At 42.7% G+C, this 72089-nt stretch overlaps 4 protein-coding genes across 4 annotated transcripts; all 4 read left to right on the top strand.

Moving 5' to 3' along the window:
• Positions 1 to 10102: 10102 nt before the first annotated feature.
• Positions 10103 to 11129, top strand: LOC143958106 (olfactory receptor 1M1-like). The gene has a single exon (XM_077467558.1). It carries the CDS (start codon positions 10124 to 10126, stop codon positions 11039 to 11041), a length of 918 nt encoding a protein of 305 aa, XP_077323684.1. The 5' UTR covers positions 10103 to 10123; the 3' UTR covers positions 11042 to 11129.
• Positions 11130 to 19698: 8569 nt separating this feature from the next.
• LOC143958039 (olfactory receptor 1M1-like) lies at positions 19699 to 20791 on the top strand. Its single transcript, XM_077467484.1, has one exon. The coding sequence runs from the start codon at positions 19725 to 19727 to the stop codon at positions 20640 to 20642; it is 918 nt and encodes a 305-aa protein (XP_077323610.1). The 5' UTR covers positions 19699 to 19724; the 3' UTR covers positions 20643 to 20791.
• Positions 20792 to 36104: 15313 nt separating this feature from the next.
• LOC143958038 (olfactory receptor 1M1-like) lies at positions 36105 to 38669 on the top strand. The gene has a single exon (XM_077467483.1). The coding sequence runs from the start codon at positions 36273 to 36275 to the stop codon at positions 37188 to 37190; it is 918 nt and encodes a 305-aa protein (XP_077323609.1). The 5' UTR covers positions 36105 to 36272; the 3' UTR covers positions 37191 to 38669.
• Positions 38670 to 54469: 15800 nt separating this feature from the next.
• LOC143958105 (olfactory receptor 1M1-like) lies at positions 54470 to 56459 on the top strand. The gene has a single exon (XM_077467557.1). It carries the CDS (start codon positions 54745 to 54747, stop codon positions 55660 to 55662), a length of 918 nt encoding a protein of 305 aa, XP_077323683.1. The 5' UTR covers positions 54470 to 54744; the 3' UTR covers positions 55663 to 56459.
• The last annotated feature ends 15630 nt before the right edge of the window (positions 56460 to 72089 follow it).

Here is a 72089-nt window from a genome sequence, read left to right as displayed (position 1 = left end):
AGTGGGCCGGTCTGGATGAAGTCCAGGGCCAAATTTCTGTCCCAGTCCAGCCCTGCAGTGCACTATAATATGCTTTCTATATTTGAAAGAAAGTATATTATAAGTGTATTACTAGGGATGCACCGAATGGGTTTTTTGGTGCAGAAACCGATACCGAAAATGAAAATGAAAAATACACTAGGCCGAAAACCGAAACCGATACCGAAACAGCACCGAAACCGAAAATGGCTTTTTTTATATATTAAAAAAAAAAATTATATAAAATTGCCTTATAGTATTATTCATTATAGTATTCATATTCAACTGAATCATTAATTTTATGAATAAAAGAATAGTCCAGTAATTGAAAATAACAGTACTTTAATAAAGCAACCCAAATAAATTGGACAGTGGACACAGAAGATAAAATCATAAAATCAAATAAAATACAAAATTAAATGATAAATTACTACCGCATATCCTGCAGTGTAGACTGCAGTCAGTGCATATTGAACCATAACAACAAAATAAATAAAAAAAATGAAATAAAATAATATAAAAATAAAATGACTAATGCCGCGTACACACGAGCGGACTTTTCAACATCCAAAGTCCGAAGGACTGAGTCCGTCAGACTATCCGATCGTGTGTGGGCTGCAACGGACTTTTGATTCACCAAAGTCTGACGGACTTTAGAATATGGAACATGCTTCAAATTTTCCCGAAGGAACTCCGCCGGACCCGGTCCCCTTCGAAAACTCCGCTCGTGTGTATGCTACTCCGACGGACTAAAACCGACGCTAGGGCAGCTATTGGCTACTGGCTATGAACTTCCTTATTCTAGTCGGGTCGTACGTCATCACGTTCGAATCCGTCGGAGTTTAGTGTGATTGTGTGTGGCCAAGTCCGTTCAGCCGAAAAGTCTGTCAGAACTCCGTCGGAATTCCAGCAGAACTCCGACGGAACTCCTTTGGAAGTCTGTCGGACTTAAGTCCTCTCGTGTGTACGGGGCATTAGACTAAGTCTAAGAAGACTTAATGTCTTAGACTTAGACTTTATAAATTTTCAACTTAAACCAGAAGAACTAGTAGTAATTCAGTTATCTCTCCCTAAGGTGTCAGCGGCTGCATGTGCGATAAAAGTGTATGTATGTAGCTGCGGGTTACATACATAGTCATACAGTAGACCACACTGTTTTCCGGCCCCCGGGTATGAGCAGAGACATCCTGGAACACAGTCTACAGTCTGGTCTACAGCAGCGGTGCTCGGGCAATCACAGCAAGCAATGTAGACTAGTCTGTTTCTGGAAGTCTCTGCCCATATCTGGAACACCGTGTGGTATAGTGTATAGTACTGGAATATGTAGACCGCCGCAGATACAGGACATACAGTTTTGCACATGCAGCAGGCTGAAAGCTTAGGGAGAGAGAGACATAGTTTGGCCCAACAGCAACAAACTATGTATGATGTGTGTGTACAGTACTAAAACTGGAGATCTTTTAAATTGAAGAAGTGCAAAAAACTGTAAAACTACTACAATGAACAAACAACTAATGGCAGTATGGCACAACTGGACAACTGGAACATACTGGTAGTCAGTCATACTATGTTGTATGTTCCAATTGTCCAATAGCACAGTCCAATGCCAATTCATTTACTATGTTCAACAACATGGTAAAGGAATTGGTCTATGCTACGGATTTATAAATCTATTTCAGTATAAGTGGCAGATTTCGCTTTAACCACTTCCCGACCAGCGCACGACGATGTACGTCGACAGAATGGTACGGGCAGGCATATTGGCGTACAGGTACGTCCAATATTCGATGCCGCCCTGCCATCGGGAGCGCGCCGCCGGCGGCGCGCTCCCGCGCTGGTCGGGACCCCCGTGAGTCCGGTCGCGGGACCCACGGACTCGATCGCCGCGGGCATCCCCGCGATCGTCTCACGGAGCGGTCGAATGGAGGAAATGCTGTGTAAACAACATTTTTCCATTCTGCCTAGCAACTAGTGACGCTGATCTCTGCTCCATGTGATTGGAGCAGAGATCAGTGTACACTAAATGAAAGCCCAACCCCCCCACAGTTAGTAACACACCCCTAGGAACACTTAACCCCTACACTGCCACCCACTGGTTAACCCTTTCACTGCCAGTGTCATTTACACAGGAATCACTGCATTTATATAGCAGTGATTACTGTATAAATGACAATGGTCCCAAAAATGTGTCAAAAATGTCCGATGGGTCCCCCACAATGTCGCAGTCACAATAAAAATCGCAGATCGCCGCCATTACTAGTAAAAAAAAAATTATAAAAAATTATTAATGAAAATGCTATAAAACTATCCCTATTTTGTAAACGCTATAACTTTTGCGCAAACCAATCAATAATCGCTTATTTCGATTTTTTTTACCAAAAATATGTAGAAGAATACGTATCGGCCTAAACTGAGGGAAAAAAATGTTTTTGCGCTCTATTTTTGTTTATAGCGCAAAAAATAAAAACCGCAGGGGTGATCAAATACCACCAAAAGAAAGCTCTATTTGTGGGAAAAAAAGGACGTCAATTTTGTTTGGGAGCCACGTCGCACGACCGCGCAATTGTCAGTTAAAGCGACGCAGTGCCGAATCGCAAAAAGTGGTCTGGTCTTTGACCAGCAAATTGGTCCGGTCTGAAAGTGGTTAAGAACAAAAGTTGCTCCGCTTTCTCGTCAAGAATATGAGATGCTAGACTGAATAGTCTCTCACTCTCTGTACTGGTGCTTGGGGCAGATAAATATCTGCGTGCAATCTGTGCAAGCAAAGGAAAATTTTGTTTATTGATGCGCCAGTACACAAGGGGATTGCCACTTCTGGCGATAGGCTGTTCAGCTAAATAAATGTTCAGCTGTTGGGTAGCTGCACTTGTTGTTGCACTGCTATGGACCGGGGTGCATTCATGTAAAATTTCTTCAAACATATCAGATATGGAGGGAGCGTGTTCCTCTTCACTTGTATGCAACCGCTTCTTCTCACTTTCCTCTGTGCTACACCTCAAAACTCCTTTACCGGATGCTTCCACCACCTCCATTTGTGCCTGTATCATTTCCCGTGCACGCTGCTTTTTCTCAACATTAAAATAATGCTCTTTAAATCAAGGATCTAGAACTGTTGCAATGCAGTACAGAGGGTTGGACTCTGTGTCTTGAAACCAGTTGGTAACGGCCTCCAGAAGAGTGGTTTTAGCCGTTTTTACGCCATGGTCTGTTTCTATCTCTTTTCCTAGCAGACGCTTCAGTGCGGAAATCAAGGGAATAACTTCAGAAATGGAAGCATTAGTTGAGCTTATTTCTTTTGTTAACTGTTCAAATGGAGATAGAGGAGACAAACTATTTTCAACTAACATCCACTGATGTGCACTCAGTGTTGCCGGCAGCTCGTAATCTGCAATGTATGCAGCTAAAACACGCTTTTGTTCAAAAAGACTTTGCAGCATATAGTAGGTGCTGTTCCAACGAGTGGCTACATCTTGCTGCAGTCGTTTCGGTGGCATTCCAAACTGTATCTGCAAAGCTTGTAATCTGCAATAAGCAAGCGGAGAATGCTTAAAGTGACCCACAATTTTTCTTCCTTTTGATACAATATCAGATATGGTGCGCTGACTCAGCAATCCTTCATTCACAGCCAATTGCAGCGTGTGTGCCATACACGATATGCTTTTAAGTTCACTGTCCTCCATTGCCTTTGCCATGTTCCGCACATTATCTCGTACAATCAAATACACTTTAGACTTCTCAATGTGCCAAGTGTCAAGCATGGATTTTAAAGTGTCAGCTATTGCTGCTGCAGTATGTGATCCAACAAACTCACGTGCGTTAAGTAGGATGTTTTGCAATTGAAATTTGTCATCTATCCACTGCGCTGTCAGGCTAAGCATGCTCGTTGGACTGACGTCTGAACTCCAAATGTCGGTAGTAAAACTGATTGCTATGATGTCGGTAGTCACGAGCTCTTGAACGTGTTTTCTAACACTGCAAAACAATTCAGGTAGACAGGTATCTGCAAAGTAGCGTCTGCTTGGTAGTGAGTAACGCGGCTCAATATGTTGCATGAGCCTATGGAATCCAATGTCCTCCACAACAGAGAATGGCTGGTCGTCTAATGCAATAAATTCCATAATTTTATCTGTTATGGCACGAGCTTTGGGACTGTCACTTGCAAATTTTTTAACCTTTTCAAAGACCGTGGCCACAGATGGTGTTGAGCCTGAGTCACTTTTTGGAAGTGGCACTGTTTTCTTGTAATCTGAATGCTGAACTGGATGTCGTGTTTTCAGGTGGTGTATCAAACCTGTTGTTGAAAAATGCCTTGGCACTGTACCCCCTCTTGAAATTTCTGCTGAGCAAAGACTACAGATTGCAAATTTGGGGTCTTTATCAGAAACTTTAAAATATTTCCACACTGCAGACATGGTCCACCTTTGCTGGTAGCGCAGAATAATAGCATAGAATGATCTATAGTGGGAGTGAAATCTGAGGGGGAAAATAAAAAAAAGGACGAAATTAATTTTAAAGCTAAACCCCAGGAGGCAGCTTTAAAAAATAACAAACTATCACTTTTTTTTTAAAACGCTGCAGCTCTTGCCATGCAAGGTAGTTAATAATATGTCTGCACTGCAGTACATCTCCTGACTTGTACCAAAAAGATAATATAATTGCACTGATTAAATTTCATTGCAAATGGAATGGATTGCTTGCATGCAAATTGCAATTGCATGCTATATGTAATTTTTTTTGCTCTATTCTGCAGTATAATATACTATAACTTGCTTTCATGTGCTTGTTGTTGTACAATAAAATATATAATATATATATATAGTTGTTAAATATAATATATTATATTGCGTACTGTCATGTTTTAAAAAATCATGTGCTTGCTGTCATGTCAGTGTGCTATACTATACCAAAATGACAAATTCAATGACAACAAGGGCATACATTTTATAGTATACTAGACTAGTACTACAGAATAAATAGCATGCCATTCCATTTCAAATCAGTTTTATATAACATTTTTTTTTTTTGCTACGTCACGATGTACTGTAAGGCCGCGTACACAAGGGCGGACTGTCTGGCCAACTAAGTCCGTCAGACAATCCGACAGACAGTCCGCTGAAAGCTTGCGCGATGACGTGTACAGCACGTATGACGGGACTAGAAATACGACGTCCAATACACAGCAATGCAACCTTCGGCCGTGTAAATCCTTTCTGAGTATGCGCCATACTTAGTCCGTCCAACTTGCCTACACACGAGCAGACTGTCCGCTGAAACCAAAGTTGGACGGACAATATTACGGAAATTCCGAAAGACTTAGTCCGCCAGACTGTCCGCTGAAAAAGTCAGCTGAAGCCCACACACGAGCGGACTGTCCGCTGAAACACGTTTCAGCGGACCAAGTCCGTCAGACAGTCCGCCCGTGTGTACGCGGCCTTAGGCCGCGTACACACGGGCGGATTGTCTGCCCAACTAAGTTCGTCAGACAATCCGACAGACAGTCCGTTCAAAATTTGAATGAACGGACTTGACCACACACGATGAGCAGACAGTCCACTGAAAGCGTGCGTGATGACGTGTACAGCACGTACGACGGGACTAGAAAAACTACGTCCTATACACTGCAATGCAACCTTCGGCCGTGTAAATCCTTTCTGAGCATGCGCCATACTTAGTCCGTCCAACTTGCCTACACACGAGCGGACTGTCCGCTGAAACCAAGTTTGGACGGACAAAACCAAGTTTGAACGGACAAAATTACGGAAATTCCGTAAGACTTTGTTCATCAGACAGTCCGCTGAAAAAGTCCGCTGAAGCCCACACATGAGCGGACTGTCTGCTGAAACACGTTTCAGCGGACCAAGTCCGTCAGACAGTCCGCCCGTGTGTACGCGGCCTTAGACATATTTAATTAATACCATACTGCATGGCACAAAAGGCACAAAGGCATAAGTAATACATGTTGTTTGACTGCTATGACAGTTTCAGTAGTATAGTAAAATAAATTAGTTGGATTGTTTGGCAGTTTAAGGCAAAAAGGCAATGCATTGCTCACCGGCGAATAGTAGTAATGGTAGCCATCCAGGAGGGACAGTGCCCACTGTTGTACTTCAGTATGTGCAGCCCTCTATGAAGTCGTCTCGGGTCCCAGCAGCGTCTCTCGGATCCCAGCAGCGTCTCTCGGATCCCAGCAGCGTCTCTCGGATCCCAGCAGCGTCTCTCGGGTCCCAGCAGCGTCTCTCGGGTCCCAGCAGTGTCTCTCGGATCCCAGCAGCGTCTCTCGGATCCCAGCAGCGTCTCTCGGATCCCAGCAGTGTCTCTCGGATCCCAGCAGCGTCTCTCGGGTCCCAGCAGCGTCTCTCGGGTCCCAGCAGCATCTCTCGGATTCCAGCAGCGTCTCTCGGATCCCAGCAGCGTCTCTCGGGTCCCAGCAGCGTCTCTCGGGTCCCAGCAGCGTCTCACAAGCACGAGGAGCGTCCGCTGGGAAGGTGCCAGCGTCTCAGCAGGGAACGTGCTTACGAGTGCGGCGTCTTATCCGCGAGGAACGTGCAAGCCGCCCACAGAACGAGTGATGTCATCCGAAGTTTCTCCCACCGCTACTGCGCATGCGCGACTTTCGGCGCCATTACCGGCAAGAATTCTCTTTCGGCAAAATGCCGAAAAGGCCATTTTCGGACGATATGTTTCGGCGGCCGAAATTTCGGTGCATCCCTAATTAAAACCCTATATACTGTACATCTTTTCTCAGAGAAAAGTGTGGTATTGATTATTTATGTGTAAAGTCTTTGGAAGTGTAACAAGAAAAAGTCTTTTGTAATGTTTCTTTTTTTTGTAAAATTTGTAATAAAATTGTAAATTGTAATTTATGGTGAATATTTTGTCATGAATGTGCTAAACACACAATAAAACACCTAAAAAGTCCTGAGGTCCAGTGACCTCTAAGTTCCCTCTCGGTTTCAATTGTTTAATTTGGGATGTGTTTTTTTTTTTTTTTTGGCTTTCCCTCTTTTTTTCTCTTTTTGTATAGACTTAACTTCACAGTTCACACAAATACGTTTTAAATTCAAACTGAAGCACTGACGTAAGTCATTTTTGTCCCCACAGTAGCATGACAATCCCTCTACCTGCAAGCGGTTTTGAAAAGGGTTAACACGGACCATAAACTTCTCTCACGTCTCCTTAGATCTCAGCAAGGACGTCAGGTCATGGGTAGAAAGAAAAGATCAAAGTGCCCACCGCTTAAGTATAAGCCCCTGTACACACGGTCGGAGATTCCGACGGAATGTGTCCGATCGGACCGATTTGTCGGATATTCCGACTGTGTGTGGTCTACATCAGACTGTTTCCGTCGGAGTATCCGACCGACCAAGTTTTCCAACTTGTTGGTAAAATTTTCCGATAAAATGCTCGGATAGGACATACTCCGATCATGTGTGGAGAATTCCGATTGAACAAAGTGCCACGCATGCTCAGATCAAATTCCTACACCAAAGCTATTGACTACAAGCCTGAACGTAGTCCCGTCGTAACAAAATAACGTCATGTTGGATTTTCCGACAACTTTGTCCGACCGTGTGTATGCAACAGTTTCGGACAAAATCCGACGGATTTGGTTGTCGGAATCTCCGACTGTGTGCACAAGGGCTAAGATCTCAACAAGGACCCCGGGTCATGGGTAGAAAGAAAAGATCCAAGTGCTCACCGCTTAAGTATAAGATTTTATTTTTGTGTTCAAATACAAACTACTCACATAAAGATGATAAAAACACAGCATGTACCATCACCTGACCCCACAGGAACTCATTTTGAGTCAGTATTTTCTGGCCAATCTAGAGAAAGGGGCATCATTTCTGCCATTCATAGATACCTGATTGAATTACAGCAGCTGGAGAAATCTGCAGCGATGTGTCGCTGGGAGTCTGATCTAGACACAGAGTTCTCCGCCGGGGAAAGGCAAGACATGCTTTTAAACATGCATAAATGTTCCCGCTCAGTGTCTATCAAAGAAACGATTGTGAAATTACACACACGTTGGTACCTCACACCCGATAGGGTTCACAAATTCTACCCGATGGTTTCTGATAAATGTTTCAGGGGCTGCCCCAACATCAGGCACCTTTTGGAGCTGCCCACATCTCCAACACATTTGGGATCAGGCCTCATCCATGGTAGCCCTAATCACAGGCTCTAGCATCGATTTAACAGCTTCAAGGTGCCTGTTGTTTTCTCCGATCCCAGAGATCCCCTCTTCCTCTCAAAAATGGAACAACACTCTGTTTTGCGCTATTCAATGGGCTATAGCCCTAAATTGGCGCTCAGTCAGTCCTCTGGCCCCAGATTCTTCAGAGGATGGATACCATTTGTCTCATGGAACGCATCCACCATACGATCATGCATACGATGCAGGTATACACCAGCAAATGGGCCAATTGGCCTCCCAACCTGAGGCCCCATGGTCTAGAACCACCCCCTCCCCCCTTGATAGGGGAACAGTTGATAGCCTACCCAGGTGAAAGGATGAGCTAGGTGGGGGACCCTATGGTAACCAAAGCAGCTATATCATTGATTTATATTACACCCCCTTCCAGCTTTTTCTTTTATTCTCAATTGAACAACTTAACAATGTGGGTTTTTGCCACCGTAAGCACAAAACTAAGACATTATACTTCTCAGTGTTATAAGTTTGGGTTTTACAGTTTATATTATACAATCTGTTTGGATGCTCTGAATACTGTGGTAGTACAATTTGGTGGTCTGTAATACAGCTGCCCTTTGTGCTTCATCTATTGTACGCTGATTTTTGTATTTTATGAGATGATGTCAATTGATACATGACCTATGTTTCTCTATGGGTTGCATCCTAACAAAATTCTGTAACGGTTTATTGATCCTTTGTTCTATCCAATAAAAACATTTGTATTTACAAAAAAAACCACAGCATGTAAAGCCGACAATCGTGTTAGTTCCGTAGGGCAGCAGCGGGTGACGTCATGCGTAGCTCCTCCCCCGTAGTGTTGCGTTCAATCAGAATTTCAATATCACCGGACTCCTCTCCCCTTCCCTTCGTTAGCAGACAGAGGCACTTGGGGAAGGAGGGAGGAGGATTTCCTGCTTGTGTGATTGGCTCACTGATTTTCCCAGAAGTCTGCACTAAGATACAAGTCAGATTTTTGGCATCCCCTGCAATAAAAATTTAATTTTTGTAGGGCTGTGGAAATGAAAGATTAACTCCTTGATTAATCGTACATTTTTTGATTGATCAAAATTAATTTGATCGGTACTCACCCTCTCCACTGGCTTCCGGGTCTTCCGGGAGTTCCGTCGGCGATCCGGTGACATCACGGACATCAACATCACCGGATCTCCGACGGAACTCCCTGAAGACCCGGAAGCCGACGGAGGAGTACCGATCAAATGAATTTTGATCGATCAAAAAATTAACGATTAATCAAGGAATTAATCTTTCATTTCCACAGCCCTACAAAAAATAAATTTTTATTGTAGGGGATGCCAAAAATCTGACTTATATCTTAGTGCAGACTTCTGGGAAAATCAGTGAGCCAATCACACAAGCAGGAAATTATTTTTCTGGGGGGGGGGGGATTCTGTACACAGCACCTCCAGGTGGCCATATTGCATTACATTTTACAGAAGATTACAGTGGCTGCAGATGGAAAAGAAAAGGTAATTTTTAATAACATTCAAGTCGTAATTGTATATGCCATATTATTTTTTCTTTATTGCTATTTTTTTTTTTTTGGAGTTACTCTTTAAAGTGTTTTATACTTTTTCAATAGTCAATAAAATGGAAAGGAGGAAGAATGGAATTACAGTAGAGTTTTAGTCAGAAATTATTTTATTACATTTAATCTCATTTAGTTAAAGATAACGTTAAACTTATTTTTATGAAAAGAAAGGCTCTCGGGTGACAAAGGTGTTTTAAATTAGGTCTTAAGAGATGTTTCTTAAATCTTTGTTTTCTTACAACACATCAGACTGTCCTGTGGGAATGTCAGGATTTTATATCTATATAAGCCAAGAACTGAATCAAATGTTTATAATAATTTTCTTTCTGTGTTTTGTTGATACATTTACACAGTAAGTGAATATGAGAAATCTCACAAAGATTATCACTCTTATTCTTGTGGGTCTATCAGACCATCCACCGACCATGAATGGACTTTTTGTGCTCTTCCTTCTCATCTATCTGATGACTCTGATCACAAACCTTCTTATTTTTTTCTTGGTCATCGTTGACTACCATCTGCACAACCCAATGTATTTTTTTCTTAGCAATTTGGCATTTCTGGACATGTCTTGTTCATCAGTGAGTGGACCAAGGATGCTCTTCGACTTGGTCACCAAAACCCGATCAATATCCCTCCCTGCCTGTACAGCCCAAGTCTTTTTCTTTCACTTTTTTGCTAGCTCTGAGGTCCTCTTGCTCTCAGCTATGTCCTATGACCGGTACATCGCCATCTGTAAACCTCTTCAATACACACAAATTATGTCTTGGAGGATGTGCAGTCATTTATCTGTTATAATTTGGGTCTTTGGGGTTATTTTTTCCTTGGTTCATACACTTTGTTTGCTCAGGTTGTCCTTCTGTGGTCTAAATTCCATCCACAACTTCTTCTGTGAACTTCCACACTTGTTCCAGATTTCATGTACTGACCCAACAATAAACATAGTGCTGGTTTTTGCATTGGGTGGCAGTCTGGGATTAACTGCCTTTCTTTTCACATTTCTTCCATATGTTAGAATTATCAGTACAATTCTCCACATTCCTGGCAAAACCGGAAAGCTGAAAGCCTTCTCTACCTGCACATCGCACCTCTTGGTGGTCTTCATCTTCTACGGCTCCTCAATTTTTATTTACTTGGTTCCCACTGCCGCTAATATGTTTGCCATAAACAAGCTGTTTTCAGTCATAATTGCCCTCATTAACCCTTTGCTTAATCCTCTGATCTACAGCCTGAGGAATAACGACCTTAAGGCAGCATTCAGGAGGACTTTCAATCCCTGAATAATAAGCCAATCCAGAACTAGATTTAGATAGAAATAACTTTCATGCAATGCCGTTGGATGTCTCCAACTGACAAGCCGACCTCAATGCTCTGTTTAATCACTTCAGCCCCAGAGGAATTTACCCCCTTCCTGACCAGAGTGGGGTTTTTTTTTTGCGGTTCGGCACTGCGTCGCTTTAACTGACAATTGCGCGGTCGTGCGACGTTGTACCCAAACAAAATTGACGTCCTTTTTTTCCCACAAATAGGGCTTTCTTTTGGTGGTATTTGATCGCCTCTGCGGTTTTAATTTTTAGGCTATAAACAAAAAAATGCGACAATTTTGAAAAAAAACACAATATTTTGTACTTTTTGCTATAATAAATATCCCCATTTTTTTTTAAAGCAATTTTTTCTCAGTTTAGGCCGATTATATATTCTTCTACATATTTTTGGTAAAAAAAATCACAATAAGTGTATATTGATTGATTTGCGCAAAAGTTATAACATCTACAAAATAGGGGATAGATTTCTAGCATTTTTAGTATTATTATTCATTTTTTACTAGTAATGGCGGCGATCTGCGATTTTTATCGGGACTGCGACATTATGGCGGACACATCGGACAATTTTGACACATTTTTGGAACCATTGGCATAAATACAGCGATCAGTGCAATAAAAAATGCATTGATTACTGTAAAAATGTCACTGGCTGTGAAGGGGTTAACTGCGTTCCCTGCTACGTTATTCTAACTGAAGGGGGGGGGGACTAACTACAGGAAGTGACAGATCGGGGTTTTCTAGCTAATAGGTCACTCCTGTCAGAACAGAACAGGGAAGTATGTGTTCTGTGTCTCCTGGTCACGAACGCTCGTGACCGGCGATCATCGTGACCGTCGGCCGCGAGCATCAGCACCCCCAGTACGCAGTGGGCACATGCACCTGCTATCTGGCCCCTGCGAGCCCACGCACAGCTACATGGTTTCGCACAGGAGATCCAACATGCCACAGATACACTGGTCCGGAAGCGGTTAATTGGGTGACTATGTGGAAAATGAGATTTAATGTTGATAAATGTAAAGCTATACACTCGAAGGCTAAGAATATACATCATACATACTAGGGGGGAGTACAACTGGGGGAATCCATAGTGGAGAAGGATCTGGGGGGGGGGGGTGGTAGATTAAAAGATCAATAACAACATGCAATACCAAGCTGCAGTATTAAAAGTCCTTTCCTGTATAAGAGAGGTGTGGACTCCAGAGAGAGAGATATCATCTGTACAAATCATTAGTAAGACCTCATCTGGAATATGCAGTTCAGTTTTGGGCTCCAGTTGTCAGAAAGGATATCAGGGAACTGGAGAAAGTACAGAGAAGGGCATCCAAAGTGATAAGAAGCATGGAGGAGTTCAGCTATGAGGAAAGATTAGAGGAACTGAATGTATTCTCTCTTGAGAAGAGGAGATTAGGCTTCTTCGCAGTAAGAGCTGTGAAAATGTGGAATAGACTCCCTCAATAGCTGGTTTTAAAAAAGACCTAGATTCTTTCCTAAATGTACAGAATAGACCCGGGTACTGATATTTATTGATAAAATTGATCCAAGGAATTTTCGATTGCCTCTTGGGGGATCAGGAAGTAATATTTTTCCCTGCTGTAGCAGAGCCAGCTTACTGTCCTTCAGACTTTAAGAGTCGGTGGGCGTGATGAAGGTCTGAACATCAGTGGGAAAAAATAACGCCCCATTGTTTGTTTCAGTGAGAGTAATTGGGCCCCATTGTTGGTGTCAGTGGGAGGAATTGTTTCCCATTGTTGGTATTACTGGGAGGAATTGAGCCACTTCATTGGTGTCAGTGGGGAGAATTATACCCCATTGTTGGCGTGGGATGAAATAATGCCCCAAGGGCTGGATAAAAGCAAGCAAAGGGCCACATCTGGCCCCCCGGGCCGCAGTTTGGAGACCACTGCTCTAGATCAACTGCAGGTATAAGATTGTGTATATAGGATTGTATGATTTTTTTCCCTCCCTTATTGGTCAAACTAGATCAGGAGTAGGCAACCTGGGGCCCTCCAGCTGTTGTGGAACTACATTTCCCATGAGGCATTGCAAGGCTGGTGGTTAAAATTACTCCCAGAGGCATGATGGGTCTTGTAGTTCTGCAACAGCTGGAGGGCCCCAGGTTACCTACCCTTGAACTAGATGGGCTTGTGTCTTTTTTCAACCTAACTATGTAACTATGTGGTGTAAAGGCACCAATATTTGGGTTATGGTCCCTTTAAAGGAGGTGTGGAAGTATTCAGAGGGTCACCCAGAATGGGTGAGGAATTCCTGGGAATAGCCATAATCAGGAGAGGGCTGACTCGCAGTTCTCTCTTGGTTAATAGAGAGATATTTGGAACCCGGAATTTCGGAGGCCCTGAAGTGATATTAGGGTGGGAAAGAGCCTCCACCCCTGACTACAGGGATTCCAGCACACACGGGGTTCAGAGCCTCCAGGAAACACCTCTTAAAGACAGGAAGTAGTGCTAGCTGTGGTGAGGAGGAGTTGTGTGGAGACACCTGTTTTGGAGAGCTGTGAGCGTGCCGGAGGCTGCTAATCTAGCCAACAAGGACCGCTAACACCTTGGGGAGAAGAGCCAACCATGAACTGTAGATGCCCTTTTACATTTTCTTTGTGCTGAAGATAAGTGGACTTTCTTTTGTATTTTTATGCTTGTGTGCTGCTGGAAGCCTCACTTTGTTTTCCCTGCGGAAAATAAAAGCTTTGTATGCAACAGTTTCGGACAAAATCCGACGGATTTGGTTGTCGGAATCTCCGACCGTGTGTACAAGGGCTAAGATCTCAGCAAGGACGCCGGGTCATGGGTAGAAAGAAAATGATCCAAGTGCTCACCGCTTAAGTATAAGATTTTATTTTTGTGTTCAAATACAAACTACTCTCATAAATGATAAAAACACAGCATGTACCATCACCTGACCCCACAGGAACTAATTTTGAGTCAGTATGTTTTGACCAATCTAGAGAAAGGGGCATCATTTCTGCCATTTATAGATACCTGATTGAATTACAGCAGCCGGAGAAATCTGCAGCGATGTGTCGCTGGGAGTCTGATCTAGACACAGAGTTCTCTGCCAGGGAAAGGCAAGACATGCTTTTAACCGGTTCCCGACCAGCGCACGACGATGTACGTCGACAGAATGACACGGGCAGGCATATTGACGTACAGGTACGTCCAATATTCAATGCTGCCCTGCCATCGGGAGCGCGCCGCGCCGGCGGCACACTCCCGCGCTGGCCGGGACCCCCGTGAGTCCGGTCGCGGGACCCGTGGACTTGATCGCCGCGGGCATTCCCCGCGATCGTCTCACGGGACGGCTGAATGGAGGAAATGCCGTGTAAACAGCATTTCTCCATTCTGCCTAGCAACTAGTGACGCTGATCTCTGCTCCATGTGATTGGAGCAGAGATTAGTGTTCACTAAATGAAAGCCCAACCCCCCCACAGTTAGTAACACACCCCTAGGAACACTTAACCCCTACACTGCCACCCACTGGTTAACCCCTTCACTGCCAGTGTCATTTACACAGGAATCACTGCATTTATATAGCAGTGATTACTGTATAAATGACAATGGTCCCAAAAATGTGTCAAAAATGTCCGATGGGTCCCCCACAATGTCGCAGTCACAATAAAAATCGCTGATTACCTCCATTACTAGTAAAAAAAAAATAATAAATTTTTTTTAATAAAAATGCTATAAAACTATCCCCTATTTTGTAAACACTATTACTTTTGCGCAAACCAATCAATAATCGCTTATTGCGATTTTTTTTACCAAAAATATGTAGAAGAATATGTATCGGCCTAAACTGAGGGAAAAAAAAGTTTTTTTATATATTTTTGGGGGATATTTATTATAACAAAAAGTAAAAAATAATGCTTTTTTTTCAAAATTGTCGCTCTATTTTTGCTTATAGCGCAAAAAATAAAAACGGCAGAGGTGATCAATTACCACCAAAAGAAAGCTCTATTTGTGGGAAAAAAAGGACGTCAATTTTGTTTGGGAGCCACGTCGCACGACCGCGCAATTGTCAGTTAAAGCAACGCAGTGCCGAATCGCAAAAAGCGGTCTGGTCTTTGACCAGCAAAATGGTCCGGTCTGTAAGTGGTTAAACATGCATAAATGTTCCCGCTCAGTGTCTATCAAAGAAACGATTGTGAAATTACACACACGTTGGTACCTCACACCTGATAGGGTTCACAAATTCTACCCGATAGTTTCTGATAAATTTTTCAGGGGCTGCCCAACATCAGGCACCTTTTGGAGCTGCCCACATCTCCAACACATTTGGGATCAGGCCTCATCCATGGTAGCCCTAATCACAGGCTCTAGCATCGATTTAACAGCTTCAAGGTGCCTGTTGTTTTCTCCGATCCCGGAGATCCCCTCTTCCTCTCAAAAATTGATCAACACTCTGTTTTGCACTATTCAATGGGCTATAGCCGTAAATTGGCAATCACAGTCAGTCCCCTGGCACCAGATTCTTCAGAGGATGGATACCATTCGTCTCATGGAAAGCATCCACCATACGATCATGGATACGATGCAGGTATACACCAACACATGGGCCAATTGGCCTCCCAACCTGAGGCACCATGGTCTAGAACCTCCCCCTCCCCCTTGATAGAGGAACGGTTGATAGCCTACCCAGGTGAAAGGATGAGCTAGGTGGGGGACCCTATGGTAACCAAAGCAGCTATATCATTGATTTATATTAAACTCCTTAATAGAAATTTGTAAGTTCTGTATATAATTGTATTCTATTTTATATGTATTGCACGATGCCCTCACTGTGCACACGGCACTAACAATGTTTTCAGTACATGTTTTGCATTCTTTCAAGTCCTGATTAGAACTAGCCTACCTATTTAACGCCCCTTGTTACCATAAACGTACAATTGTAATATTAATGTGATACCTACGTAATCATGTGTATAAAAACCTTCAAATGCGTCATAATAAAGGAGAACAGTTATTTGGAAAGATGCTGATCGTATCTTTTGTGTCTGTGCCTGAGTATCCGAATCGAGGAGCTTGAGACGATCCAGGAATTTCTGATAATCAGCCGGCTGAGGTAAGCCTTTTGCTTACATTTGAGTTATCAGACTTCCTTGGTCGGTAAGGCATTTTCGGGACAAAGGGTACCTATTTTACTCCCCTTAATCGAACTGTATTGATTGGTGGTTATATGTTATGTTGTCACTGTCTACTGTCCATCAGAGTGTTATAGAGAAAGGGAAGAATAGTGCTGATCACAGGTATATGTAGTACATCTGCTAGATAAAGTAGTTTAGAGGCAAAAGGGTATAGGCACACGTAGAGAAGACTGGCCAGTCATTATGGGCATTAAATTAAGTAAGGGAATGAAGGATAAGAGACCCTCAAAAATGCCCAGCGCAAGAGGAGCGCTATATATGAACTGAAGGTGCGGTTCCACCTATACTGAGCCCCTAGATTAATGGTTAAAGTGGACAGGAATCCACAAAGGGTAACTGGGTTACCACCAAAGTCCACAGGGACAAAGAATCATGCAGAGTATACAGCTAGAAAAACAGCTATCTATGTGAGCAGGATGGATCAAGAGTGACATTAACACGAGAAAGAAAGGGACTTTTTGATGTTAAGTTGTGGGATGAATTTGGGGTCAGGCACTACAACTAGTAAAGTCAAGAAACAGTAATGAGAGTTAAAACAGAATGCTTTATATGTTGTCAGATAGGGAAGATGGGATGAGCACTATGGCTGCCCGTCTGATCATAGAAGGTACAGTATGTGAAGTATGGGATTACAATACATTGGATGCAAAGGATATCAGAAAAAAATAAAGAAAGCAGAAGTTTAAGCAAGGAAGTATTAAAAAAGCGTTAAAATAAAGTGAGAGAATTATATGCATGTGTTGTGTAGAAATGGGATAAATGTAAGCGATTTTAGAGAGATATTGGTGTATATTTGTGAATGCTGGAACCTTTAGTTCTATCACTTGTGTGTGTCATGTACGCAGATGTGACCCCCTCCTTTGTGCTCTCATGAAAGAATGTAGCTGGGATGAGAGGTTGGTGATAAGCTGGAAGGACACCATGCCAATTTAAGTTTTTTAGACAAAACATTTATAACAAAATGTGCCGGGTTAACGAACCTAATGATAAACAATGTGATCACAATTATTTTTGAATCTGTTTTCCAAACATGGTAAAATGAAGGTTACAAATTAACCGTGTCTTACACTAATTGAATATCCTGTGATAGTGGAAACAGTGCATTTAAAAAAGAGAGAAATTGAGTAAAATTAAGTAATATGTCCCCCTTTAAGGACATTTATCTGTGCATATATATATGTGTGTGATATTGAAATTATCATATGAGTATTAATTTCTAATATGAGTTTCACAATTTTATTAATAAATATAGATATATTGAAACTGGGTTAGACAACCTTTGGTTGGAAATGAAATCCAGGTTAATGGGGAAATTGGTAAAAATGGGATTAGTTTATATAAAGATAACAATTTTGTAATTTTACATTTATTGAGTGGAAAGAGAAAAAAAAAGATTAAGATGAGGTTGTTAAGTTGAATACAGCTGCAATAATGTTTAAATTAAATAAATCTCTGTGTTTGATTTGATTCCCTCTTGCGATCACAGTCTAGGGTAATTTTTGATTCAATTACTTTAATTGTAAGGGATATATATATATTTGAAAAGTAGTTTAGCCATGTTGAAGTCATATTTGTCTTTTGTACCTCTTCCATTGTATGTAGAATTGTCTGTGTTTACATGTGATGATAAGTCAGCATACCAATAATTAAGCTAGAAGGCCATTCTGGCCACAGGAGTGTACAGCCGGTACTCTGTAAATATGTCTTATCAATCATTTGTTTTTCACAGTGAAAAGTCGTTTTGTAATGAAAAAAGATGCTCAGCTATTATTTTCTCCACAATGGAGTTTTTGCCTCTTTGGCCAGGACTACCTCCACCTAAGCGTGTGGAGGTTCCAGGTTAAAGGTGATAGCAGGTATGGTTAGTGATCAAAATATTGATCAAAAGAGAGGAGACTGTAATGGAAATTTGTAGGTTCTGTATATAATTGTATTGTATTTTATATGTATTGCACAATGCCCTCACTGTGCACACGGCACTAATAATGTTTTCAGTACATGTTTTGCATTCTTTCAAGTCCTGATTAGAATTAGCCTGCCTATGTTACGTCCCTTGTTGCCATAAATGTACAATTGTAATATTAATGTGATACCTACGTAATCATGTGTATAAAAACCTTCAAATGCGTCATAATAAAGGAGAACGGTTATATGGAAAGATGCTGAGCGTATCTTTTGTGTCTGTTCCCTGCTGCAGTAGTTATTATTAATTTGGAACCACTAATCAATATGAGGATAGGAGTTGCCTATCATCAAAATATCCATTTCACCCCCTTCCAGCTTTTTCTTTTATTCTCAATTGAACAACTCAACAATGTGGGTTTTTGCCACCGTAAGCACAAAACTAAGACATTATACTTCTCAGTGTTATAAGTTTGGGTTTTACGGTTTATATTATACAATCTGTTTGGATGCTCTGAATACTGTGGTAGTACAATTTGCTGGTCTGTAATACAGCTATTCTTTGTGCTTCATCTATTGTATGCTGAATTTTGTATTTTATGAGATGATGTCAATTGATACATGACCTATGTTTCTCTATGGGTTGCATCCTAACAAAATTCTGTAACGGTTTATTGATCCTTTGTTCTATCCAATAAAAACATTTGTATTTACAAAAAAAACCACAGCATGTAAAGCCGACAATCGTGTTAGTTCCGTAGGACAGCAGCGGGTGACGTCATGCGTAGCTCCTCCCCCGTATTGTTGCGTTCAATCAGAACTTCAACGTCACCAGACTCCTCCCCCCTTCCCTTCGTTAGCAGACAGAGGCACTTGGGGAAGGGGGGAGGAGGATTTCCTGCTTGTGTGATTGGCTCACTGATTTTCCCAGAAGTCTGCACTAAGATACAAGTTTTTTGGCATCCCCTGCAATAAAAATGTAATTTTTGTAGGGCTGTGGAAATGAAAGATTAACTCCTTGATTAATCGTAAATTTTTGGATCCATCAAAATTCATTTGATCGGTACTCACCTCTCCGCCGGCTTCCGGGTCTTCAGGGGGTTTTAATAACATTCAAGTCGTAATTGTATGTGCCATATTATTTTTTCTTTATTGCTATATTTTTTTTTTGGAGTTACTCTTTAAAGTGTTTTGTACTTTTTCAATAGTCAATAAAATGGAATAATGGAATGGAAGAATGGAATTACAGTAGAGTTTTAGTCAGAAATTATTTTTATTACATTTAATCTAATTTAGTTAAAGATAACGTTAAATTTATTTTTATGAAAAGAAAGGCTCTCGGGTGACAAAGGTGTTTTAAATTAGGTCTTAAGAGATGTTTCTTAAATCTTTGTTTTCTTACAACACATCAGACTGTCCTGTGGGAATGTCAGGATTTTATATCTATATAAGCCAAGAACTGAATCAAATGTTTATATGGAAGTCTGAGCATGAGGTGCGACACACATTTTTTTCCAATTAATTATTTCTCAAAATAATAATTTTCAGTGTTTTGTTGATACATTTACACAGTAAGTGAATATGAGAAATCTCACAAAGATTACCACTCTTATTCTTGTGGGTCTATCAGACCATCCACCGACCATGAATGGACTTTTTGTGCTCTTCCTTCTCATCTATCTGATGACTCTGATCACAAACCTCATTATATTTTTCTTGGTCCTCACTGACCACCATCTGCACAACCCAATGTATTTTTTTCTCAGCAATTTGGCATTTCTGGACATGTCTTGTTCATCAGTGAGTGGACCAAGGATGCTCTTCGACTTGGTCACCAAAACCGGATCAATATCCCTCCCTGCCTGTACAGCCCAAGTCTTTTTCTTTCACTTTTTTGCTTGCTCTGAGGTCTTCTTGCTCTCGGCTATGTCCTATGACCGGTACATCGCCATCTGCCACCCCCTACATTACACACAAATTATGTCCTGGAGGATGTGCAGTCATTTAGCTGTTATAATTTGGGTCTTTGGGGTTATTTATTCCTTGGTTCATACACTTTGTTTGCTCAGGTTGTCTTTCTGTGGTCCAAATTCCATCCACAACTTCTTCTGTGAACTTCCACACTTGTTCCAGATTTCATGTACTGACCCAACAATAAACATAGTGCTGGTTTTTGCATTGGGTGGCAGTCTGGGATTAACTGCCTTTCTTTTCACATTTCTTCCATATGTTAGAATTATCAGTACAATTCTCCACATTCCTGGCAAAACCGGAAAGCTGAAAGCCTTCTCTACCTGCACATCACACCTCTTGGTGGTCTTCATCTTCTACAGCTCCATAATTTTTATTTACTTGGTTCCCACTGCCGCTAATATGTTTGCCATAAACAAGCTGTTTTCAGTCATAATTGCCCTCATTAACCCTTTGCTTAATCCTCTAATCTACAGCCTGAGGAATAACGACCTTAAGGCAGCATTCAGGAGGACTTTATATCCCTGAATAATAAGCCAATCCAGAACTAGATTTAGATAGAAATAACTTTCATGCAATGCCGTTGGATGTCTCCAACTTACAACCCGACCTCAATGCTCTGTTTAATCACTTCAGCCCCAGAGGAATTTACCCCCTTCCTGACCAGAGTGTATTTTTATTTTTTTGCGATTCGGCACTGCGTCCCTTTAACTGACAATTGCGCGGTCGTGCGACGTTGTACCCAGACAAAATTGACGTCCTTTTTTTCCACATATAGAGCGTTTTTATTTTTTAGGCTATAAACAAAAAAAGAGCGCCAATTTTGAAAAAAACACAATATTTTGTACTTTTTGCTATAATAAATATCCCCAGTTTTTTTTAAGGCTATTTTAAGGCTATTTTTTCTCAGTTTAGGCCGATATATATTCTACATATTTTTGGTAAAAAAAATCACAATAAGTTGATTGATTGATTTGCACAAAAGTTATAGCGTCTACAAAATAGGGGATAGATTTATAGCATTTGTATTATTATTATTCTTTTTTTACTAGCAATGGTGGCGATCTGTGATTTTTATCGGGACTGCCACATTATGGCGGACATATCTGACAATTTTGACACATTTTTGGAACCATTGGCATTAATACAGTGATCAGTGCGATTAAAAATGCATTGATTACTGTAAAAATGTCACTGGCTGTGAAGGGGTTAACTGTGTTCCCTGCTACATTATTCTAACTGAAGGGGGGGACTAACTACAGGAAGCAACAGATCGGGTGTTCCTAGCTAATAGGTCACTCCTGTCAGAACAGAACAGGGAAGTATGTGTTCTGTGTCTCCTGGTCACGAACGCTCGTGACCGGCGATCATCGTGACCGTCGGCCGCAAGCATCAGCACCCCCGGTACGCAGTGGGCACACGCACCTGCTATCTGGCCCTTGCGAGCCCACGTACAGCTACGTGGTTTCGCACAGGGGAGCCAACCTGCCGCAGATACACTGGTCCGGAAGCGGTTAATTGGGCGACTATGTGGAAAATGAGATTTAATGTTGATAAATGTAAAGCTATACACTTGAAGGCTAAGAATATACATCATACATACTAGGGGGGAGTACAACTGGGGGAATCCATAGTGGAGAAGGATCTGGGGTGGGGGGGGGGGGTGGTAGATCAAAAGCTCAATAATACCATGCAATACCAAGCTGCAGTATTAAAAGTGAGCAAAGTCCTTTATTGTATAAGAGAGGTATGGACTCCAGAGAGAGAGATATCATCTGTACAAATCATTAGTAAGACCTCATCTGGAATATGCAGTTCAATTTTGGGCTCCAGTTCTCAAAAAGGATATCGCGGAACTGGAGAAAGTGCAGAGAAGGGCAACCAAACTGATAAGAGGCATGGAGGAGCTCAGCTATGAGGAAAGATTAGAGGAACTGAATTTATTCTCTCTTGAGAAGAGGAGATTAAGGGGGATATGATCACCATGTATAAATACATAAGGGGGTATATGATCTCAATGTATAAATACATAAGGGGGGATATGATCACCATTTATAATTACATAAGGGGGGATATGATCTCAATGTATAAATACATAAGGGGGGATATGATCTCCATGTATAAATACATATGTGGTCCATATAGTGAACTTGGTGTTATTCACTTTACTTTTTCATCACAGAGGACAAAGACTCTTTACGTGTAGAAGAAAAGAGACTTAATCTCTAAATCCAGATAGGCTTCTTCGCAGTAAGAGCTGTGAAAATGTGAAATAGACTCCCTCAATAGCTGGTTTTAAAAAAGGCCTAGATTCTTTCCTAAATGTACAGAATAGACCCGGGTACTGATATTTATTGATAAAATTGATCCAAGGAATTTTCGATTGCCTCTTGGGGGATCAGGAAGGAATATTTTTCCCTGCTGTAGCAGAGCCAGCTTACTGTCCTTCAGACTTTAAGAGTCGGTGGGCGTAATGAAGGTCTGAACATCAGTGGGAAAAAAATAACGCCCTATTGTTTGTTTCAGTGAGAGTAATTGGGCCCCGTTGTTGGTGTCAGTGGGAGGAATTGTGTCCCATTGTTGGTATTACTGGGAGGAATTGAGCCCCTTCATTGGTGTCAGTGGGGAGAATTATACCCCACTGTTGGCGTGGGATGAAATAATGCCCCAAGGGCTGGATAAAAGCAAGCAAAGGGCCACATCTGGCCCCCCGAGCCGCAGTTTGGAGACCACTGCTCTAGATCAACTGAAGGTATAAGATTATGTATATAGGATTGTATGATTTTTTTTCCTCCCTTTTATTGGTCGAACTAGATCAGGGGGGGAGGCAACCTGGGGCCCTCCAGCTGTTGTGGAACTACATTTCCCATGAGGTATTGCAAGGCTGGTGGTTAAAATTACTCCCAAGAGGCATGATGGGTCTTGTAGTTCTGCAACAGCTGGAGGGCCCCAGGTTACCTACCCCTGAACTAGATGAGCTTGTGTCTTTTTTCAACCTAACTATGTAACTATGTGGTGTAAAGGCACCAATATTTGGGTTATGGTCCCTTTAAGGGAGGTGTAGAGGTATTCAGAGGGTCACCCAGAATGGGTGAGGAATTCCTGGGAATAGCCATAATCAGGAGAGGGCTGACTCGCAGTTCTCTCTGGGTTAATAGAGAGATATTTGGAACCCGGAATTTCGGAGGCCCTGAAGTGATATTAGGGTGGGAAAGGGCCTCCACCCCTGACTACAGGGATTCCAGCACACACGGGGTTCAGAGCCTCCAGGAAACACCTCTTAGCCCTTGTACACATGGTCGGAGATTCCGACAACCAAATCCGTCTGAGTAATTCCGACGGATTAATTCCGGAAGAGGTCCGGAAGTGATGTTGCATACACACGGTCGGACTAAGTTGTCGGAAAATCCGATTGTACATAACGTGATGACTTTATTTCATTACGATGGGACTACGTTCAGGCTAGTAGCCAATAGCTTTGGTCTAGGAATTTGATCTGAGCATGCGTGGCACTTTGTCTGTTGGAGTAGGCTACACATGATCAGAGTATGTCCAATCGGAGCATTTTGTCAGAAAATTTTACCGGCAAGTTGGAAAACTTGGTCCGTCGGATATTTCGACGGTAACAGTCCGATGCAGACCACACACAGTCGGAATATCCGACAAAACGGTCCGATAGGAAACATTCCGTCGGATTCTCCGACCGTGTGTACAAGGGCTTAAAGACAGGAAGTAGTGCTAGGTGTGGTGAGGAGGAGTTGTGTGGAGACACCTGTTTTGGAGAGCTGTGAGCGTGCCGGAGGCTGCTAATCTGGCCAACAAGGACCTCTAGCACCTTGGGGAGAAGAGCCAACCATGAACTGTAGATGCCCTTTTACATTTTCTTTGTGCTGAAGATAAGTGGACTTTCCTTTGTATTTTTATGCTTTTTGTGTGCTGCTGGAAGCCTCGCTTTGTTTTCCCTGCTGATAATAAAAGCTTCTTTGTTTAAAGTTTACCAGCTTTGCACTGGGTCCTGTAGAGCTACAACCCCCCAAACTTTACAGTAGCAAAAAAAAGAAACTTTCAAATAAGCTTTATTATATATGCTAAACTAGTTTTTCCAAGCTGCTGAAATTAACCAATTTTACCTTTCTGTTCTAATGGGACCAAAGAAATGAACATTGAATTTGCTGAATGAAGAAGCTTGTCTCTCTTTTTCTTTATATTTTTTAATAAAGAAACTAATCTTGAAATACAGCAATATCTATAAAATTATAATTCTTAATTAGTCACCTGCAATTTACCAGGACAGGAGGCAAATGAATAGATAACACCACTATGTATCCAAAAGATGATACACTATACATTTCCCCTAAAGTGTGTATCTATATTTTGTCTACTTCATTCCTCTTCCAATAACTGTAAAAGATGAATACATTAACCACTTGACCTCCAGAAAGGTTTTACCCTCTTCATGAACGGGGAAATATTTTTTTACACAGATAGAGCTTTCTTTTGGCGGTATTTGATAACCACTTGGTCATTCCTTTCTTACCTATACAAATGAAAAAGTATAAAAAAAAAGTGGAAAAAATATATATGTTTTACGTTCTGTTATAAAACATATCCAATCAAATCAAACTTTTTCATGCATTTAGGCCAAAGAGTTCTGGCGCAAACCGAATCGAGGGGGGTTCAGCCCAACTCTAGTCTTTGGTAAAAAAAAATGCTAATAAGTGTATATTCATTGGTTTGTGTGAAAGTTATATCGTCTACAAACTAATAATTCCTATTTGAAGGGCGGTTCGTTCATTAGAGGGGCACCCAGGTTCCGCCCCCCCTCTCCAATACCACCCCGGCCACTATATGCAATGGATAGATTAATGCGTTGCTCAAATCTATTCACGACCGCGGCGGCCACCCCCTGTTCATGCGTCTGGCCCCTTTCAGGATGTCGGACACATGAATTACAGCGGCTGTTTTTTTTAAGGATCTTTTTAGAGCCAGAGGCTCTAATAGCCTTCAAAATAGGGTGGGCTCGGGTCGCAGAGGATGTGTCCAGAGCCCACCCAGGTGTGTCCCAACAGTGAATGAATATTCCCTGTTGCAACACTGATCCTCCTCCAGGTCAATTGGGAAAGCGGGTCTGATACCCATCACCTGATTGGCTGAAAGAACAGGGGATCCTATTCGATATGTAGGAGGAGATGCACAGTGGAAGCGAGGAGGAGAAGAGCCGCTGGCCGATGCCTAGATGCCCGATCCCTGCCGCTGCTCCTCGAATGCCGCTGATGCCTGACGCTTGTCACTGTAGTGAGATGATTTCTCACACATGCCACCGGTATATGTGGAATTACACCCCAAAAGACATTTTTGCTACTTCTCCCGATAATAAGAATACAACATGTGCGAGAATTTTTGGGACCCTAGCTGTGTACAGGGGCCCAAAATCTAATGACCACCTTCAAGCTTTCAAAGAGAATAATTTCCTAATTTCACTTCCTGACTACCTATCACGATTTCAGAGTTCCTGAAATGCCAGGATAGTATCAAAGGCTCCAAGGGGCAGTGCTTAATAACTCCTTTGTCTCGGCTTGCAGCCTGTGCATGGTCCCCCATAGCGGACATTCCCTCTTCTCCGCCAGTGCACTCCTGCAGATCGGCCACACCGAAATCTCCACCCCAAGCTCCAAGCTGGCTGGAGATGACAGGGGGTGATCGGGGCTGGCTTCAGCTGCAGTAAGCATTTATCAGTGTGTGCAGGTGCATTGGGTTGTGCGGGGGAGGGATGGCAGTTCTAGAGGTAACATCCACCGGGGATGAGGAGGTGACAGGAGAGAAATGTGGCACTGGCCATGGCTGTGCCCTAGGTGGTAGTGCGCCCTAGGCAGCTGTCTAGTTCATCTAGTGGTAACACCGGCCCTGGTGCTAGCCACCTCACCAGATTGTGATGCACATCTGGCACTCGCCACTTTACCATGAGATACTGCAGCACTGGTGTCTAAAAGACCAGGATGTACAAGGCCAATGGTGCTTGCCAGATCACCAAAAAGTAGAGCAGCGCTAGTAACTGCACCCAACTGCATATGAGCATAATTATGTGTTTCTAGCACTTCACCAACCTGGGGTCAGGTACTGTATGCCTGACCTGAGCAGGAACCTCTTCTCCATCGTCTGAGATACCTGTCAGGGTGCCGCTGCTTTTTACAGGTTTATATTTTGCCATTGCCATGTATTCTGACAGTGAGGCTTTTCCTTCACTCTCAGCTGACATACTCAGGATCCTGTAGGCTTCCTCACTAGTGTAATCTTTTTGGTGACATTTTCAGCATTAAATTTACAGGTACCTAGTGTGACTATTGGGGAAAGAAAGCTCCTGGCCAGCAACAGAGACCAGGAGTGATCTTGCTACCACTGCAGTTTGTGTACACTGTATCAGAAGTGGCTAAACATGGGCAGAACAAAGAAATATGTTTAATTTAATTTCCCTTCAATTCATTATTTATATACATTTGTTTAAACTGTTTAATTCGTTTTTGGGATTCATTTTGGTTATTCGTATTCAAATATTCGCATTTGGATCAATACTAAATGTTTTCCAATCAATTTCGAAATAGTTTCCGAATTCGAATAGTTTTTTAATTCAAAAAGTTTTCCAATTTCCAAAGAGAATAAAATAGAACAGAAAATAAAGGCATAGAATAAAAAAAAATAGATTAGAAAATAATTTTACAGAAAATAATAGAATAGACTAAAAAACTGAAAATAACTAAGTAAATTATAACTTAGGGTCCTTAGGGAACTCCATAAAGGACAATAGTCAATATTCCTGGTCCTTACAAAGTTTAACTGTGACTTTCACATTCCACTTTGTATATATATAGATATATATATATATATATATAGATCAGTCCTACTTGGATGGGGCAGGCTTGAGAAAGTGGCTGGGCAGCCTCAAAACGTGTTGCCCCTGTGCATTCTTCCAGTTTGTGACATTTGAAACAGATACACTCCTGAAATAGCTTGGTGCCAGCTTAGGCACAGGCAAATGTGAGTTTTACTTTATTACCTTTGTACATTACATATTTTAACATTAAATATTGGTTGCGCTATGAGAGTGTCTCTGATCTCTTGTGATAGATTGGAGATAAGACAGCAAGGAGGAGAGTGGAGACGCGGAGCTTGGTATTGTTAGACCAAAGAGCAGGCAGACCTACAAAGTATTTGGGTCAAAGCCTTCTGGTGAGTGTCAGTGTGCTAAGGGGGGGAGGGGTGGAATCGCAGGAGAACACGTTTTCCAGCACAGTCTATCGCATGATTAAGATTGGAGCACAAATTGGAGTTCTTGGACTCATCGCGATTTACACCGATGGAAATTGGCGTCTGTATTGGAAAGTCACATGGTCATTAAATATTTAGAGTTTTTGGTGTATTATTATATTTCACAGTTTTAACCCCTCTGCACCTAAGGGTAAAACAAATCTTAATGCTTAAGCCCAATTTTGCAACTTTGACACTTTGCTCTTGTACACACGGTCTGAGATTCTGACAACCAAATCCGTCTGAGTAATTCAGACGGATTAATTCCGGACCAGGTCTGTAAGTGATGTTGCATACACACAGTCGGACTAAGTTGTCGGAAAATCCGATTGTACATAACGTGATGATGTTATTTCGTTACAACGGGACTACGTTCAGGCTAGTAGCCAATAGCTTTGGTCTAGGAATTTGATCTGAGCATGCGTGGCACTTTTTCCGTCGGAGTAGGCTACACATGATCGGAGTATGTCCTATCGGAGCATTTTGGCGGAAAATATTTCCGGCAAGTTGAAAAAGTTGGTCCGACTGATATTCCGACGGAAACAGTCCGATACAGACCACACACAGTCGGATTATCCGACAAAACGCTCCGATAGGAAACATTCCGACAGAATCTCTGACCGTGTGTACAAGGGCTTTGACACAACTTAAACCTGTAAACAAGAGAGCCAGGAGCATGGATGTGTCCGAAGATACCATGTGGTTGGGGAATATTAGACTTCTGGCCACCTCTCCCAAACTCAATAGACCAGATGAGAAAAAACAAGAAAATCAACACAAGGAGACTTGTTTCCATCAATCCACCAGAACAGCGCCCCTTGTGTTGATTTTCTTGTTGGTAAACCTGTACAGATCATCTAACTACTCTGTGCATCCAGGTGAATTACACCAAGTTTTTATCAGGACAAATTGGGCCTTCATATGGTGGTAAATGGTAATGGATATCTCCTGTTTTTTTTTTTATTATTATCTAAGGAAAATTGTCCCAAAATAGTAAAAAAAAAACTTAAAAAAAAAAATAGAAATATATATTTCTTGCTATTACCATTTACTATTACCTACCACCAAAGAAGAACCCAAAATAAATAAATCCTCCTTCTCCTGACGATCGCAGTGATACTACATGTGTATGTTAGTTGTTGTTTATACCCGGAGTACGGCCCAGAACAATAATGTGCATTTTTTTATGCTACCTAAAACACGCCTACACCGACACTAACTGACACTGATACTAATTAACAAAAAAAAAATCCTATCCAAAAAATAATGACCCTGGACTTTGACCTTTGACCCCAACCTTGATCCAAACACTGACCCTGGAGCTGGCCTAGATCAAACCTTGCTCTAGGTATTTTTTTTTTTTTTCTACAATAGATGTGCACTGCCAATAATTTGTAACTTTGGATACATTTTTTATTTGTTACGTTCACCAACAGCCAAATTTGAAAGGAAATTCCAATACCTATAATTTAATAGTTAGTAATTGTTAACCACTTCAGCCTCGGACCAATAAATACCTTAAGGACCAGAGGTCTTTTTGCAATTTCGCACTGCGCTGCTTTAACTGGTAATTGCGCGGTCATGCAATATTGCACCCAAACGAAATTTGCGTCCTTTTCTTCCCACAAATAGAGCTTTCTTTTGATGGTATTTGATTGCCTCTGCGATTTTTTTTTTTTGCGATATAAATGGAAAAAGAGCGAAAATTTTGAAAAAAAAAGATATTTTCTTCTTTTTGTTATAAGAAAAATCGAATAAACTAAATTTTAGTCATACATTGAGGGCAAAATTTATTCAGCCACATGTCTTTAGTAAAAAAAATGTCAATAAGCGAATATTTTTTGGTTTGCGCAAAAGTTATAGCGTCTACAAACTAGAGTACATTTTCTGGAATTTACACAGCTTTTAATTTATGACTGCCGATCTCATTTCTTGAGGTGCTAAAATGGCAGGGCAGTACAAATCCCCCCCAAATGACCCCATTTTGGAAAGTAGACACCCCAAGGAAATTGCTGATGGGTATGTTGAGCCCATTGAATATTTATTTTTTTTGTCCTAAGGGATTGAATAATGACAAAAAAAAAAAAAAAAAATTTTTTTACAAAAAGTTGTCACTAAATGATATATTGCTCACACATGCCATGGTTATATGTGGAATTGCACCCCAAAATACATTCTGCTGCTTCTCCCGAGTACGGGGATACCACATGTGTGGGACTTTTTGGGAGTCTAGTCGCGCACGGCACCCCGAAAACCAATCACCACCTTCAGGATTTCTAAGGGTGCAAATTTTTGATTTAACTCCTCACTACCTATCACAGTTTCGAAGGCCATAAAATGCCAAAATAGCACAAAACCCCCCCAAATGACCCCATTTTGGAAAGTAGACACCCCAAGCTATTTACTGAGAGGCATGTTGAGTCCATGGAATATTTTATATTTTGCCAAAAGTTGCGGGAATATTACAAACTTTTTTTTTTTTGCACAAAGTTGTCACTAAATGATATATTGCTCACACATGCTATGGGCAGAAGTCAAATTACACCCCAAAATAAATTCTGCTGCTTCTCCCGAGTACGGGGATACCACATGTGGGGGACTTTTTGGGAGCCTAGCCACGTACGGGACCCCGAAAACCAAGCACTGCCTTCCGGATTTGAATATAAAATGCTATAAAAAACAAACTAACCAGAGTCACCCGTAACACTTATACGGTGATCAGTGGTGAAAGGGTTAACTAGGGGCAATCAGGTGGTTCAAATTTTTATTAGGTAGTATATGGGGGTCCCTGGCGCTATATAAAAACCTGACGGGGAACCTAAATAACTAACTGGCTAACCAGCGTCACCAGTGACACTTATACTGTGATCGCTGGTGAAAGGGGGTGAAAGGGTTAACTAGCAGCAATCAGGGGGTTAAAACCATTATTGGGTAGTATATCGGGGTACCTAGCGCTATAAAAACCTGGCGGTGAACCTAAAAAAATAACTAGCTACCTAGCGACACTAGCGACACTGATGCAGCGTTCAGAAAAATTATCGCTTAGTGACACTGGCAAAAGGGGGTGAAAGGGTTAACTAGCGGAAATCAGGGGGTTAAAACCATTATTGGGTAGTATATCGGGGTACCTAGCGCTATAAAAACCTGGCGGTGAACCTAAAAAAATAACTAGCTACCTAGCGACTGTAGCGACACTAATGCAGCGATCAGAAAAACGATCGCTTAGTGACACAGGCAAAAGGGGGTGAAAGGGTTAACTAGCGGCAATCAGGGGGTTAAAAACATTATTGGGTAGTATATCGGGGTACCTAGCGATATAAAAACCTGGCGGTGAACCTAAAAAAATAACTAGCTACCTAGCGACACATGCAGCGATCAGAAAAATGATCGCTTAGTGACACTGGCAAAAGGGGGTGAAAGGGTTAACTAGCGGCAATCAGGGGGTTAAAAACATTATTGGGTAGTATATCGGGGTACCTAGCGCTATAAAAACCTGGCGGTGATCCTAAAAAAATAACTAGCTACCTAGCGACTGTAGCGACACTAATGCAGCGATCAGAAAAACGATCGCTTAGTGACACTGGCAAAAGGGGGTGAAAGGGTTAACTAGCGGCAATCAGGGGGTTAAAAACATTATTGGGTAGTATATCGGGGTACCTAGCGATATAAAAACCTGGCGGTGAACCTAAAAAAATAACTAGCTACCTAGCGACACTAGCGACACATGCAGCGATCAGAAAAATGATCGCTTAGTGACACTGGCAAAAGGGGGTGAAAGGGTTAACTCTAGGGGCAATCAGGGGGTTAAATCTTTATTGGGGGGTGATAGGGGGCTACCCTGGACCTAACACTAACTGTCCTGACAGTTTTTACTGTCACAACTGACACTGAATGCATTGATCAGTAAAGAAATGATCAATGCAATCAGTGACACTGTGACTGGGGGGGGGAGGGGGGGCGGGGGGGGGGTTGTGTGCCTGTGTGTACCTACATGTCAGTGTAGTGTTGGTGCACACTTACTTTTACTGTTCTCCTCGTAGTCCGGTCAAAAAGACCGCCCCGAGGAGAATGACATCACTTCCTCCTTCCTGTGTAAACAATACACAGGGGAGGAAGCTTCTCATTGGCCAGGAGCGATCCAGAGGGGGTGGCCAAAAACCAACGGCCATCCCCTCATCACGGAGCGCTCCTGGAGCGAACCGGACCACCGTATCCAGCGGGAGGGGGTCCGATGGGACCCCCCACCCGCTGGAAGGCAATCACGTAGATGTACGTGATTATGCCTGCCTGTGTCATTGTGCTGACGTACAATGGCAATACGGCGGTCCTCAAGTGGTTAAGTTATTATTAGTTAGTTATTTTTCGGATTTTTCATTCTTATTTTCGGATCTTCTTTTCGTTTCAGATTTTCAAATTTCCAAATTTTCGGATTTTAGAATTTAGAATTTCCGAATTTTCGAATTCATGAATTTACAGATTTTCTCATTTTTAAATTTACGAATATTCGAATTTATGAATATTCAGAAAAATTGGTTGAACGGGTTTTCGCTAATTCGTATATTTCCGTATTTTACGAATTTGTTAAAGATGAATTGGAAATTAAACAAATTGCACATGTCTATTCTACACACACTTTTCTATCTCTGCAATGACAGAGAAAGATACAATGCATCTCTCTCATTCATTCAAAAGGACAGAAAACACGGGGCGGGCTTCCCAGTGATTGGTCACTATGATAGCCAATCAGAGGCTATCACAGGGATCAGGTGACCTGGAATTGGGAGTCCTGGTTCTCGATCGTTAGAACGGGGCCCTGAACTCTCTGTGAGACCCCGGTCTTTGTACTGGGAGCACGCCATGCAGCGCACTCCCAGCACAAAGGGAGATGCGCAAATATGCGGCCCCGCAGAAAAAATGCCCAGTCCAGTGGGGCTCGATATTTGCGTGCGGTGGGAGTGAAGGGGTTAAGGTTGTGTTGATTGAATACTTTTGGCACTGGAGTACAATTGATATTTTGCGCTCGTACTCTTTTATATTTTGGATTCACATCTGTGTTTGTAGCACGGATATTTATGGTTCAGCTGCAGGGGTATCAGAGGCAGTCCATCCATTAAATGGGTGCCCGGGTGCAACCCCCTCTTTCCACACCACCCTCCTATATGCAATGGATAGATTCATGCATGGCCGCACCCTATTCATGCGCCCGGCCCCTTTCAGGGCACCGGGCACATGAATTACAGCAGTGGGGGTGTTTTTTTGAAGCACCTGATTAGAGCCAAAGGCTCTAATAGGCTTTAAAATCGGGTGGGCTCGGGTCACAGAGAATGCGATCCGGTCTCACCTAGGTGTGTTACAACACTGATCCTCAACCCGGCCAATCAGAAGTGGGTATGAGAACCATTTTCCGATTGGCCGAAAAGAGAACGATCCGAATTGTCCACTGAGGAAAAGGGAGGAATTGGAAGCCGCCACCATGATGACCCATGGAGAGCAGGAGAATGGGAAGCCGCTGCCGCCGAGCAGAGGAAGCTGCTGCTGATGGGGTAAGTGCTACCGACCAACCAGGGGGTTGGCTTACTGTTTGCCACACCCCCCCAAAAAAAATTCCAGCGGCCACCACTGGTCTTAACGGTGCTCCCTCCTCCCTCCCAATACCTATGCTGACTCTAAATAAAGAACGTTTTGCACTCGGTGTATTCCTAAAAATTCATGATGATGCACACATCCGAAATGATCCGAATACCAGATAAATGGGAATCTGTGTAAACGTCAGTGGCAGCTGGCGCTCAATATTTTGGGAGGGGCCTTCCCGATCGATCAGTGCTCAACGTTTTGGGAGGAGGTGAAACCAAACCAGGCCCCCTCACTCGCAGTACCTCTCCCCCCGGCACTCGATTGATCGATCGGGAAGGTGACGATCAACTCTCACTACCCCCCTGGCACTCGATCAATCAACTGGGAAGGCAGCAATCCACACGCACTACCCCCCCAATGCTCGATTGAAAGATCGGGAAAACGGCGATTCATGGCCTTACCTTATGCTGTGGTAGAGGTGCGGGAAGGAGGACGATGATGAGGTGGTGGTGTTGGGCACTGCTAAATCCAGGGTAGGGCTCCTGGAAGAGGATGTTGCTGCTGGGGCTGTTGCTGCTCCTCCCGGGCCAAACAGGAAGCAGGTCCTGAGAACCGATTGGCCCGGGCTCCACTGCGGCCATTACAGTGGTGTGAAAAAGTGTTTGCCCCCTTCCTCATTTCCTGTTCCTTTGCATGTTTGTCACACTTAAGTGTTTTGGAACATCAAACCAATTTAAACAATAGTCAAGGACAACACAAGTAAACACAAAATGCAATTTGTAAATGAAGGTGTTTATTATTAAAGGTGAAAAAAAATCCAAACCATCAAACAATCAAAAAGTGATTGCCCCCTAAACCTAATAACTGGTTGGGCCACCCTTAGCAGCAACAACTGCAACCGTTTGCGATAACGTGCAATGAGGCTTTTACAGCGTCCTGGAGGAATTTTGGCCCACTCATCTTTGCAGAATTGTCCTAATTCAGTTACATTAGAGGGTTTTCGAGCATGAACGGCCTTTTTAAGGTCATACCACAACATCTCAATAGGATTCAGGTCAGGACTTTGGCTAGGCCACTCCAAAGTCTTCATTTTGTTTTTCTTCAGCCATTCGGTGGTGGACTTGCTGGTGTGTTTAGGATCATTGTCCTGCTGCAGAACCCAAGTTTGTTTCAGCTTGAGTACACGAACAGATGGTCGGACATTCTCCTTCAGGATCTCTTGGTAGACAGCAGAATTCATAGTTCCTTTTATCACGGCAAGTCTTCCAGGTCCTGAAGCAGCAAAACAGCCCCAGACCATCACACTACCACCACCATATTTTACTGTTGGTATAATGTTCTTTTTATGAAATGCAGTGTTCCTTCTACGCCAGATATACTTGGACACACACCTTCCAAAGAGTTCCACTTTTGTCTCATCGGTCCACAGAATGTTGTCCCAAAAGTCTTGGGGAGCATCAAGATGTGTTGTGGAGAAATTGAGACGAGCTTTGATGTTCTTTTTGCTCAGCAGTGGTTTTCTCCTTGGAACTCTGCCATGCAGGCCATTTTTGCCCAGTCTTTTCCTGATGGTGGAGGCATGAACGCTGACCTTAACTGAGGCAAGTGAGGCCTGCAGTTCCTTGGACGTTGTTGTGGGGTCTTTTGTGACCTCTTGGATGAGTCGTCGCTGCGCTCTTGGGGTAATTTTGGGCGGCCGGCCACTCCTGGGAAGGTTCAGCACTGTTCCATGTCTTCGCCATTTGTGGATAATGGCTCTCACTGTGGTTCACTGGATTCCCAAAGCTTTGGAAATGGCTTTATAACCCTTTCCAGACTGATAGATCTCAATTACTTTCTTTCTCAATTGTTCCTGAATTTCTTTGGGTCTCGGCATGGTGTGTAGCTTTTAAGGATCTTCTGGTGGACCTTACTGTGTCAAGCAGCTCCTATTTAAGTGATGCCTTGATTGTGAACAGGTGTGGCAATAATCAGGCCTGGGTGTGGCTAGAGAAATTGAACTCAGGTGTGGACAACCACAGTTATAGTATGTTTTAACAAGGGGGGCAATCACTTTTTCACACAGGGCCATGATGGTTTGGATTTTTTTTCACCTTTAATAATAAACACCTTCATTTACAAATTGCATTTTGTGTTTACTTGTGTTGTCCTTGACTATTGTTTAAATTGGTTTGATGTTCCGAAACACTTAAGTGTGACAAACATGCAAAGGAACAGGAAATGAGGAAGGGGGCAAACACTTTTTCACACCACTGTATACATGTACCAAAAGTGCTGTTTATCTTCTCAAATATGATTTTTTTTTTAACTTTAATAAATATCCATTATTTATTATGGAATCACGCTATGTGGCATTCTTTTCTCCTCTCCAACTATATATATGAATGCATGTGAGAATCTATCCATCTTGCTCCATGAATATCTACCTTGGAGGTTACTACCCTTGAGAGCCATTTGAAGACTTGTTCTTTGGTGTACACCACCACCACAAGCCATTTTGACTCACTGAGCGTACGCCCTTTTGGGTTCAAACATTCTGGTAAGCCTTCATCTAATTGGTGGTGGATTATCTACTTGTAAACTCTCCTCACATGTTATTTTCACTTTTGATGTCCAAGAGGATGTCATGAACATTTGGTTTCTATTCATTAAATTTTTGGACTCACTACACATTGGATTTCTACCACTCATGGATTTCACGTTTTATTTGTTTATTCGTTTTTCAAGGTTTCGCACAATTTCTTAACGTTGATTGTGAGATTTGCAACATTGTCTCAGTTCATTGTGAATTATGTTTCTAGTGCTGCACTTTTATTTTCATGTTATTTTATTATTTTTAGGAGCAAAAACAAAAGTATTTATTGTTTTCATTTTTTAAAGTGTTTTGTACTTACTTTGTCCTATAACCAATAAATAAAAGCAGAATTAAAAAAAAAAGAATAGAACTTCAGTAGAGTTTTATTCAGAAATAATTTTATGAACTGTAAACTTATTTTTATTAATAAAGGGACTCTCAAGTGACAAAGGAGTTTTAAATGAGATCTTTAGAGACATTTAACAAAAACTAAAAAGCTTTGTATTCTTACAACCCAGCAGACTGTCCTGTGGGAAATGCCAACATTTTATATCTATATAAGATATTCACTAAATCAAATGTCTGCATAGAATCCCACATATAAGATGTGGGCACACTTTAGATGTTTTCTTATTAATAATTTCTAAGATTGATATTTTTCTTACTGTTTATTGGTGATACATTTGCACAGAGAGGAAATAAATAATATGAGAAATCTCACAAAGATTATCACTCTTATTCTTGTGGGTCTATCAGACCATCCACCGACCATGAATGGACTTTTTGTGCTCTTCCTTCTGATCTATCTGATGACTCTGATCACAAACCTTCTTATTTTCTTCTTGGTCCTCACTGACCACCATCTGCACAACCCAATGTATTTTTTTCTCAGCAATTTGGCTTTTCTGGACATGTCCTATTCATCAGTGAGTGGACCAAGGATGCTCTTTGACTTGGTCACCAAAAACCGATCAATATCCCTCCCTGCCTGTACAGCCCAAGTCTTTTTCTATGTCTATTTTGCTTGCTCTGAGCTCCTCTTGCTCTCGGCTATGTCCTATGACCGGTACATCGCCATCTGCCACCCCCTACATTACACACAAATTATGTCCTGGAGGATGTGCAGTCATTTATCTGTTATAATTTGGGTCTTTGGGTTTATTTATTCCTTGGTTCATACACTTTGTACGCTCAGGTTGTCCTTCTGTGGTCCAAATTCCATCCACAGCTTCTTCTGTGACCTCCCACACTTGTTCCAGATTTCATGTACTGACCCAACAATAAACATAGTGCTGGTTTTTGCATTGGGCGGCAGTGTGGCATTAATTGCTTTTCTTTTCACATTCCTTCCATATATTAGAATTATCAGTACAATTCTCCACATTCCTGGCAAAACTGGAAAGCTGAAAGCCTTCTCTACCTGCACATCGCACCTCTTGGTGGTCTTCATCTTCTATAGCTCCACAATTTTTATTTACTTGGTTCCCACTTCCGCTAATATGTTTGGCATAAACAAGCTGTTTTCCGTCATAATTGCCCTCATTAACCCTTTGCTTAATCCACTGATCTACAGCCTGAGGAATAACGACCTTAAGGCCGCATTCAGGAGGACAATAAATCCCTGAATAATAAGCCAAATTCAGAACTAGATTTAGATAGCAATAACTTTCATGCAATGCAGTTGGATGTCTCCAACTTAGAGGCCAACCCAACGTCTAATTGGGCGACTATGTGGCAAATGAGGTTTAATGTTGATAAATGTAAAGTTATACACTTGGGGGCTAAGAATATGCATCATACATACTAGGGGGGCGTACAAATGGGGGAATCAATTGTGGAGAAGGATCTGGGGGTTTTGCTAGATCATAAGCTCAATAATAACATGCAATGCCAAGCTGTAGTATTAAAAGCAAGTAAAATCCTTCCTTGTATAAGAGAGGTATGGACTCCAGAGAGAGAGAGCGAGATCATCTGTACAAATCATTAGTAAGACCTCATCTGGAATATGCAGTTCAGTTTTGGGCTCCAGTTCTCAAAATAGATATCGGGGAACTGGAGAAAGTGCAGAGAAGGGCAACCAAACTGATAAGAGGCATGGAGGAGATTAGCTATGAGGAAAGATTAGAGGAACTGAATTTATTCTCTGTTGAGAAGAGGAGATTAAGGGGGGATAACAAAGCCAAGATACATAGGAAGTTTTTCTACAAAAATGAAATCTAAAGGTCTGATAATAACTTGATGTGCGGTCCATGATGTGAGAGTAATAATAAATAAAATTTAAATATAAAACAGACCCATCACATCAAGTCCACACACCCTGATAGGATAGATGCCACCAGCAGGCAGTTGTTGTATAGATTTTGATGTGGCTGAGAGCTTTCTGTTCTGTCATAGATTGTTGGTCCTTTTTGTTTTTATTTATTTTTTAAATCAAAAGCAGATTGTGAAATGATGTGCCCCCTTTTCCTTGTAAGTGTGGTGGTATAAGCAGAAGAATACTTTGGATTTATTGGACATCTCTGCATGACCGCAGGGTATTGTTATCATTTAGTATGTTCTGACATCATGAAGATAACGTCAGATGGAAACGAAGGACTTGTGTTATCTCGCTAAAACTAACAACAGAGCAAGCAATGAGAAATGTATAATATTGCCAGGAAAAAGTTGTCTTATTTTTAAAAATGAAACAGAAGTTCTTACTCAAACAGCGTGATAGAAAACAAGCCATTGTAATATATTTATGGAAGCTGGACCCAGTAATGAAGGGTTCACCCCAATATATCAGAGCTGTAGCTTTATGCAAAGGTGCTATTGGAGAAAGTTAGACATTTCATATATTTTGGTCAAATATTTAATTTTTAATGGTCCCACATTTGGCACAGCAAATATACAGCTAACTAAATGTCTGTCTAATGAAAGGTTCAAATTATGAATTTATTTTTTATTTTTTTATGTATAAATCAAACGATGAAAAAATGCGTACATTTGAATCCAGCCACCTTATTGCCTCTGATATAAATACAAAGAATTACCGCTCTAAGGTAATGACTTCTCCCAAAACAGCTGTCTCCGAAGTCCCACAGGGCGCTGGCTCTGTTTGCAACAGGAACTGAAGTAGAAAAGATGTAGCTGGATAGCCGCACTCTGAATTAGTCATCTAAGCACCGTGTTTGGGGTGTGAAACATGTCAGCGGCTGTGCAGTTAGTCTGTTTACCAGCCTAGATGCTATGATTTTAATTAAATTTTTGAAATAAAGTTGAATAATTCGGAGTGCGGCTATCCAGCTACATCTTTTCTACCTTATGGCCTCTATTGGAGGAGGCCGGAGACAAAGGAAGCCACATGTGTTACGTTGATGACGTAGGAATCATCTGCTGCAAGCCCCATGCAGGACACACTCCCTGGAGACCCAGATATTACATTTTTTTGTAGACTTATTCCCGGTTTTATACTGAGGTTGGTCACCCAGAAGGATACTCTATATTCAGAGTCATTGGATCCTTTTTTCCCCAGCTCAAGAAGCAGAGCTCCATGTTTTAGCGAAGCCTGTGAGCTATAAAAAGAGTATATAGTTATATAGATAGTCGAGATATAGAGAGCTTTTGGTTCCATTTGAAGAGCCAGAAGTTTGGTTTTACTCCGGCAGGTAAACCAATCAAGCACGCCAAGTTAAAGTGGTTGTAAACCCTTACAACACACTTTGACCTACAGGTAAACCTAGATTAAGGCTTACCTGTAGGTCCAAGAAATATCTCCTAAACCTACACGGTTTAGGAGATATTTGCCGAAAGACATTCACCTCTGTCTACGGCGCATGTGCCGTAGACAGCAGCACGCAGGCGCACTGAGCGTGCCGCGGTCAACAGCGATATGCCACGCGTGTCGGCTCCCGTGCGCATGCGCGGGAGTGACGTCTTAGCGGCTTCGCCAAATGACAGTGGCGGAGCAGCGAGACCCACCCAGAAGATGGATGCGCCGGACTACAGGGGACAGCGGTGACTTCGCTGGCTCCTGTGTCAGGTAAGTGACACATAATGGACTACTATGCGATGTGATGCGATGCGATGCGATGCATAGTAGTCCATTATACTTTACCTTTGCAGGGAATAAAAGAGGAAGTAAACTCATCAGGGTTTACTTCCTCTTTAACTGATTGTCTGTTTTCAGCCTTCCAGGTTCTTGCTGAGGTAGCCATACTAACATTAAAACTCACACATGGAAGCAGATCAGGTGACTAAGGATGCTTCATTTACAGCCCCGGACACTTGCTGGGTCTGTGCAAATCACAGATTCCCCCCCAGTTCTGGCCCAGTATAGCTGGGATTAATAATTCAACTTTAAGGACCCCAGAACGAGAAGAACAAGTGGTCCACAGGGGGCAACTTCTTACGAAACAAGACTTTGGAAAAGGTGATCCTTTATGTCTGCCAGTCACTCTTTTCCCTCCAGCTTGACACATGGGCCGTGTCATCAGTCACAAGCAGTTATGGCTGCCTTAGTAAATGAGCGTGGGAAAGAGCCAGGGTTCTCCACAGTTGTTTTTATAACATACCACTTCTTGTTTTACCTGTTACCAAAAGTTGAACATCCCTTTCAGATGCCCAAGTCAGGATCTTACGAGTATGTATTTTGTATGTATGGACATGTTTTCTGGATGTCCAGTGGCAAATGCTACTGCAAAGGCCACAGTAAAAAGTGTTATCAGAAGAAGTTTGTAATGCCGCGTACACACGATCTGACTTTTTGACCGGACTTGGTCCGGCGGACAATCCGACAGACTTTGCAGCTGAGGTCCGCCGGACTTTCAAACGAACGGACTTGGCCGCACACGATCACTCCAAAAGTCAGAAGGATTTCGAATGTGATGACGTAGAATAAGGAAGTTCATAGCCAGTAGCCAATAGCTGCCCTAGCGTCGGTTTTAGTCCATCAGACTAGCACACAGACGAACTGATTTTTTTGACTGGACTCGAGTCCATCGGAAAGATTTGAAACATGTTTTATTTCTAGGTCCATCTGACTTTTGGGAAAGAAAAGTCCGCTGGAGCCCCACACACAATCTAATTGTCAGTCGAAAAGTCCAATCGTGTGTAACGCGGCATGAGTACAGAGTGCAGAATCTACAGAGAGTAACAGAGGAAATCTTTTTTTATAGGAGAGTCTTTACTAGAAGTTTTGAGGTTTTATTTTTTACACCCCCTACTGTCTACAATGTAGCGGAAAAAGTAGAGTAAGCAACTAGAAAACTTTTGCCTGAATGTTTTCTTATACTTTATCAAGCCCCTAAGGGGATGTTGGACTCTCTCCCTATGGGATTTGGTTTGGGAGTGTGTTACTTCCAGCGGCTAGGGAGAGATTGGAATGAAGCCGTGAGCGGCTTCATTCCAGTCTCCTAATAGTAAACACAGAAGCGACGTCATGACGTCACTTCCTGTTTACTCGGCTGCCAATGGCACCGGTTTTAAAAAAATATACAGTATTCAGAATCGCCGTTTTCGGTGATCTGAATACATTGAAGTGTAAAGGAGGGGTGGGGGGTCTTTTAGACCCCCGATCCCTCCATAAAGAGTATCTGTCACCACCTATTACTGTCACAAGGGATGTTTACATTCCTTGTGACAGCAATAAAAGTGATCAGAATAAAAAAAAAAAAAAGTATTAATGTTAAAATAAAAAAAAAAATACATTTAAAGCGCCCGCCGTCCCTGCGAGCTCGCGAAGCAAATAAAACACATACGGAAGTCGCGCCCGCATATGTAAATGGTGTTCAAATCACACATGTGAGGTATCGCCGCAATCATCGTTTTATTCTCTAGATTCTCTGCTAAAAAAATATATATATATAATGTTTGGGGGTTCCAAGTAATTTTCTAGCAAAAAATACGGATTTTAACTTGTAAACACCAAATGCCAAAAATAGGCTTAGTCATGAAAGGGTTATATTTTGTCTCAGCAGCTGAAGTCCTCCATTTGGATCTCACAGAGAGAATGTTGCTGATCTTTTAAGGTTTTTGACAAACTCATTTATGTGTTTTCTTCCCAATTCCAGATCCTAAAAGTTTGGAAGGATCTAAAACTATAAATCTAAAGGATCTAAAACTAAAGCCAGGTGAATTGTGGATTGTTAAGAGACATTTATATATAAGGAAATGTTTGGAGACTCAATACAGCGTCTCTTTCATGTACAGTTGTGCAAAACTTGAAGGAAAAGTCACCCGGATCCACACCAGACGCTGCAAAAATGACTAAATGAAAGAAATCTCTGTGTTTGATTTGTTTCCCTCTTGTGATCACAGTCTAGGGTACTATTTATTCAAATACTAATTGTAAGGGATATATATATATCCGGTTCCCGACCGGCGCACGCCGATGTACGTTGGCAGAATGGCGCAGCTGCGCAAATGGCCGTACCTGTAAGTCCCTTTTAATTTGCCGCCCTGTCATCGCGCGCACGTGCCACGTGCTCTGTGAGTAGGATCGCGGATCCCGCGGACCCGATGTCCACGGGGATACCCGCATTCGTCTCACGGAGAGAGGAAGAATGGGGAAATGCTGATGTAAAGAAGCATCTCCCCATTTGGCCTAGTGACAGTGTCACTGATCTCTGCTCCCTGTGATCGGGAGCTATGATCAGTGATGTGTCACAGCTAGCCCATCCCCACACAGTTAGAATCACCCCCCAGGACACACTTAACCCCTACAGCGGCACCTAATGTTAACCCCTTCACTGCCAGTCATATTTACACAGTAATCAATGCAATTTTAATTGCACCGATCGCTGTATAAATGTGAATGGCCCCAAAATCGTGCCAAAATTGTCCGACGTGTCCACCATAATGTCACAGTCACGATACTTACTTGAGCAATGAGCTATTTCTACCTTTCAGATGAATAACCACTGATAATCTTTTTAGGAATCTGTAAGGGTTGGCTTCCTTCCCAATGACTGGAAATGTAAGGAACAATATTCCTTTAGGCCATCGTACTAATGTACTGTGAGCTGTAGATATAGAATTAGCAGAGGTTTCTCAAGCCTGTATAGTTATTTCAGGGGTTTACCCATATTAACCAGTTCCCGACCAGCGCACGCCGATGTACGTCGGCAGAATGGCACGGGCAGGCAAATGGGCGTACCTGTACGTCCCTTTAAATTCACCGCGCTCCCATGCTGGTCGGGACCCCTGTGAGTCCAGTCGCAGGTCTCAGGGACTCGATCGCCGCGGGCATACCCGCGATCGTCTCACGGGGGCGGCCGAATGAAGAAATGTCGTTGTAAACAGCATCTCCCCGTTCTGCCTAGCAACTAGTGACGCTGATCTCTGGTCCATGTGATTGGAGCAGAGATCAGTGTTCACTAAATGAAAGCCCAGCCCCCAACAGTTAGTAACACACCCCTAGGAACACTTAACCCCCTACACTGCCACCCACTGGTTAACCCCTTCACTGCCAGTGTCATTTACACAGGAATCACTGCATTTATATAGCACTGATTGCTGAATAACTGACAATGTTCCCAAAAATGTGTCAAAAATGTCCGATGTGTCCACCATAATGGCACAGTCACAATAAAAATCGCTGATCGCCGCCATTACTAGTAAAAAAAAATATTAATAAAAATGTTACAAAACTATCCCCTATTTTGTAGACGCTATAACTTTTGTGCAAACCAATCAATAACCGCTTATTGTGATTTTTTTTTTTTTTTTTTACCAAAAATATGTAGAAGAATACGTATCGGCCTAAACTGAAGAAAAAAAAATGTTTTTTTTATATATTTTTTGGGGATATTTATTATAACAAAAAGCAAAAAATATTGCTTTTTTTTTTTTTTAAATTGTCGCTATTTTTTTGTTTATAGGACAAAAAAAAAAAAAACGCAGAGGCGATCAAATACCACCAAAAAGAAAGCTCTATTTGTTGAAAAAAAAAAAGAACGTCAATATTGTTTGGGAGCCATGTCGCACGACCGCACAATTGTCAGTTAAAGCGACGCAGTGCCGAAACGCAAAAAGTGCTCTGGTCTTGGTTTGGCCAGCCAAATGTTCCGGGGCTGAAAGTGAATAAGTATAATGTGATTCGAAAAGTAGCCATGTTGAAGTCATATTTGTCTTTTGTACGTCTTCCATTGTATGTGGAATTGTCTGTGTTTACATGTGATGATAAGTCGGCATACCAACAATTTAGCTAGAAGATCATTCTGGCCACAGGAGTGTACAGCCGGTACTCTGTAAATATGTCTTATCAATTATTTGTTTTTCACAGTGAAAAGTCATTTTGTAATGAAAAAAGATGCTCAGCTATTATTTTCTCCACAATGGAGTTTTTGCCTCTTTGGCCAGGAGGTTCCAGGTTAAAGGTGATAGCAGGTATGGTTAGTGATCAAAATATTGATCAAATGAGAGGAGACTGTTAAGGAAATTTGTAGGTTCTGTATATAATTGTATTGTATTTTATATGTATTGCACAATGCCCTCACTGTGCACACGGCACTAATAATGTTTTCAGTACATGTTTTGCATTCTTTCGAGTCCTGATTAGAATTAGCCTGCCTATGTTACGTCCCTTGTTACCATAAACGTACAATTGTAATATTAATGTGATACCTACATAATCATGTGTATAAAATACCTTTAAATGCGTCATAATAAAGGAGAACGGTTATTTGGAAAGATGCTGAGCGTATCTTTTGTGTCTGTTCCCTGCTGCAGTAGTTATTATTAATTAGAAACCGCTAATCAATATGAGGATAGGAGTTGCCTATCTATGAAATGTCCAGGTCAGTTTGTTCTATTCTTTTCTATTCTATTATATTCTATTTTATTTTCTATTCTATTCAAATTTATTCTATTCAAAACTCAAATTTCAGGTGATGGTTATATTATTTCTATTCTGTTCTATTATATTCTGTTGTTGTTTTTTTTAACTGTTCTGTTATTGTCTATTCTATTCTAATATTTTCTATTCCATTCAAATTGATTGTATTTAAATTTTGTGAAATGGTTATATTGCTTGTATTCTATTCTATTCTTTTTTTTTTCATTCATTTCTATTCTTTTCTAGTCTATCCATTTATGTATTCAAATTTATTCTACTTGAAATTCTAATTTCAGAAGATGGTTATATTCTTTCTATGTTATTCTATTCTAGTCATTTATATTACATTCTAGTCTATTCTGTTCTTTTATTTTCTATTCTATTTTGTTCTGTTTTATTCTACTATATTCTATTCTTTTATTTTCTGTTATATTCTTTTCTATTCTATTATTTTTTTCTATTCTATTCCTTTATTTTCTATTCTATTTTTATTCTCTTTGGAAGTTCAAAAACTATTTGAATTCAAAAACTATTCGAATTTGGTGGGGGTCCTAAAGGAAAGTGCTGCAAGATATTAAGGTAGCTGACCCTGCTAACATTGCATTTTTGGGATCACTATACTATTGGGGACATGAGTGTAGTTCTGTTCATTATCAAGATATTGATCTGTACAGATACTGTTCTAGCAATGGCGGTGATCAGTGACAAAGCAGGGAGAAAAACAGCCAGATCTCTTAGTAACACTAGCACATAATGCACACACTACATTTGTTAGGCACACCCTTTGGTCGCCTAAGTGAAAATGTCCAAATTGGGCCCATAGTGTGAATATTTTGTGTGGCCGCCATTATTTTCCAGCACTGCCTTCACCCTCTTGGGCATGGAGGTCAGCAGAGCTTCACAGGTTGTCACTGGAGTCCTCTTCCCCTCCTCCATGATGACATCACAGAGCTGGTGGATGTTGGAGACCTTCCCCTCCTCCACGTTCCGTTTGTCCCACAGATGATCAATAGGGTTTAGGTCTGGAGACATGCTTGGCCAGTCCATCACCTTTACCCTCAGCTTCTGTAGCAAGGCAGTGGTGGTGTTGGAGGTGTGTTTGGGGTGGTTATCATGTTGGAATACTGCCCTGCGGTCCAGTCTCTGAAGGGAGGGGGATCATGCTCTGCTTCAGTATGTCACAGTACATGTTGGCATTCATGGTCCCCTCAATGATCTGTAGCCCCCCAGTGCCGGCAGCACTCATGCAGCCCCAGACCATGACACCCCCACCACCATGCCTGACTGTAGACAAGACACACTTGTCTTTGTCCTCCTCACCTGGTTGCCCCCACACACGCCTGACACCATCTGACACCAAATACCTTTATCTTGGTCTCATCAGACCACAGGACATGGTTCCAGTAATCCATCACCTTAGGCCGTGTACACACGCGGGGACTGTTCGCCCAACTTTGTCCGTCAAACAGTTTCGGCAAACAGTCCGCTCAAAATTAGCATGGACGGACATGGCCACACACGACGGACGAACAGTTTGCTGAAACCGTGCGCGATGACGTGAACGGCACGTACGACGGGACGAAAAATACGACGTCCTATACACTGCATTATAACTTTCGGCGTGTAAATCCTTTCTGAGCATGCGCGGAACTTAGTTTGACGAACAAGCCTACACACGAGCGGACTGTTCGCTGAAACAAGGTTTCAGCGGACAGTTTTTCGGAAATTCCGAAAAACCTTGTTCGTCAAACTGTCCGCTGAAACTGTCCGCTGAAAGCCCACACACGAGCGGACTGTCCGCCCAAACACTGTTCAGCGGACAAAGTTGGGCGAACAGTCCGCCCGTGTGTACGCGGCCTTAGTCTGCTTGTCTTCAGCAAACTGTTTGTGGTCTTTCTTGTGCATCATCTTTAGAAGAGGCTTCCTTCTGGGATGACAGCCATGCAGACCAATTTGATGCAGTGTGCGGCGTATGGTCTGATCACTGACAGGCCGACCCTCCCCCTCCCCTACAACCTCTGCAGCAACGCTGGCAGCACTCATACGTCTATTTCCCAAAGACAACCTCTGGATATGACGCTGAGCACGTGACCTCAACTTCTTTGGTGGACCATGGCGAGGCCTGTTCTGAGTGGTTCCTGTCCTGTTATACCGCTGTATGGTCTTGGCCACCGTGCTGCAGCTCAATTTCAGGGTCTTGGCGATCTTCTTATAGCCTAGGCCATCTTTATGTGGAGCAACAATTATTTTTTTCAGATCCTCAGAGAGTTCTTTGCCATGAGGTGCCATGTTGAACTTCCAGTGACCAGTATGAGAGAGTGAGAGCGATAACACCAAATGTAACACACCTGCTCCCCATTCACACCTGAGACTTTGTAACACTGAGACCAGTCACATGACACCGGGGGAGGGAAAATGGTCCCATCAGACCACAGGACATGGTTCCAGTAATCCATCTCCTTAGTCTGCTGGTCTTCACCAAACTGTTTGCGGGTTTTCTTGTGCATCAGCAGTTACATGTGAGTGGCCGTGATTGGCTGTGGGAGATGTCAGCCTTCCTTTGCTTTCAATGGGATTACTTCCCACAGCTATTTACCAGGAGCCTCTGCTGGGTCTCTTGCATGTGATCACTAACAGCCCCATTTGTAAGTCTGAATGGGGCCTAAAGAAAAAAAAAAACACTCCACATGTGATAAAAGAAACAGGGAAAGGTTTGGAGGTACTAATATTTTAAAACCACTTTCAGACCTGCCGGTCAAAGACCAGACCACTTTTTGCGATTCGGCACTGCGTCGCTTTAACTGACAATTGCGCGGTCGTGCGACATGGCTCCCAAACAAAATTTACATCCTTTTTTTCCCCACAAATAGAGCTTTCTTTTGGTGGTATTTGATCACCTCTGCGGTTTTTATTTTTTGCGCTATAAACAAAAATAGAGCAACAATTTCGAAAAAAACGCATTATTTTTTACTTTTTGTTATAATAAATATCCCCTAAAAATATATAAAAAAACATTTTTTCCCTCAGTTTAGGCCGATACGTATTCTTCTACATATTTTTGGTAAAAAAATCGCAATAAGCGATTATTGATTGGTTTGCGCAAAAGTTATAGCGTTTACAAAATAGGGATAGTTTTTTGGCATTTTTATTAATAATTTTTTATTATTTTTTTTTTACTAGTAATGGCGGCGATCAGCGATTTTTATGGTGACTGCAACATTATGGCGGACACATCGGACATTTTTGACACATTTTTGGGACCATTGTCATTTATACAGCAATCACTGCTATATAAATGCAGTGATTCCTGTGTAAATGACACTGGCAGTGAAGGGGTTAACCAGTGGGTGGCAGTGTAGGGGTTAAGTGTTCCTAGGGGTGTGTTACTAACTGTGGGGGGCTGGGCTTTCATTTAGTAAATACTGATCTCTGCTCCCATTATATGGAGCAGAGATCAGCGTCACTAGTTGCTAGGCAGAATGGAGAAATGCTGTTTACATGGCATTTCCTCCATTCAGCCGTCCCGTTAGACGTTCGCGGGTACGACCAGACTCACGGGGGTCCCGACTGGCATGCTAGCGCGCCGCCAGCGGCGCGCTCGCGATGGCAGGGCGGCATTGAAGATTGGACATACCTGTACGCCAATATGCCTGCCCATGCCATTCTGCTGATGTACATCGGCGTGCGCTGGTTGGGAATCAGTTAAAGTTAAAGTAAGTCCATAAAGGGCAATAGTCAACATACCTGATACTTACAAAGTTCAACTTTGACTTCCATGTTGTGTGTATGTATGTGTGTATGTGTGTATATATATATATATATATATATATATATATATATATGTGTGTGTATATATAGTTAGTTAGTAAGGTTGAATAAAGACACCAGTCCATCCAGTTCAACCTGAGTAGTGATGGACAAACTTCCGACGGGACATTTCGCAAACGCGGACCGCGAACGCGGCCGATAGTTTGCGAACCGTAACGTCAGGTCAAATTTGCAGCCACAAAATAATTAATAGCTGTGCAAACATAGTCCCACCACATGGCCAATGACATAACACATGTATGAGGTGAATCTGGGATCGACAACTACAAGCATTCTTTTTTTATATGTGAAATTGTGACAATTCAGGACTATGGAGCGCATGAAGGCAATGGAGGAGAGGGAAGGTCAGGGTAGGCAAAGAAGAGGGTGCAGGAGATGATCACCAGCAGTGTGACATACAGCAATGACACCTGCACCGTGATAGAGTCACCTGACACCAGCACCGTGATAGAGAGCACTGACATCAGCAGCGTGACATAAAGCACTAACACCAGCACCGTGATATACAGCACTGACAGCAGCACCATGATAGAGAGCACTGACATCAGCAGCGTGACATAAAGCACTCACACCAGCACTGTGATATACAGCACTGACACCAGCACCGTGATATACAGCACTGACACCTGCACCGTAAGCAGCCCCAGGAGTAAGTCAGCATAGCACAGGGATGGTGGGAGCCCCTCATAATGAGCATAGCACAGGGATGGTGGGAGCCCCTCATAATGAGCATAGCACAGGGATGGTGGGAGCCCCTCATAATGAGCATAGCACAGGGATGGTGGGAGCCCCTCATAATGAGCATAGCACAGGGATGGTGGGAGCCCCTCATAATATGCACAGCAGAGGTACAGCCCCAGGAGGAAGTCAGCACAGCACAGGGATGGTGGGGGCCCCTCATAATAAGCAGCCCCAGGAGGATGTCAGCATAGCACAGGGATGTTGGGAGCCCCTCATAATAAGCAGCCCCAGGAGGAAGTCAGCACAGCACAGGTATGGTGGGAGACCCTCATAATGAGCATAGCACAGGGATGGTGGGAGCCCCTCATAATATGCACAGCAGAGGTACAGCCCCAGGAGGAAGTCAGCACAGCACAGGGATGGTGGGAGCCCCTCATAATAAGCAGCCCCAGGAGGAAGTCAGCACAGCACAGGTATGGTGGGAGCCCCTCATAATAAGCATAGCACAGGGATGGTGGGAGCCCCTCATAATATGCACAGCAGAGGTACAGCCCCAGGAGGAAGTCAGCACAGCACAGGGATGGTGGGAGCCCCTCATAATAAGCAGCCCCAGGAGGAAGTCAGCACAGCACAGGGATGGTGGGAGCCCCTCATAATAAGCAGCCCCAGTAGAAATATGACACCGCTCAACCTCTTCAAAGAGGAGGGTAGGGGCATATAGTACGGTGTGCTTTTTTTGGACAAGGAAGTGAGCCAAATGAAGAAAGAAGGTCTGTGTGCTCGATTAAAAAAATTGTTTATAGACATATACATGGTCTACTGGTCACATGTGTTGAATTCCTCCGAGATCCATGCCTCGTTCATTTTTAGAAATGTGAGGTAGTTAACACTGTCGTGAGCTAGGCGAGTACGCTTATCGGTCACGATCCCCCCTGCTGCGCTGAACGTCCTTTCGGACAGGACACTGGATGAGGGGCAAGCCAACAGTTCCATTGCAAATTGGACAAGCTCTGGCCAGAGGTCAAGCCTGCCCACCCAGTAGTCCAGGGGTTCATCACTCCTCAGAGCATCCACATCGGCCGTTAACCCGATGTAGTCGGACACCTGACGGTCTAGGCGTTCCCTGATGCTGGATCCGGATGACACCTGTCGATGGGTCGGCTGAAAGTATGACCTCATATCCGAAGTCACCAACACATCTTCAAACCGGCCTCTTCTTGCAGGTGCTGTTGGATTGGTACCCGCAACTCCTTCCCTGGGAGTGGGAATTGCTCCTCTGCCAGCGCACGCAAAAGCAGAATGCAGCATTTCTCGAAGCAAGGCCTGGAAGTGCTCCATTCTGACAGCCCTCTGTGACGGCGGTAACATTTCCGCCATTTTGTGTTTGTACCGGGGGTCTAAGTACGTTGCCACCCAGTACTGGTCCTTGACCCTTATGCTTTTTATACGGGGGTCCCTAATAAAACACTGGAGCATGAAGGCCCCCATTTGCACTAAACTGGAAGCGGTGTGGTGGCCTGGCTCCTGCTCATCATCCAGGATAATGTTGTCCTCTTCATTCTCCTCTCCCCATCCACGCACAACAACAGGGGTCCCAGAAAGGTTTAAAGCACGCTCTTCTTGCTCCTCCTCATCCGCCCCGGCACCATCCTCCTCTGACTCCTCTTCAGACTTTGTCCTGTTGTTCACTTGTCTCAGATAGAGTAGCCCCCCCTGGGAATTCATCCAGCATTGTGACTTCCTTATCTTCCTGCTCCTGCTCCTCCACAGCTTGATCAATGACACGACGCAATGCACGCTGCATAAAGAAGGCATAAGGTACCATGTCACTGATGGCTCCATGGCTGCGACTGACCAGTTTGGTGATCTCCTCAAATGGGCGCAGAAGTCTGCATGCGTCACGCATGAGCAGCCACTGGCGCGGTGAAAAAAACCCCAGCTCCCCAGAACCTGTTCTGCCGCAGAGTTCATACAGGTAGACGTTAACTGCATGTTTCTGCTGGAGCAGCCTATCAAGCATATAGAAGGTTGAGTTCCATTGCGTCGGGCAATCGCAAATAAGACGTCTGACCGGCAGATTGTGTGTCACCGCTGAATGTCCGCAAGGCGAGCCATGGCCGTGTAAGATCTTCTGAAATGGGCCGAGATTTTCCTTGCCTGCCGCAAGATGTCCTGGACCCCAGGGTATTTGACAACGAATTGCTGCATGACCAAGTTTAAGACGTGTGCCATGCATGGCACGTGCGTCATTTTGCCCTGTTTCAATGCGCTAATCAGATTGGCACCGTTGTCACACACCACTTTACCAACTGTCAAATTGAGCGGTGTTAGCCACTGATCTGCCTGTGAACGTAAAGCTGAAAGGAGTGCCGGACCAGTGTGGCTCTTGGCTTCCAGGCACAGCAGACGTAGCACGGCATGGCAACGTCTCACCTGGCATGTCGAATAGGTCCTGGGGAGCTTGGGCGGCGCAGTGGAAGAGACACTAGCAGCGGAAAAGGAGGAGTCAGCCGAGGAGGAGAGGGAGGAGGATGGAGTAGGAGGAGGAGGAGGAGAAGAAGAGCCAGGCCTGCATGCAATTCGTGGCGGTAAAACCAAATCTACACGGGTGCCACGGGTTACATGCTTGACGGTCGTCAGAAGGTTCACCCAGTGGGCAGTAAAAGTGATATACCTTCCCTGCCGTGTTTGCTAGACCACGTGTCTGTGGTCAGATGTATCTTGGCACCGACACTGTGTGCCAGAGATACATTCACTTGCCGCTTAACATGGCCATATAGCTCTGGGATGCCCTTCTGTGAGAAATACTTCCTTCCTGGGACCTTCCATTGTGGTGTTCCAATGGCCACAAATTTTCGAAAGGCCTCCGAGTCCACCAGTTTATATGGCAGTAGTTGGCGGGCTATCAGTTATGACAAGCCAGCCGTCAACCGTTGGGCAAGAGGGTTATCCGGCGTCATCATTTTTTTACACTCGAACATTAGGCCCACGAAAGCCTGCCTTTTTGCAGAAAAACGTGAGCTTGGCGTGATGGAAGGTGGAGTGGAGGACAATTGTGAGGAGAGAGGAGAAGAAGAAGTAGAAGACGAGGCTGGACGGTGAGAGCCTGGAGTGTGGCTTTGTGTGTTCCGTTGCTCCCACTGGGCTCGGTGATGGCTGCTCATGTGCCTTCTTAAGGCGTTCGTCCCTAGATGAGTGTTGGGCTTACCGCGACTAATGCGTTGACTGCAAAGATTGCAGATGGCAACACTATTGTCAGTAGCGGACATGTTAAAAAAAGCCCACACTGCGGAGCCATGTGCCGGCATCCTGGGAGTGCCAGATGTGACCATACATGGTCGATGACTCGCTCCTGATACATTTGCAGTCTGCTTTGTCCCTCCTGTGCAATGTAAGTTATTCCTGCTTCTCCTCCCTATCTGCTGGTCCATATCTCCCTCTGAACTCCCCTCCTAATCCTCTCTTGTGGGCACCCACGTGACATCACTAGACAAGTCATCATCAATGTCACCTTCCCCACCGCATTAAGTAGAGATCTCGGAGTAAGCAGCAACACCGGGGACCAACCTCCTCCTTGGGCTGATCTGGGTATTGTCGTCAGACTGCTGAGTGGCGGTTGTTGCTACCTCCTCTTCCTGATCCAATGCCAAGAGTGGCTGCGCATCAGAAATGTCTTGATATGGATTGGAAAATAATTTCTGTGACTCAAGCGGAAGGTATGTGGTGGTGGTGGTGTTGTTGGTGGTATTGTCTTTGGGGGTGCACATAGCAGAGAGTGAAGAAGAGGGTGCAGATCGAGAGGATGAGGAGGGTGCAGAATAGTAAGGCTGAGTGAGCCACTCAACCAAGTCTGGTGCATCTTTTAAAGTAATTGAACGCACCTTCTGCAACTTCCCACTTTGGCTCAATCCTGTTGCTCCTGCCCTACCCCTACCACCCCTGCGGAAGGGCCTGCCTATTCCTCTGCCTGTCATTTTTTAAATGACCCTGTGACAAAACTCTCAGTACCTATACTGATAAAGGACTGCTGCAGAATAGGGCAGCAGTCAGCAGTAGTGCACCTCAACCCTATATATTGTGCACCTATACCAGTCCTTAAGGAATAGCAGACTGTACCTCACTCAACCCTATGTACTGTAGTACCCTATACCTTACCAGTCCTTATAAGGACCTTTGTGGAACTAGTAGGTTGTGAATGATTAGCAGACTGTACCTCAGTCCCTATACTCATAAAGGACTACTGCAGCAGAAGGGCAGCAGTCAAGTATAATATTCTTTCTATATTTGGAAGAAAGAATATTATACATGTACAAGCCTATTACCATACCAGTCCTGAAAAGAACCTTTGTGGACCTAATAGTAGCAGCTACTGATTAAACTGACTGTCCCTCACTGCCTCACTCACAGCTTCCTGCCTGTCCCTATTTAAACTGACAAAACACAGGCTGCTGGAACAATAACTTGAATAGCACTCAAAACTATATCATGTACTACTTTACCATACCAGTCCTGAAAAGGACTTTTGTGGACCTAATAGTAACAGCTAATGATTAAACTGACTGTCCCTGCAGCACACAGCGTCCTGTCCCTTTCTCTACACTGACAAAAGACACTCAGGCTGCTGCAACAATCACTAGCACAGCACTGCCTCAAACCTATATCCTGAACTACACCTAACACCTATACCATGATACCAGTCCTTAAAAGAACTTTTGTGGACCTAACAGCTAGCGATTTGGGTCACTGAAGTCTCTCCCTGCTCCACACAGCAACCTCTCCCTATAGTGACATGCTAAAGAATCTAAAATGGCCGCCCGGATCGGGTCTATTTATAAGTTAGGGGGAATGTCCAAGTGTCCATGTGCTGTAATGTCTCAATTGGCTGTCCTGTACCCCATGATGGATGTGTCATCATAGGTCAAAGTTCTTTTACACTGTAAACACGGAAGTCCGCCGGGCGAACGGCGGCAATAGTCCGCCGATCGGGCAGACCGCGAACAGCCGAAATTTGCCGCGAAACGACCGCCGGGTGAACCGTTCAGCCATCCCTATACACCACCACCATAAGCCTGTTTGACTCACTGAGCGTACCCTATTTTGGGTTCAAACATTCTGGTAAGCCTTCATCTAATTGGTGGTGGATTATATACTTGTAAACTCTCCTCACAAGTTATTTTCACTTTTGACGTCAAAAGGATGTCATGAACATTTGGTTTCTATTCATTGAATTTTTGGACTCACTACACATTGGGTTTCTACCACTCATGGATTTCACGTTTTATTTGTTTATTCGTTTTTCAAGGTTTCGCACAATTCTTAATGTTGATTGTGAGATTCGAAACATTGTCTCAGTTCATTTTGAATTATGTTTCTAGTGCTGCACTTTTATTTTTATGTTATTTTATTATTTTTAAGAGCAAAAACAAAAGCATTTATTGTTTTCATGTTTTCGTTTTTCGTACTTACTTTGTCCTATAACCAATAAATAAAAGCAGAATTAAAAAAAAGAATAGAACTTCAGTAGAGTTTTATTCAGAAATAATTTTATGAACTGTAAACTTATTTTTATTTTAAAAAAAAAAGGACTCTCAAGTGACAAAGGAGTTTTAAATGAGATCTTTAGAGACATTTAACAAGACTTAAAGCTTTGTATTCTTACAACACAGCAGACTGTCCTGTGGGAAATGCCAACATTTTATATCTATATAAGATATTCACTGAATCAAATGTCGGCATAGAATCCTGAATATAACATGTGGGCACACCTTACATGTTTTCTTATTAATAATTTCTAAGATTGATATTTTTCGTACTGTTTATTGGTGATACATTTACACAGAGAGGGAATAAATAATATGAGAAATCTCACAAAGATTATCACTCTTATTCTTGTGGGTCTATCAGACCATCCACCGACCATGAATGGACTTTTTGTGCTCTTCCTTCTCATCTATCTGATGACTCTGATCACAAACCTCATTATATTTTTCTTGGTCCTCGCTGACCACCATCTGCACAACCCAATGTATTTTTTACTCAGCAATTTGGCATTTCTGGACATGTCCTATTCATCAGTGAGTGGACCAAGGATGCTCTTCGACTTGGTCACCAAAAACCGATCAATATCCCTCCCCGCCTGTACAGCCCAAATCTTTTTCTATGTCTATTTTGCTGTCTCTGAGGCCCTTTTGCTCTCGGCTATGTCCTATGACCGGTACATCGCCATCTGCCACCCTCTACATTACACACGAATTATGTCCTGGAGGATGTGCAGTCATTTATCTGTTATAATTTGGGTCTTTGGGATTATTTATTCCTTGGTTCATACACTTTGTACGCTCAGGTTGTCCTTCTGTGGTCCAAATTCCATCCACAGCTTCTTCTGTGACCTCCCACACTTGTTCCAGATTACATGTACTGACCCAACAATAAACATAGTGCTCGTTTTTGCATTGGGCGGGAGCATGGTATTAACTGCTTTTCTTTTCACATTTCTTCCATATGTTAGAATTATCAGTACAATTCTCCACATTCGTGGCAAAACTGGAAAGCTGAAAGCCTTCTCTACCTGCACATCACACCTCTTGGTGGTCTTCATCTTCTATAGCTCCACAATTTTTATTTACTTGGTTCCCACTTCCGCTAATATGTTTGGCATAAACAAGCTGTTTTCAGTCATAATTGCCCTCATTAACCCTTTGCTTAATCCCCTGATCTACAGCCTGAGGAATACCGACCTTAAGGCAGCATTCAGGAGGACTTTAAATCCCTGAATAATAAGCCAAATTCAGAACTAGATTTAGATAGAAACAACTTTCATGCAATGCAGTTGGATGTCTCCAACTTAGAAGCCAACCCAACGCACTGTGTAATTGGGCGACTATGTGGCAAATGAGGTTTAATGTTGATAAATGTAAAGTTATACACTTGGGGGCTAAGAATATACATCATACATACTAGGGGGGCGTACAAATGGGGGAATCAATTGTGGAGAAGGATCTGGGGGTTTTGGTAGATCATAAGCTCAATAATAACATGCAATGCCAAGCTGTAGTATTAAAAGCGAGTAAAATCCTTTCTTGTATAAGAGAGGTATGGACTCCAGAGAGAGAGATATCATCTGTACAAATCATTAGTAAGACCTCATCTGGAATATGCCGTTCAGTTTTGGGCTCCAGTTCTCAAAAAGGATATCGGGGAACTGGAGAAAGTGCAGAGAAGGGCAACCAAACTGATAAGAGGCATGGAGGAGCTCAGCTATGAGGAAAGATTAGAGGAACTGAATTTATTCTCTGTTGAGAAGAGGAGATTAAGGGGGGATAACAAAGCCAAGATACATAGGAAGTTTTTCTACAAAAATGAAATCTAAAGGTCTGATAATAACTTGATGTGCGGTCCATGATGTGAGGGTAATAATAAATAAAATTTAAATATAAAACAGACCCATGAAGTCCACACACCCTGTTAGGATAGATGCCACCAGCAGGCAGTTGTTGTATAGATTTTGATGTGGCTGAGAGCTTTCTGTTCTGTCATAGATTGTTGATCCTTTTGTTTTTATCTATTTATTTATTTAAATCAAAAGCAGATTGTGAAATGATGCGTCGCTTTTTCCTTGTAAGTGTCGTGGTATAAGCAGAAGAATACTTTGGATTTATTGGACATCTCTGCATGACCGCAGGGTATTGTTATCATTTAGTATGTTATGACATCATGAAGATAATGTCAGATGGAAACGAAGGACTTGTGTTATCTCGCTAAAACTAACAACAGAGCAAGCAATGAGAAATGTATAATATTGCCAGGAAAAAGTTGTCTCATTTTTAAAAGTGAAACGGAAGTTCTTACTCAAACAGCGTGATAGAAAACAAGCCATTGTAATATATTTATGGAAGCTGGACCCCGTAACGAAGGGTTCACCCCGGTATATCAGAGCTGTAGCTTTATGTAAAGGTGCTATTGGAGAAAGTTACAGACATTATTTTGGTCAAATATTTAATTTTTAATGGTCCCACATTTGGCACAGCAAATATACAGCTAACTAAATGTCTGTCTAATGAAAGGTTCAAATTATGAATGTTTTATTTATTTTATTATGTACAAATCAAACGATGAAAAAAATGCGTACATTTGAATCCAGCCACCTTATTGCCTCTATTGGAGGATTCTGGAGACAAAGGAAGCCACATGTGTTTTACGTTGATGACGTAGGAATCATCTGCTGCAAGCCCTGTGCAGGACACTCTCCCTGAAGACCCAGATATTCAATTTTTTTGTAGACTTATTCCCGGTTTTATACTGAGGTTGGTCACCCAGAAGGATACTCTATATTCAGAGTCATTGGATCCTTTTTCCCCAGCTCAAGAAGCAGAGCTCCATGTTTTAGCAAATCCTGTGAGCTATAAAAAGTGTATATAGTTATATAGATAGTCGAGATATAGAGAGCTTTTGGTTCCATTTGAAGAGCCAGAAGTTTGGTTTTACTCCGGCAGGTAAACCAATCAAGCACACCAAGTTAAAGTGGTTGTAAACCCTTACAACACACTTTGACCTACAGGTAAACCTAGATTAAGGCTTACCTGTAGGTCCAAGAAATATCTCCTAAACCTACACGGTTTAGGAGATATTTGCCGAAAGACATTCACCTCTGTCTACGGCGCATGCGCCGTAGACAGCGGCGCGCAGGCGCACTGAGCGTGCCGCGGTCAACAGCGATGTGCCGCGAGTGGCGGCTCCCGTGCGCATGCGCGGGAGTGACGTCCTCGCAGCTTCACCAAATGACAGCGGTGGAGCAGTGAGACCCACCGAGAAGATGGATGCGCCAGACTACAGGGGACAGCGGTGACTTCGCTGGCTCCTGTGTCAGGTAAGTGACACATAATGGGCTACTATGCGATGTGATGCGATGTGATGCGATGCATAGTAGTCCATTATGCTTTACCTTTGCAGGGAATGAAAGGGGAAGTAAACTCATCAGGGTTTACTTCCTCTTTAACTGATTGTCTGTTTTCAGCCTTCCAGGTTCTTGCTGGGGTAGCCATACTAACATTAAAACTCACACATGGAAGCAGATCAGGTGACTAAGGATGCTTCATTTACAGCCCCGGACACTTGCTGGGTCTGTGCAAATCACAGATTCCCCCCCAGTTCTGGCCCAGTATAGCTGGGATTAATAATTCAACTTTAAGGACCCCAGAACGAGAAGAACAAGTGGTCCACAGAGGGCAACTTCTTACAAAACAGGACTTTGGATCATTTATGTCTGCCAGTCACTCTTTTCCCTCCAGCTTGACACATGGGCCATGTCATCAGTCACAAGCAGTTATGGCTGCCTTAGTAAATGAGCGTGGGAATAGAGCCAGGGTTCTCCACAGTTGTTTTTATAACATACCACTTCTTGTTTTACATGTTACCAAAAGCTGAACATCCCTTCCAGATGCCCAAGTCAGGATCTTACGAGTATGTATTTTGTATGTATGGACATGTTTTCTGGATGTCCAGTGGCAAATGCTACTGCAAAGGCCACAGTAAAAAGTGTTATCAGAAGAAGTTTGTAATGCCGTGTACACACGATCTGACTTTTTGACCGGAACTTGGTCCGGCGGACAATCCGACGGACTTTGCAGCTGAGGTCCGCCGGACTTTCAAACGAACGGACTTGGCCGCACACGATCACTCCAAAAGTCAGAAGGATTTCGAATGTGATGACGTAGAATAAGGAAGTTCATAGCCAGTAGCCAATAGCTGCCCTAGCGTCGGTTTTAGTCCGTCAGACTAGCACACAGACGACCAGATTTTTTTGACCGGAGTCCATCGGAAAGATTTGAAACATGTTTTATTTCTAGGTCCGTCTGACTTTTGGGAAAGAAAAGTCCGCTGGAGCACCACACACGATCTAATTGTCAGTCGAAAAGTCCAATCGTGTGTAACGCGGCATGAGTACAGAGTGCAGAATCTATAGAGAGTAACAGAGGGAATCATTTTTATAGCAGAGTCTTTACTAGAAGTTTTATTTTTTACACTCCCTACTGTCTACAATGTAGCAGAAAAAGCAGAGTAAGAAACTAGAAAACTTTTGCCTGAATGTTTTCTTATACTTTATCAAGCCCCTAAGTGGATGTTGGACTCTCTCCCTATGGGATTTGGGTTGGGAGTGTGTTACTCACTTGCTTATATTTTGTCTCAGCAGCTGAAGTCCTCCATTTGCATCTCACAGAGAATGTTGCTGATCTTTTAAGGTTTTTGACCAACTCATTTATGTGTTTTCTCCCCAATTCCAGATCCTAAAAGTTTGGAAGGATCTAAAACTAAAAATCTAAAGGATCTAAAACTAAAGACATGTGAATTGTGGATTGTTAAGAGACATTTATATATAAGGGAATGTTTGGAGACACAATACAGCGTCTATTTTATGTACAATTGTGCAAAACTTGAAGGAACAGTCACCTGGATCCACACCAGATGCTGCAAAAATGACTAAATTAAAGAAATCTCTGTGTTTGATTTGTTTCCCTCTTGCGATCACAGTCTAGGGTACTATTTATTTGAATACTAATTGTAAGGGATATATATATATATATATATATATATATATATATATATATATATATATATATATATATATATCCGGTTCCCGACCGGCACACGCCGATGTACGTTGGCAGAATGGCACAGCTGCGCAAATGGGCGTACTTCTAAGTCCCTTTGAATTTGCTGCCGTGCCATCGCACGCGCGTGCCATGTGCTCCGTTAGTATGATCGCGGATCCCGCGGACTAGATGTCCACGGGGATACCCGCATTCATCTCACGGAGAGAGGAAGAACGGGGAAATGCGGATGTAAAGAAGCATCTCCCCATTTGGCCTAGTGACAGTGTCACTGATCTCTGCTCCCTGTGATCGGGAGCTATGATCAGTGATGTGTCACAGCTAGCCCATCCCCCCCTACAGTTAGAATCACTCCCCAGGACACACTTAACCCCCAGCTAATGTTAACCCCTTCACTGCCAGTCACATTTACACAGTAATCAATGCAATTTTAATTGCACCGATCGCTGTATGAATGTGAATGGTCCCAAAATCCCGCCAAAATTGTCCGAATTGTCCACCATAATTTCGCAGTCACGATAAAAATCGCTGATCGCCGCCATTACTAATAAAAAAAATTATTAATAAAAATGTTATAAAACTATCCCCTATTTTGTAGATGCTATAACCTTTGTGCAAAACGATCAATAAAGGCTTATTGTGATTTATTTTTTTACCAAAATAATGTAGAAGAATACGTATCGACCTAAACTGAGGGAAAAAAAAATGATTTATATATTTTTTGGGGATATTTATTATAGCAAAAAGCAAAAAATATTGTTTTTTTTTCAAAATTGTCGCTAGTTCTTTGTTTATAGGACAAAAAAATAAAAACCGCAGAGGTGATCAAATACCACCAAAAGAAAGCTCTATTTGTGGGGAAAAAAAAGGACGTCAATTTTCTTTGGGCGCCACGTCGCACGACCGCGCAATTGTCAGTTAAAGCGACGCAGTGCCGAATCGCAAAAAGTGCTCTGGTCTTTGTTTGGCCAGCCAAATGTTCCGGGGCTGAAGTGAATAAGTATAATGTGATTCGAAAAGTAGTTTAGCCACGTTGAAGTCATATTTGTCTTTTGTACCTCTTCCATTGTATGTAGAATTGTCTGTGTTTACATGTGATGATAAGTCGGCATACCAACAAATAAGCTAGAAGACCATTCTGGCCACAGGAGTGTACAGCCGGTACTCTGTAAATATTTATATTTATATCTTATTTGTAATGAAAAAGATGCTCAGCTATTATTTTCTCCACAATGGAGTTTTTGCCTCTTTGGCCAGGACTACCTCCACTTAAGCGTGTGGAGGTTCCAGGTTAAAGGTGATAGCAGGTATGGTTAGTGATCAAAATATTGATCAAATGAGAGGAGACTGTTAAGGAAATTTGTAAGTTCTGTGTATAATTGTATTCTGTTTTGTATGTATTGCACAATGCCCTCACTGTGCACACGGCACTAATAATGTTTTCAGTACATGTTTTGCATTCTTTCGAGTCCTGATTAGAATTAGCCTGCCTATGTTACGTCCCTTGTTACCATAAATGTACAATTGTAATATCAATGTGATACCTACATAAGCATGTGTATAAAATACCTTCAACTGTGTCATAATAAAGCAGGGACAGTTATTTGGAAAGATGCTGAGCGTATCTTTTTGTGTCTGTTCCCTACTGCAGTAGTTATTATTAATTAGAAACCGCTAATCAATACGAGGATAGAAGTTGCCTATCTATAAAACATCCAGGTCAGTTTGTTCTATTCTATTATATTATATTTTATTTTCTATTCTATTCAAATTTGTTCTATTCGAAACTCGAATTTCAGATGATGGTTATATTATTTCTATTCTGTTTTTTTTTTTTTTTTTTTAACTGTTCTGTTATTTTCTATCCTATTCTAATATTTTCTATTCCATTCTAATTCAAATTGATTGTATTTACATTTTGTGAAATGGTTATATTGCTTCTATTCTATTCTATTCTTTTTTTTTCATTCTTTTCTATTCTTTTCTAGTCTATTCTTTTATGTATTCAAATCTATTCTATTTGAAATTAGAATTTCAGAAGATGGTTATATTCGTTCTATGTTATTCTATTCTAGTCATTTATATTATATTCTAGTCCTTTCTGTTCTTTTATTTTCTATTATATTTTGTTATGTTTTACTCTATTCTATTCTATTCTTTATTTTCTGTTATATTCTTTTCCATTATTTTTTTTTTTTTCTATTCTATTCCTTTATTTTCTATTCTATTTTACTCTCTTTGGAAGTTCAAAAACTTTTCAAATTTGGTGGGGGTCCTAAAGGCAAGTGCTGCAAGATATCAAGGTAGCTGAGCCTCCTTACATTGCATTTTTGGGGTCACTATACTATTGGGGACACAAGTGTAGTTCTGTTCATTATCAAGATATTGATCTGTACAGATACTGTTCTAGCAATGGCGGTGATCAGTGACAAAGCAGGGAGAAAAAACAGCCAGATCTCTTAGTAACAGCAGCACATAATACACACATTACATTTGTTAGGCACACCCTTTCATCGCCCCCTAGATGTTAATTTCTTCCCAGCCAGTGTCATTAGTACAGTGACAGTGTACAGTATTACATCTGATCACTGTATTTGTGTCACTGTTGTTGTCAGTGTCACTTAGAAAGTTTGTGTACCTGCCAGGGAGAATCTGTTAGTGCCAGATTTCCCACCACACTATCACAGCCCCACTATAATTCACTGATCACTGCCATTACCAGTACAGTGTCAAAGCTGCAAAACCTCATTAACACCAATACATCAGAAGAAATTTACAGGACCAATCCTGAATGAGATGATCTAAAGGGTGTAAGTCTGAATAATAATATTGGATAAGTAGGAATAATATATATATATATATATATATATATATATATATATATATATATATATATATATATATATACAGTGTCTCAAAAAAGTAAGTACACCCCTCAGTCACATTTGTGTAAATCTTTCCTTCTCTTTTCATGTGACAACACTGAAGAAATGACACTTGTCTACAATGTAAAGTAGTGAGTGTACAGCTTGTATAACAGTGTAAATTTCCTGTCCCCTCAAAATAACTCAACACACAGCCATTAATGTCTAAACCGCTGGCAGCAAAAGTCAGTACACCCCTAAGTGAAAATCTCCAAATTGGGCACAAAGTGTCCATATTTTGTGTGGCCGCCATTATTTTCCAGCACTGCCTTCACCCTCTTGGGCATGGAGGTCAGCAGAGCTTCACAGGTCACCACTGGAGTCCTCTTTCCCTCCCCCATGATGACATCACGGAGCTGGTGGATGTTGGAGACCTTCCCCTCCTCCACCTTCCGTCTGAGGATGCCCCACAGATGATCAATAGGGTTTAGGTCTGGAGACATGCTTGGCCAGTCCATCACCTTTACCCTCAGCTTCTTTAGCAAGGCAGTGGTGGTCTTGGAGGAGTGTTTGGGGTGGTTATCATGTTGGAATACTGCCCTGCGGTCCAGTCTCTGAAGGGAGGGGATCATGCTCTGCTTCAGTATGTCACAGTACATGTTGGCATTCATGGTCCCCTCAATGATCTGTAGCCCCCCAGTGCCGGCAGCACTCATGCAGCCCCAGACCATGACACCCCCACCACCATGCCTGACTGTAGACAAGACACACTTGTCTTTGTCCTCCTCACCTGGTTGCCCCCACACACGCTTGTCACCATCTGACACCAAATACCTTTATCTTGGTCTCATCAGACCACAGGACATGGTTCCAGTAATCCATCTCCTTAGTCTGCTTGTCTTCAGCAAACTGTTTGCGGGTTTTCTTGTGCATCAGCAGTTACATGTGAGTGGCCATGATTGGTTGTGGGAGATGTCAGCCTTCCTTTGCTTTCAATGGGATTACTTCCCACAGCTAATCACCAGGAACCTCTGCTGGGTCTCTTGCATGTGATCACTAACAGCCCCATTTGAAAGTGTGAATGGAGCCTAAAGAAGAAAAAAAAAACACTCCACATGTGATAAAAGAAACAGGGAAAGGTTTGGAGGTACAAATATTTTTAACCACTTGCAGACCGGACCATTTTGCTGGTCAAAGACCAGACCACTTTTTGCGTTTCGGCACTGCGTCGCTTTAACTGAAACTGCGCGGTCATGCGACGTGGCTCCCAAACAAAATTGACGTCCTTTTTTCCCACAAATAGAGCTTTCTTTTAGTAGTATTTGATCACCCCTGCGATTTTTTTATTTTTTGCGCTATAAACAAAAATAGAGCGACAATTTTGAAAAAAACGCATTATTTTTTACTTTTTGGTATAATAAATATCCCCCAAAAATATATAAAAAAACATTTTTTCCCTCAGTTTAGGCTGATACGTATTCTTCTACATATTTTTGGTAAAAAAAAATCGTAATAAGCGATTATTGATTGGTTTGCGCAAAAGTTATAGCGTTTACAAAATAGGGGATAGTTTTATGGGATTTTTATTAATAATTTTTTATTATTTATTTTATTTTATTATTTATTTTTTTACTAGTAATGGCGGCGATCAGCGATTTTTATTGTGACTGTGACATTGTGGCGGACACATCGGATATTTTTGACACATTTTTGGGACCATTGTCATTTATACAGTAATCACTGCTATATAAATGCAGTGATTCCTCTGTAAATGACACTGGCAGTGAAGGGGTTAACCAGTGGGTGGCAGTGTAGGGGTTAAGTGTTCCTAGGGGTGTGTTACTAACTGTGGGGGGTTGGGCTTTCATTTAGTGAACACTGATCTCTGCTCCAATCACATGGAGCAGAGATCAGCATCACTAGTTGCTAGGCAGAATGGAGAAATGCTGTTTACACGGCATTTCCTCCATTCAGCGGTGCGAGCACGCCGCCAGCTGGATGGCAGGGCGGCATTGAAGATTGGACATACCTGTACGCCAATATGCCTGCCCGTGCCATTCTGCCGACGTACATCGGCGTGCGCTGGTCGGGAACTGGTTAAAGTGAAAGTAAGTCCATAAAGGGCAATAGTCAACATTCCTGATCCTTACAAAGTTCAACTGTGACTTCCACTTTCCATGTTGTGTGTATGTATATATATATATATATATATATATATATATAGTTAGTAAGGTTGAATAAGGACACCAGTCCATCCTGAGTGAGTGTCTACAATTGTCCCTATCCCTGTACATTGCACACTCACATCAGTCCCTGCCCTCAAGGAGCCCACAATCCAAGGTCCCCATTCATATACTAGGGACAATTTTGGAGAGAAGCCAACTAGCCTACCTGCATGTCTTTGGAGTGTGGGAGGAAACCGGAGTACCCGGAGGAAACCCACACAGGCACAGGGAGAACATGCAAACTCCAGGCAGTGTCATGGTTGGGATTTGAACCAGTGACCCTTTTTACTGCTAGGAAAGAGTGCTACCCACTACACCATTGTGTAGATCAGTCCTACTTGGATGGGGCAGGCTTGAGAAAGAGGCTGGGCAGCCTCAAAACGTGTTACCCCTGTGCATTCTTCCAGCTTGTGACATTTGTACACCACATATTTTAACATTAAATATTGGTTGCACTATGAGAGTGTCTCTGTGTGATTGATTGGAGATAAGACAGCAAGGAGGAGAGTGGAGACACGGAGCTTGGGATTGTTAGACCAAAGCACAGGCAGACCTACAAAGTATTTGGGTCAAAGCATCTGGTGGTGAGTATCAGTGTGCTAAGGGGGAGGGGTGGAATCATGGGAGAACACGTTTTCCACACAGTCTATCACATGATTAAGATTGAAGTTCTTGGACTCATTGCGATTCACACTAATGGAAATTGACATCTGTATTAGACAGTCACATGGTCATTAAACATTTAGAGTTTGGTGCATTATTATATTTCACACTGTAAAGCAAATCTTAATGCCTAAGCCCAATTTTTCACCTTTGACACAACTTAAAGGGGTTGTAAACCTTCGTGCATCCTATGCATTAAGGTGAAAAACACCTGGCGGTGACCGGCCCCCAACCCCCCCACCCTGTTTTACTTACCTGGACCCTGGAACTTGACCCACCAGGGATGTGCTGTCCCTCTACCTGGGGTTCTCTGCTCTTGATTGGATAGATTGATAGCAGCGCAGCCATTGGCTCCCACTTCTGTCAATCAAATCCAATGACGCAGGTGCTGGGGGGGTGGGGCCGAGTCATACATTTGGCGTCTATGGATGCCGAATAATGGACTCGGGAGCAAGCAAGTCTGGAAAGGTAATCCCCCGGGAGAGCACTTCTCCTAGGGGGATATCTGATGGGGGGGAGAGCCGCCGAGGGACCCCAGAAGAGGATGTTCGGGGCCACTCTGTGTAAAACGAGCTGCACAATGGAGGTAAGTATGATAAGTTTGTTCTTTTTTTTTAAAATAATCAAAGCTTTACAATCACTTTAAACTTGTAAACAACAAGAAAGCCAGGCCCATGGATGTGTCCGAAGATACCATGTGGTTGGGGGGTATTAGACTTCCCGGCCGCCTCTCCCAAACTCAATAGACCAGATGAGAAAAAAAACAAAAAAATCAACACAAGGAGACTTGTTTCCATCAATCCACCAGAACAGCGCCCCTTGTGTTGATTTTCTTGTTAATAAACCTGTACAGATCATCACAACTACTCTGTGCATCCAGGTGAATTACACCGCATTTTTTTCAGGACAAATTGGTCTTTCATATGGTGGTAAATGGTAATAGATATCACCTGATTCCATGCATGTCATGGATCTCTACACTGCTGCCCCCTCTTCATGCAACCGACCCCTTTCAGGGCACCGGGCGCATGAATTACAGCAGGTGTGTTACAATGCGTGTTACAATGCTGATCCTCAATCCGGCCAATCAGAAGCGGGTATGAGATCCGTTTTCCGATTGGCCGAAAAGAGAAGACTCCCAATTGCCTACCGAGAAGGAGGGAGGATATGGAAGCCGCCACCACTGCCATGATTACCCGTGGAGAGCAGGAGAATGGGAGGTGACTGAGCAGGGGAAGACACTGGTGATGGGTTAAGTGCTACTAACTAACCGGGGGGTTGGCATACTGTTTGCCGCACCCCCAAAACATTTTTTTCCACCGGCCGCCACTGGTCTTAATGGTGCTCACTCCCCCCTCCCTATACCTATGCTGACTCTAAATAAAGAACATTTTGCACTCAGTATATCCCTAAAAAGTCATTATGCTGCACACATCCGAAATGATCCGAATACCAAATAAATGTGAATCTGTGTAAACATCAGTGGTGGCTAGTGCTCAACGTTTTGGGAGGAGGAGCAACCAAACCAGGCCCTCTCAATCGCACTTCCTCTCCCCCCGGTGCTCGATTGTTCATTCGGGAAGGTGGCGATCCACTCTCACTACCCCCCTGGCACTCGATCAATCGAATGGGAAGGCAGCAATCCACATGTACTACCCCCCTCATGCTCGATTGAAAGATCGGGAAGGCGACGATTCATGGCCTTACCTTATGCTGTGGTAGAGGTGCGGGGAGGAGGACGATGACGAGGTGGTGGTGTTGGGCACTGCTAAATCCAGGGTAGGGCTCCTGGAAGAGGATGTTGCTGCTGGGGCTGTTGCTTCTCCTCCCGGGCCAAAAAAGAAGCGGGTCCTGAGAAACGATTGGCCCGGGCTCCACTGCTGCCATTATACATGTACCAAAAGTGCTGCTTATCTTCTCAAATGTGAGTCTTTTAACTTTAATAAATGTCCATTATTTTTTTATGGAATCACGCTATGTGGTATTTTGTTCTCATCTCCATCTGTATATATGAATGCATGGGAGGATCTATCCATCTTGCTCCATGAATATCTAATTTGGAGGTTACAACCCTTGAGAGCCATTTGAAGACTTGTGGGATTACCATATTCTGGTATCAAAGGTCACCAGATCTGTAGTCTTCACCTTTGGTGTACAACACCACCACAAGCCTGTTTGACTCAGTTGGCGTACGCCGTTTGTGGTTTAAACATTCTGGTAAGCCTTCATCTAATTGGTGATGGATTATCTACTCAGGGCTGGTGCAAGGATTTTTGACACCCTTGGCGAAACCTCATTTTGCCGCCCCCCCTGGCTCCATCCCCTTTTCCCTGCCCATGTATACCCCACCTTTTTAATGAAGCGCCCATCGATGCAGCCTCACCAGCGCCCATCAATGCAGCCTCCCAGCGCCCATCAATGCAGCCTACCAACGCCCATCAATGCAGCCTCACCAGCGCCCATTAATGCAGCCTCACCAGCGCCCATTAATGCAGCCTCACCAGCGCCCATCAATGCAGCCTCACCAGCGCCCATCAATGCAGCCTACCAACGCCCATCAATGCAGCCTACCAACGCTCTTCAATGCAGCCTACCAACGCTCTTCAATGCAGCCTACCAGTGCCCATCAATGAATGTTTACTCGCTTCCATTCATTCGGGAGTCGGGCTGCACCTCTGACACTATGTGTGAAGGTGGCTGCCTGCTGATGCTGAGACTTAGTTTCTTGCTGCAGAGAGAAGAGAGTAGGAACACCAATGGCCTGGCGCCCCCAGGTAAAAGTGCGCCCTAGGCAGCTGCCTAGTTTGCCTAGTGGTAGCACCGGCCCTGTATCTACTTGTAATCTCTCCTCAGGAGTTATTTTCACTTTTGACATCAAGAGGATGTTATGAACATTTTGGTTTCTATTCATTTAATTTTTGGACTCACTACACGTTGGGTTTCTACCACTCATGGATTTCACGTTTTATTTGTTTATTTGTTTTTCAATATTGATCTAGTATCATTGTGGATAGACTTAAGCACAGTTTCACACAATTCTAAATATTGATTGTGAGTTTCACAACATTGTCTCAGTTCATTTTGAGTTATGTTTCTGGCGCTGAACTTTTAAAAAAAAAAATTTTTTTTTTTTTAAATGTTATTATTTTGACAAAGTTATAAGAGCAAAAACAAAAGCAGTTAAGCCCCGTACACACGATCGGACTTTCCCACGGGAAATGTTCGATGTCAGGCTGGAAAATCCGACCGTGTGTACGCTCCATCGTACAGTTGTTGTCGGACTTTCCGCCAACAAATGTTGGCTAGCATGTCTTCAAATTTTCTGCCAACAACATCTCGGGAGTTTCTCAGGAGTTTCTGGGGAGGGGTATTCTCGTTGATCTCTAAAACTACTGGCGTCATTCGGGAAAAGTACTCCAGAACTGGCTATATTAAATATACATATAGACCAATATCCGCCACCTCTCAGAATGATAGTAGTCCAGATCTTGACGGTGGCTAGATTATTAATTGCCAAGCATTGGAAAACCTCCAGTCCCCCAAACGTTGGTGAGCTTATAAAAAAAGTGGACGAAACCTTTAAATATGAGCAGATACTGGCCACGATGGAAGGGAAGTCATTTCGTCTATATGCACATTGGGCACCTTGGATCGATACCAGAAAAATTGTATAAGTGTATGCACTACTTATTCCTTTTGTTATACTGTTTTTTGGAAAGTGACATTAAAGCGGGAGTCCGCCGGGAGTTCTGCCGTTTTTTGTTTTTTTAAAAGCCAGCAGCTACAAATACTGCAGCTGCTGACTTTTAAAATAGTGACACTTACCTGTCCAGCGAAGCCGATCTCTCGATCGTCTCTCGGGTGCTACCGCCGCCATCTTGGCTATGGGAATCAGGAAGTGGAGCCTTGCCGGTTCCCTACTGCGCATGCGCGAGTCGCGCTGCGCAATAAGGATGGCCCCCGCTGTCTCTGGGATCCGTGTGTTTCCCAGCAGAAAGTGAGGGACCTTCGGAAAGGGGCGTAGATTCCGCGGAAAGGGGCGTAGATTCTGCAGATATCTATGCCGAAAGTGAGTGCAGGTACCTGTAGTGTACAGGTACCTGCACCCCCCTCCCCCCTGAAAGGTGCCAATTGTGGCCCCTGGAGGGGGGGGAGGGTTCCAATGAGCGGAAGCTCCACTTTAGGGTGGACCTCCGCTTCAAGCTGAACTTGTTTAAAGTATATAATATGCAAGGCTTGAAATTCCTCTGATGTACAGAGGTTTGGTAAGCAAACTACTATTGTGAAATTGATGATTAATACTCCTTGAGAATTCTTCGCTGATGTATGTTTCAACTGTTTACTGATAATTGTATCGGTTAAAGAGGAAGTAAACCCTGATGAGTGTTACTTCCTCTTTCATTCCCTGCAAAGGTAAAGCATAATGGACTACTATGCATCCCATCGCATCGCATCGCATCGCATAGTAGTCCATTATGTGTCACTTACCTGACACAGGAGCCAGCGAAGTCGCCGCTGTCCCCTGTAGTCCGCCGCATCCATCTTGTTGGTGGCGTCTCGCAGCTCCGCCGCTGTCATTCGGCGAAGCCGCGATAACGTCACTCCCGCGCATGCGCACGGGAGTCGACACGCGCGGCAGCTCCATTCTTGGAAATGCCGCGCTCAGTGCGCCTGCACACCGCTGTCTACGGCGCATGCACCGTAGACAGCGGTGCCCGTTTTCGGGCAAATATCTCCTAAACCATATAGGTTTAGGAGATATTTCTTGGACCTACAGGTAAGGCCTTAATCTAGGCTTACCTGTAGGTCAAAGTGGTTTGTAAGGGTTTACAACCACTTTAAGCCTTTCAATAAAAAATATTTACAAAAAAAAAAATTTTCTGCCAACAAATGTGTGTTGTCGCAATTTCTGATCGTGTGTACACAAGTCCGTCAGACAAAAGTCCAAAATACAAACACGCATGCTCGGAAGGAAGGACGAGCCGGAAGCGGCCGGTCTTGTAATGGAGAATTAACATTCGTGACGCGGCAAATTATGAAATCTGGAAATGCAGCGCACAATTCTCTTCTTCTATAATGGGATAATAATGAAGCTGCTTTGCTGGTGACACTGATGGAGTTATTACAAACACATTTTCAAAGGCTTTTTTTTTCTAGTGATATCAAGAATAATATTATTATGCTTTTTTATTTTTTATTTTGGCAAGTTACCACAACACCATTATCCCATAGTTTTTATGATCAAAGATACAACTAATAAAAATGTCCCTTGTCAATTTTACATTGTATTTTAACCACTACAATACAGGGCACTTTCGACCCCTTCTTTCCCAGCCCAATTTTCAGCTTTCAGCGTTCTCGCACTTTCAATGACGATTGCGCGGTCATGCTACACTGTACCCAAATGAAATTTTTATCATTTTGTTCACACAAATAGAGCTTTATTTTGGTGCTATTTATTTACAACTCCGTTTTCTATTTTTTGCGATATAAGTGCAAAAAAAGCGGAAATTTGGAAAAAAAAACAATATTTTCTTTTTTAAAAGATTTTAAAAGAAATCCAATAAAATCAAATTTTGGTCATAAATTTAAGCCAAAATGTATTCTGCTACATGTTTTTGGTAAAAAAAATTCCGTTAAGTGTATAATAATTGGTTTGTGTGATCACGGACATATGTACGCAAATGATCATGTACATATGTGTGCAGATAATCATTGGAACATGTGATTTTAGTGGGACATATGTGAGGGACATGTGTTTTTTTTATTTGGGGACATGTCTTTTTATTATTTGGGGACATGTGTGTTTTGGTGACATGTGTATTGTGGTGACGTGTGTTTACACTGTGTGGTGATGTGTGTATTACACTAGACTGGTGATCAGTTAGTATACTCACTGATCACCAGCCGGCTGCAGCGATCTGCTCTCCTCAGCGACGACTTCCGTGTGAGGAGAGGAGAGCCGATTGCCTAGCAACCGGCTGTTTGTTTACCTCACATGACGGCCGTGATTGGACACGGCCGTCATGTGATCAGGAGGGCCAATCACAGAGCCCTCCTGCCGATCCGAGATGCGCCTTGTCCGGGTGACACGAGCACATCGGGATCGCGACGCTGCGTGGGCACACGTGCGCGGGCACACGTGCGCGGGCACGCGTGCGCGGGCACGCATGCGCGCGATCCCCCTCCTTCTGAAGGACGTTCCTGAATGTCCTCTCAGAAGGAGAGAGCTCCCACCCGGCCGTATATGTACATTGGCCGGGTGGGAAGTGGTTAAAAATGTAACTGCCGACTCCCAAACTGTCACTTGAAGTAAAACACACAGCCGAGTAATATTCTACACAATTTTTTTTATTGTGCATTAAAAAAAAAAAAGAAAACAAATAAAATTAGACACGCTATCCGCCAATAGAACTTAACCAAAAAGTGCATTCTATGCATCCAAAAATCTAGAAAATATAACAAATCAAATTATTATTATTCAACCAAAAAAAATAATGTCAAAGCGATAACTCCAAAGCCAATAATAAATAACACGCTATCTCCTATTCCGCAACATGTCTGGTTGACGAACGGCCGTTCAGAGACGAAATGAAAAGCACGAACTGAAAAGCGCTAAATGAAAAACGCGAAAAAAAGAAAAGCGCGAATCAACACTCGCCAAACTTCTACTAATACTAAATTAGCAGATGGAGCCTAAAGGGTGGCGCTAAATTACGTTCGTAATTGTTGGCCAACATTTGTGTGACCGTGTGTATGCAAGGCAAGTTGGAGCCAACGCCCTTCGGACAAAATTCCACGGTTTTGTTGTCTGAAAGTCCGATCGCGTGTACGAGGCATT

This window comes from Lithobates pipiens, unplaced genomic scaffold (genome assembly GCF_037356315.1).
Source record: "Lithobates pipiens isolate NorthernLeopardFrog02 unplaced genomic scaffold, aLitPip1_a1.2 Scaffold_56, whole genome shotgun sequence".
NCBI classification, from domain to species: Eukaryota; Metazoa; Chordata; class Amphibia; order Anura; family Ranidae; genus Lithobates; species Lithobates pipiens.
This window is presented reverse-complemented; position numbering and strand designations above follow the sequence as displayed.

Excerpts from the sequence above, each read along its gene's own strand:
- LOC143958106 (XM_077467558.1), top strand. The coding sequence starts at position 10,124 with ATGAGAAATCTCACAAAGATTATCACTCTTATTCTTGTGGGTCTATCA.
- LOC143958039 (XM_077467484.1), top strand. The coding sequence starts at position 19,725 with ATGAGAAATCTCACAAAGATTACCACTCTTATTCTTGTGGGTCTATCA.
- LOC143958038 (XM_077467483.1), top strand. The coding sequence starts at position 36,273 with ATGAGAAATCTCACAAAGATTATCACTCTTATTCTTGTGGGTCTATCA.
- LOC143958105 (XM_077467557.1), top strand. The coding sequence starts at position 54,745 with ATGAGAAATCTCACAAAGATTATCACTCTTATTCTTGTGGGTCTATCA.